General features: G+C 35.8%; 2 protein-coding genes and 2 long non-coding RNA genes across 4 annotated transcripts; 3 read left to right on the plus strand and 1 right to left on the minus strand.

Annotated features, from left to right (window-relative positions):
- The first annotated feature begins 231 nt into the window (after positions 1-231).
- LOC136811294 (uncharacterized) lies at positions 232-2,410 on the plus strand. The gene is made up of 2 exons (XM_067067911.1): positions 232-1,444; positions 1,676-2,410. Exons 1-2 carry the CDS (start codon positions 232-234, stop codon positions 2,317-2,319), a joined length of 1,857 nt encoding a protein of 618 aa, XP_066924012.1. The 3' UTR covers positions 2,320-2,410.
- Positions 2,411-34,248: 31,838 nt separating this feature from the next.
- LOC136811315 (uncharacterized) lies at positions 34,249-49,265 on the plus strand. The gene is made up of 3 exons (XR_010847223.1): positions 34,249-34,460; positions 34,686-34,773; positions 48,585-49,265. It is a non-coding gene; the product is annotated as an uncharacterized lncRNA (long non-coding RNA).
- LOC136811314 (uncharacterized) lies at positions 39,719-44,044 on the minus strand. Its single transcript, XM_067067930.1, has 3 exons — positions 43,734-44,044; positions 42,864-43,078; positions 39,719-40,692 (listed from the first exon to the last, which is right to left on the minus strand). Exons 1-3 carry the CDS (start codon positions 43,919-43,921, stop codon positions 40,535-40,537), a joined length of 561 nt encoding a protein of 186 aa, XP_066924031.1. The 5' UTR covers positions 43,922-44,044; the 3' UTR covers positions 39,719-40,534.
- Positions 41,324-42,549, plus strand: LOC136811313 (uncharacterized). The gene is made up of 2 exons (XR_010847222.1): positions 41,324-41,663; positions 41,885-42,549. It is a non-coding gene; the product is annotated as an uncharacterized lncRNA (long non-coding RNA).
- Positions 49,266-65,379: the final 16,114 nt, after the last annotated feature.

Consider the following 65,379-nt stretch of genomic DNA (forward strand, 5'->3'; position numbering starts at 1 on the left):
TTTGGGGTATATCAATTACAAATATTTTAGAAGTTCCTCGATTGTTCTACCAAGCAATCACTGTTCTATCCAAAGTATGATTACTAAGAAGGTTCTTGTTATAGTTCACTTTGAAAGGTTTAATTAAACTTCTAAAACTCAGCCAACTTCAAAGTAAGGTTTGGATATAGGTCTAATGATAATCTTCAATGTCATTTATTCAGAAAGCGGAAAGATCTTGACAAGCCAAGAATGGGCAAGGACGAACACGCTGTCTTATCTTTAATGGCAACGATGGAAAACAAAGTGGATCCTTTCACATTTGGTAACGAACTCATTCATATCGCCAACGGGGGGGTTGCATCGTCTTCCTTGGCCTCTCACATGAAGGAAATGAAGAAAACTGGTGAAAAGAGAGCTAAAGATTTTATCAATAACAATATCTTAGCAGCGACTCCAGACATCCATAGTAAGATTGAAAACTCCGGGGTCAAATTCTTCACACGTGATGGATCTTCCGAAGCAAAATCAAAAAACGGAGAAATCATAGCATTGAAGGACACCAAGAATCTATTCGCTAAGCTTTTGCTCTTAGCTCAATCTCGAAACGTGGACATGAAAGATGTTCTTCAACACTCCCTCCGACCTTTCCCTATGCCCCTTGCTACAATTGATGGTAACATCATGAAAACCGTCAAAAGTAAGCTGTTGGAATCCCTAGAAAAACCAGTCGGAGAACAAGCTTTGGTGACAAGTGTTCCAGCAGGCTCAACATTGATCTTAGATGCCATGGCTATCGTTCAATCCATAAGATCTACTCCGAAAACCTTTGGAGAGCTTTCAAGAAGCATCTTCAAAACATTGATGTCGTTATCAACTACATTTACTGCTAACCGTATTGACTTCGTTGGTGACCGGTATCCCAAAGAGAGCATCAAAGGGTTGGAACGTGCAAAGCGTGCATCAAGTGGCTCTCAGCTTTACAAAATCATCAATTCAACCCAACCAGTTCCAAGGCAATGGAAAAAGTTCCTTTCACGTGGCGAGAACAAGGAGGAGCTCCTGTCCTTTCTTCGGAAACATTGGTCCACCTTCTATCCAACTGCATTCAAATCAAAAACAGTTCTAATTACAGATGGTTCAAAATGCTTTTCTATGGTACCTGGAATAGAAAAGCTCGACGTCCAGCAGGTCAATGAACTGTCATCAGACCACGAAGAAGCAGATAGCAGAATGCTCCTTCACTATCACCACGCCAAATCGTCAGCATCAAACATTGTGATCAGAAGTCCTGATACTGATGTTTTTATCATAGCCATCCACGCTTCTTTCCAGTCAGTGTCGACTAATTTGTTCTTTGCTACTGGCACATCTAACAGTCAACGGATTATTGATTTGAGCAAAGTGAGAGATCATTGGGGAGAACTGATTTGCAAAAGTTTGATTGGCTTTCATGCATTTACTGGTAAGAAACATTGTTTTTCTGCAGCTGTCTGTTTTCTTAAGGAAGAGTAAAAGCAAAGTAAAATTCCAAATTCATTCATTTTCACCTGGGATTTAAAGTTCCAAAAAATAGACAAAAAGGTAGAGCTTGAGTATGAAACTCATGCTCGACCTTCATGATCAATTTTTTTATGAACTATTACTAGAGTAATGAACTTATTCATTCTTAAATGCTTTTCTCTTTTTTTTTCAGGATGCGATTCGGTTAGTTCTTTTCACGGCAAAGGTAAGAAGAAAGCACTTTCATGTGCCATCAAAGAAGGAAGCGATCATCTTACCAAAGTGTTTTCCAAGCTTGGCGAAACACTCACAGTATCGGACGACCTTTTTGCATCCATTCAAAAATTTGTTTGCTCCTTATACGGAAAAGAGTCAATGGCATCGGTGAATGATTTGCGTTACGTTTTATTCAAAAGTGGGAAGTTCGAGGAGGAGTTTTTACCGCCAACCAGCGATGTTCTTTTCCTACATTCATTACGAGCAAATTTTCAAGCCTTCATTTGGAAGCACGCCAACATCGCTTTCCTTTATCTACCAAGTTTTACTGAACATGGTTGGTTAAGAAATGACGGGAACATTGTTATCAATTGGATGGACAAACCAATTGCACCTGATAGTGTTTTGAATTTCATCAAGTGTAAGTGCACTACAGGCTGCAAGAATAATCGTTGTTCGTGTGTAAAAGCACTCTTAAAGTGCACAGATTTGTGTGGTTGCATAGATTGTCAAGATAAGAAAGATGGTGATGCATCCGATCAGGAATCAGATGTTAGCGACAGAGAGATCACCTTTGCTGACTCTGACTCTGAAGAGAGTGACATTGAGGAAGAACTTTGATTTGACATTTCGATTTTTCAACTATATTATCTTTTTACCCAGCTTTTTCGTTTAATTTGCCCCCCTTTCAAATGATGTAGATAATGAGTTATTTCCATACCTTGGGGAACTTTTAGGCTTCGTTTTGTTATATACTATGTTCCTTTTTTATAAAACCTTAGTTTTCCTAGATATTCAGCCGAACCTATCTCTTAATTTGTTTTTTACGGTTGTAGTTCTTATGACGTCATCATTGATTTTATGACATACGATATTTGACTTTTTAGTATAGTATCCAGACGGCATTACTTTATGAACATTAATGAACCTTGTGTATAGCCACTGAGTATCATTTCTGCAAAATCTCATACTACGCATATTATACATCAAAAGATTGATCTTTTATTCTGTGCTCCCCTTTTAACAAATAGTCGAACGTGCGCAACGCACTGGGCTCAACTTCAGTGGCTTCAAATTATTCATAGGCCCAATTGTTGACCCCCAAATATTCACTCAATGGACAATAAGTGTGCCAAATTTCAGCCAAATCCGACCATTTTTGAACCCTGTGGGCTGCCCTAAAGTTTAAGCCTCGTTTTGGGGAAAAACTCGTGCCCAGGCCCCAAAAATCAAATTTTTTGAAAAATCAAAAAAACTCCCCCAGATATTCACCCAAAGAACAAGTGTACCAAATTTCAGCCAAATCCGAAAATTTTTAAAGTCTCCAGGCTGCCCTAAAGTTTTAGCCTCGTTTTGGGGAAAAACTCGTGCCCAGGCCCCAAAAATCAAATTTTTTGAAAAATGAAAAAATATCCCCCAGATATTCACCCAAAGAACAAGTGTACCAAATTTCAGCCAAATCCGAAAATTTTTAAAGTCTCCAGGCTGCCCCAAAGTTTTGGGACATACTAACAGACAGACACACACACACAGACATTCTCAGGTTCTAGCTCAACTGAAGTTGAGACAGTTGAGAAAAGTGCTGACGTCAGCAGTACGATTTGAAAGGGTTCTAGAAATGATCTTCATAATATTATTACCCATCTAGCCAATTTTTTTTATTTTTCCACGATGAAAACTATTCGTATAAGTAAGATTCGATTGTTATCGATTAGCGATTTTTATCCTAATTTAAGCTCACTTCCTTGGTGGAAAATTGCTGACGTCAGCAGTAGAGTTTCTCCAGAGACTTTTGATGATTATAGAAATGATCTTTACAATGTTATTATCCATCCTGGCAATTTTTATTCTTTTTCCATTGAGTAAACCCTTCGTATAAGCAAAACTCGATTGCTACCAGTAATCGAGTAAAATCGAGTAAAATGTGATTTTAAACATCGAATTACTCGAAAACTGCAGGGTTTTTCAGAGGCAAATTTTTTTTATGACTTCTATAAGGCGAAATTGACAAAATATCAAAAATTTGCCCTGATCTAAGGGGTGCCCTACGAAAACCTGTTTTAAGGCCTTTTCTGAAACTCGGACGCTGGTCTATGATGCTGATATTCTTTTTCGATTAGATCGAGAACTTTTTGTGTTTTTCCACAGCTTGTGGGACCGCTAAATATAGCTGTATGTGGCTGTTTTACATAGCTCATTTATTTTTGAAAAAATAATTTTTTTCAAAATGAATTTTTAAAGGTTACTTATCCATGCTTATTTAAAATATAAGCACTTAAGCGGGCCAAATTTAGACCGAAATATTTCGAAAGCCGTTCTTATGAATATTCAAGTGGCCGTCTTTTAATAAGAAGACGTGTAAATTTAGATTTCCAATACCACTATCGACGCGATTAATTTCAATCTTTAGTTCATCGTTCAATTTTAAACCGTTTCCATGTAGCTTAATGTCTGTACTAGGTCTGAAATCTAAACAGAGTGCATATTTAGTTGTTAAAAATTCACCCATAGTCACTTCGTTACTATCATAAAGCTTTAATATCTGATCGTAAGAGTTTTCAGTTAACAAATCTCCTGCATACAACTGATTAGTATGGCGTGAGTATTGCATCTTAACTTTTGTCACATCCAGATTTTTAAAAGTATCGTTTCGCCTAAACTCTTTCCTATCATCTGGATCAATAGCCAGAATTAAGACATGTGACAATCTATCCGCATTAAACTTGATAGATAAATTGATAATAGTGTCAGTTTTCTTAATTGTTTTTGTTGTATACCTCATAATGTGTCTGACAGGCACGATCATTCGACTATACTTTGCCATAACTGACTGACTCAAAAATTCATCAGTGATGATATCATATTCCAGCTTGATGTCATTGGCTACATAATCATAATCACGATCATTAGATGATGCAAGCGCATCTGTGCTCCCTAAAATGACTGATTTGGCATCGTTAAATGTGAACTCAAATTGAAGCTTGTCTCTCAAATGATATTGCGAAAACGGAATAACGTCGTTGAGCAACTCAAAAAAATCAAACGAAATTCTAAATCTTTTCCCTAACGTTTTACCAATGGCCTGTTCTCCTGCATCTCCACTGGCACCGTTAGACTTAACTCTATGTTTCAATCCTTCCACAGTTTGAATTCCTTGAAAAACTCGTCGTGCTTTTTCTTTTTTAGATAACCACAAGTCCATGTACGTCATTATTTCATCGTATTTGTCAATTTCTCTCTCAGGTTTGCCTTCAAATTTGACCCCTATTTTTTTAATAATTTTTCGACCCAAATTTGGAACTACACTTCTTTTGACGTCTTTTGTGCCACTAATGTCCATGTTAAAGCTAAGAAAAACGCTTCCTGGCACGATCATGTCGTTTTCTCCAAGTTTTGACATTTCAACGATCAGAGTAGATCCAGGTTTGACAGAATTTGGCGTAATTGTGTTTACCATGTGTTGACGCTTAAAATGTTTTGCTCTGATGATTCGCGAGCTTCTGTTTGGATCGATATCTTCTCCGTATACAGGTTTTAAATCATCGTCATCATCAGTGCTTACTCTAAAATCTTCGTCTCTATATCTTTCTCTGTTGATATCTTCGTCAATCATTTTATTTCCATATCTTCCAAGCATCTTTATTATAAAAGAAACATGTTTGAACCAACAATCGAAGAAGATATTCCAATGGAAACAAAAAATAACGATGATGAAGATTATGCATATGAAAACGAAGCATATAATGACGAAGAGACAACTACTTTTACTGATCCTACCCGTTCTTCAACGCCTTATACTTACGATGAACCAACTGAAAATCACCCGTCAATCGAAAATCAACGACGTCAAATAAAAAGATCTAAAATAAGCGACTTGTACAAACACATGAAATGGGAATTTGACAACAGTGCTGAGCTTTATCTAGATGATAAATTTACAATCAAAAACGAAAAAGGGCGGAATCAACTCTATTTCATCAAAAACGGTAAGGAATATTCTCTCACTAAAAACAATGGTGAATTCAGATCTCAAAAAAAAATTAATACGATCATAAATCCATCGGAACAAACTATACTCGCAGTATCTAAAATTCTCGACGACACTCCTACTATGATTGAAATGCAAACCATGACTGGTGAACAAATCATCGAGACCGTGAAAACTCTCTCTCGTGATATAGCTACCAATACCGATCTTGAAATGCGAGAAATGCTAGGCCTTGACAAAGCATTAACAAGATTCAAAGACGAACTTGTTCTCAACACTTCAAAATTATCTGAAGTTGACGAACAAATCAAAGGCACAAAAGATGAACTTAAAAACACTCAAGATCCTCAAGAAAAAAAAGAACTAAAAGCACGTTTAAAAGAGCTTCAGCAAGAGCGAAAAGTCAGACTTGAAATTTCGAGTCAAACTCAAAAACAACTTTCTAGCCAGATCGCTCGCATCCGTGATACGCTTTACGACTTTTGCGAAGATGATATAAGTCTCAAAGAAAAAGTCAAAAACATATTCAGAGAACACGGCTTGACCATTACAGCAGCCATCACAGCCCTAGGCGCCATTATTTCTACCTTAGTTTTGTCTTTAACAGGAGGTGGAGGTAGTGGTGTTCCAGGTGTTTCTCCTAAACCAAATAAGGGTAAAGAGTGGGTTAAAAACAAGCTAAAGGCTCTCGCAAGACTTCTAGGACGTTTAGCAGAGCAAGTAGCTAAAGCTTTGCCTGGAGCCATTGGATCGCTTCTCGCTGCTATATTAAATTTGTTTAAAAAAGTGGCGTTAGCTGCTGCAAATTAAACTTGGATATTCTTAACGTCCGTTGGTGCTTTAATAGGCTATGAAATACATCAATATTTTTATTCTTCACGAAAGAAAAAAAACTAGAAAAATCGCCAAATCGCTAAAATCGCTGCCACACCTACAAAAACAATAGCTGTTTTTTCGTCTCCGTGATCGTCAAGAGTATGAGTTGTCATCCTAGGAATCAATTGAAGATGTCTATCTGCTGCTGCTGTCTTTTTAGTTGAAATCTGCGGTGATTTTTTCAAGATCACCGGAGTTGGTTTTACAACCTTTCCTAAACCATGACCTGAGCTGTTGATTACAATCTTGTCATTATACCCTTCCATGACTTGATTCAAAGGCTTCAACAACATATTTGATGGTAACATATAGAGCCCTTTGCCTACGCTATAATCCAAATTCGATTGAGCGTATTTCAACGAATCTTGATATCTCGAAACATCGTCTTGCAATGAAACTACCTTATTAATCACGTCTTCTAGGTTATCGTGGAACAGTCGTTGAGCAACAAGGGCTTCAGCACCGTTACCTAAAATTCCATGCCTTGCTCCATACTGAGACGTCAAAATAAGATAAGTATAAGCCCTAATACTTTCGCTTATTTTTTCAATACCTGCCTTTGTAAAGCCGTGTGAGTCAGGCATAATCCATTTAAATGGTGATGCGTGTGAATCTTGCCACTGGTAATATTCACCTCTATAGAGGTAAAAATCTCTCGATGTTCCATATTCGTCAGCGATTATAAAAGCCTGCTCTTTCGAACAGTTATTATTGTACTTGTCAAAATTCTTTTCATTAGGCAAAGGTGCTAAAATACGCTTTAAAACTCTTCTGATGTGGTAGTAAACGTGAAACCGATACAAAGCTCTGACGAGTGGCTCCTTTGCGTTGAGATGTTCTACAGAAACTCCGAGAGAAGACGTAGCGCAATGGAATGCAAAGTTCAATTGTGTATCCCAAAGCTTTAAGGGATCGTGCAGCATATTATAAGCGCTCTTTGCACTTTGAAACCCTCCTTTTGTCTGGTAAAAATCACCATGACCATAATATCTATATGTACCCAGATAAAATAGCGAATCTTCCAATTTGATATGAAATCCAGATGATTTTTTGTTGTCATCTTGCACAATAATGTCCAATTTGGATAAACCTTTCCCTGCAATTACTTCTTTATGGTCTCCCTTTGGTGCGTAAGAAGCTTTTTCATATAGTTCGTAACTCATTTATTTTAATCTTGTTTGATACGATCACACAAGATATTTAAAAAATGTGTATCAAAATGTTCAAAAATCTGGTCAAATAAATGCTAAATGTTATACTCACAAAATTAGATGATCCTGTATACATTGAAAATTTCCCTCACGGAAAAATAAAACTCCAAGAACTCAAAATATGGCCTGGCTGGACTCATCTAAAATTTCATACTATTCTAACCTATCGAATAGGTAAAGATGACTATACTCTTAAAGTCACAATGAATAAAAAATACACTTTTGACATTCTCGCTCAAGACATCAGCAACTTTATTAACGTAAATAATGAACAAGTCGTAAATCTCTATCACAACAATGGAAGAGTCACTTGGCGTGTTTTTCCACCTTCAGATCCAAAAAAATTAAACCTTGATGAACAAATCAAAGTTATACAACACGAACTCGAAAATGCTCTAGATTCTAAAGAAAAACTAGAACTAAAAAAACGTTTAAAAGAACTTGAGCAAAAACATAAAGTCGCGTCAAAAATATCATCCGGGATAGTGTCTTTTTTAAAACCGCATAACATCACATTGTCTAACGACATTATCGAACTCTTCAAATTAGAAAACGCTCAACCTAACAAACACGGCATCATGACTGGTACACCCGTCGATAAATCTTCCATCTCTTTTTGCTTCTCTAACGCTTCTACTGTTTTTCTCACTTGTAATGAATGCGACAAAACAACCCTTTTAAATAACCAAAAAACTAACACCCTTGTTGCTATTCCCGTCGCCACATCTATGGATGGATCTATTACAGCTTCACTTCCCGCTTCTTTAACATTCAGCGATAACTATTCAAACCAACTCAATTTTCACATTCAAGATGAACTCCGAAATGAGTTAGTAGCTCAAAAAGTGTTTTTTAGGTTTACAATCAACAAACTAACTAATAATAAATGAGCGTTTACGGCGAAAAACCCGAAAAACTATACCCTGAGATCGCAAGTGCACCTGAAGAAAATTCACAAGATACAAGTCAAGACTATCGCCTCAAAAAAATCGAAGAGGCTGAACAATTCTTGAGAGAAGAGATAAAAACAAGAGACAAACTCGCAAAAGATTTCAAACGTAAATCAACAGCTTCGACGACCAGTGACACTTCAATAATTACTGCTATTACTGCCTTAGAAAGCGCATCTGTTGTCACACTTGCAACAGGTGTTGGAGCTCCGATTAGTATCGTTCTCGCTTCAACCGGGCTTTTACTCGGTTTAGGTTCTGGAATCATACACAAAACTCAAAAAATTTTTGAATCCAAAGCTAAAAAACACGACAAAATCAAAACTTTGGCTGAATCAAAACTAGACTCTATTTCCGAACTCATTTCAAAAGCCATCGAAGATACTAAAATTTCTCACGATGAATATCATTTCATTCTCAAAGAAATCAAACACTATCGCGTCATGAAAGAACAAATTCGAACCAAATCCAAAAAGAAAGTCGATACCATCACCGCAGAACAACGAGAAGCCCTTTTAGCTCAAGGCCGAAAAGAAGGTGAATAAGCTTTTTTACAGCGAATCGTCGGTTCTTCCGCTACCCAAACTGTCAATGTCACATAAACTTTGAACCTCCGCCAACTTATAATGATTTGTAAAACCTAGGCTTTACAAATAATCGCCTCGCGCACACTTGTACATTTATTATATGTTTTTTTGAGTCCAACTTGCACTTTTTTTAATCTTCCCACCAATCTGGCGCTTCTGTATTCTCTTCACCCTTTTTACGTATTCCAGTACGCCAATCAATTGGAAGAAGACCTCGACAATCAAACAATTCTTTTCTTATCCAATATTCCTTCTCTTCGAGCATTGCCATAATTGCCATTAATAATTCATCACGCTGTATCTTCAATCTCCTTATTTCAGCTCTCTGAATAGGACTCTTTTTATAATCAAATTGGTTGATCCTCCTGAATGAGTTCAATAAAAATTTCAAACACAGAAGCGACTTCATTTTATTTTTTTCATAAAATTAAAATTTATTTAAGACGTTTCGGTGTCATCCGACCACCATCATCAGTTTAAAACCATTGAAATGAAATTTTTTCTCTTTTTATACAATTCATTAATCTCACCTTGATATTCACAAATCTTATTAACATCCTTACGATAAGCAGGAATTTCACATCCACATTTTGTACAAGACGTTTTTATTATATATTTTTTTGAGTCAAACTTACAAAGCTTTTTTTTTTTTTTTTTCGATCAAGTGAATTATTTAACTCACTTGAACTTCTCAGTTTCCCACAAAATATACAAGTCTTTTTTATCTTTATCCAAACACCAAATGAAGAATAAATTTTTTACACATATTTTGGGTTAAAAACTTTTTTGGCACATGTTCTAACATATAAGGGTCTTCATCAACAACTTTATCACACATTTCTTGCGTTTTAAATCGATCTGGCACATATTTCAACATATAATAGTCTTCATCATCAACAATTTTGTCACACATTTTCTCCGTTTTAAATCGATCTGGCACATATTTCAACATACCACAATATTCATCAACAACTTTATCACACATTTCTTGCGTTTTAAATCGATCTGGCACATATTCCAACATATAATAGCCTTTATCGACAATTTTGTCACACATTTTCTCCGTTTTAAATCGATCTGACACATATTTCAACATATAAGGGTCTTCTTTAACAGCTTTGTCACACATTTTCTCCGTTTTAAATCGATCTGGCACATATTTCAACATACCACAATATTCATCAACAACTTTATCACACATTTCTTGCGTTTTAAATCGATCTGGCACATATTCCAACATACCACAATATTCATCAACAATTTTATCACACATTTCTTGCGTTTTAAATCGTTCTGGAACCTCTGGCTCTGGCTCTGTTTCAACAATTCTCTCATACATTTTTTTAATAAGCTCTAAACTCATCTTTTATTATATCCCTTTTTTCGATTTTTTTGACCACTTTCCAAATTTTCAAATCATCAAAATATTCAACAAAATTTGAAAGTTCACTCCTTTCAAATTTTCGACAACTTTTTTTGATGACTCAGCATTTTTTCAAATCGCGCGGATCTTTTTTTGGTCGCGCGGGCGATTTCTAATTTTGACCACTTTTATTTTTCATTCTCAAAAATTTCCCCATTTTCAACCTAAAATCTTGACCTCAAAAACACCTCATTTAAAGCGGTAATTTTACGATAATTTTAATTTTCAACCTAAAATCTTGACCTCAAAAACACCTCATTTAAAGCGGTAATTTTACGATAATTTTAATTTTCAACCTAAAATCTTGACCTCATTTGAAGCGGTAATTTTACGATAAGTTTAGGTAATTCTTGACCTAAAAACCACCTCATTTGAAGCGGTAATTTTACAATAAGTTTAGGTAATTCTTGACCTAAAAACCACCTCATTTGAAGCGGTAATTTTACGATAAGTTTAGGTAATTCTTGACCTAAAAACCACCTCATTTGAAGCGGTAATTTTACGATAAGTTTAGGTAATTCTTGACCTAAAAACCACCTCATTTGAAGCGGTAATTTTACGATAAGTTTAGGTAATTCTTGACCTAAAAACCACCTCATTTGAAGCGGTAATTTTACGATAATTTTTGATAGTTTTAGATGTCCCAGGTCGCTCCAAAACCTATCTCTGCTTACACGAAATTAACTCGACGAAAGTAGCATCAATCTGGCTCTCAACTCTCCCACTCAAAGAGGAGGGTTACCAACTCGACAAAGGTGTGTTTTGGGATCTCATCAAGATATGCTACGGGAAACCGCTAAGCAGACTTCCCGAAACATGTTCATGTGGTGCACGATTCGATCTTCAGCATGCCTTATCCTGTAAGAAAGGGGGTTTTGTTACATTGCGTCATAACATCCTAAGAAACATCACCTCCTATCTGACTGAAATCTGTAAGGACGTACGAATTGAACCTCCGCTTCAGACGATCACTGGTGAAGAGATGTCGAAAGGCTCTATAAAGTCAAATGAAGCAAGATTGGATGTGAGTGCTAGGGATTTCTGGATTCCATATCAGAAGGCATTTTTCGATATAAGGGTGTTTAACCCATTAGCCAGACGGTATGGAAATATGAATATCGAGAAAGCTCACGAAATTAATGAAAAAGAGAAGAAGAGGGCATACAATGAGCGTGTGATTCAGATTGAGCATGGGAGCTTTTAGGCTGCTCGCATCCACTAACGAATCCGTGCTTCTTTTAGAGGATGCTTAATAGAGGGTAGATCCTCTTTCCACAGAAATGCCGCTCTTAGTCGTATATCGACTAAGGAGTATTTTAGTTGGCGAGAGCGGACTTTGGACCTTGCGAAACGCTTTCTAAAGGGAAATCTATCCGATGTGATTTAGAAATCAAATAGATTTCCCAAAGGAATCAAAATTGTAGCGAGGAAGTGATTGTGTAGATTTTCAAGGAGTCCACACTTGACACTGGCTTTGTAATGATGGATGAAGAAACAACATTACAAAATTTGGCTTTCCAGTTTGGTATCCCATTTTTTCGAGAGCCCCAAATCAATTTACTGAGAGCTTTTGCAAATGGAAAGCACACATATTTCAGTGCTCCAACAGGTTTGATATTTTTTTGTTTTGCATTATTTCATCAACTCCATGTCAATGTTTCTTAGCTTAGCATAGCTTAATAATATGAGGGCATATCCATTACCTCAAAATCAATGAACTTGCTCGTTATTAATTTACAATTGATGCATCCCTCTTGATTGTTTGTTTTTGTTTTTGACCAGAAATTATGGACTGTAATTTATTTGGAGATTTCAAAAGTTTATACCCTCAGCCTCACACCTGGTAAGTACAATGGGCTGTTTCCAGTTATAGTCTATTCAAACAGCGATTCCCCCTCACATATTTTTCTGTTTTTCACCAGAATGGGTGACAACATTAAATTAAGGATGACGTACAGTCAGTCACATCCTGGCAAATGAACGGGGTATTTTTCACTTGCGATGGGTGGCAAATGCAAGGGGTCGAAAACAAAAGTGATGTAATAGCACTGAATACCCCACGCAATTGAACCGGGTTGGAAATATTTTGCTTCATTTCAAAGAACTGCATTGATGAAATTTTTTTTCCATGGGTCAATTTTGTCTTCGAAGATTGAAGAAACTTTTAACGAAAAAATAAAGTTCCCAGTTTTCTTCCTTTTTTCCCATTTTCAGTTTGAAGTTCATTTTTATTCATTTTCACGCTTTTAGCCTGAGACGTCCTTTCTCATTTACACTGGGCGACGAATACCCCATGCAAATGCTCACCCCGTTCATTTGCCAGGATGTGCCTGACTGACGTAGTCGATCAGTTGTAGGAGTAACTCTCATAAGGGTAACTTTCCAGTGGTATAGTTAGGGGTGTTAGAAGTTGTTGCAAATCACTGGAGATCATCAGATTTTTATGATATATCAATTATTTTTTCAACACATAGATGGAACCAATCAAATATTACCTAGAATCTCGCAGTTCGATTGAGATTCGACAATAGAATTTCAATTGGTCGATTGCATTCGATTGGTTTGATTCTCGATTCTGTTCGAGTATCGATTATGTATCGATTATCAGAGATGATCAATATCTAATTCATGGATTACTATCTATCATATTTGATAATCGATTTTATCGATTAGCTACGTTTTGTCCTGGAATGGAGAGCAAGAAAAACGTGTCATGTTTTGAGTAAAAAAACTTCATGTGGCAAAATGTGACATAAAAAATCATAAAAAATTTCAACGGAAATTTACACATGATCCCACCAAGGAATTTGAAATAGGAAGGAATTTGGTCGAATTGTTAATTATGCAAATGACGTCACTTTTCTATTTTCTCAGGCCGTGCGAGATAAAAGAATAATTTTCTTTTGTTGAAGATGCGTGTCTACGAGAAGGAACAACAATATGGCGGCTGCAGCAAAGAGCCAAATTGTAATTTGTATAGACTCATGCTATAATTTTTATGATATTGAAAGCAAAAACATATTTTATGCCATGCTCTTTGATTGGATGGTAAAGCCACATAATTAGGCTTGCTATAATATAAAGTATAATTTTATCGTTGTTTTTAATGGCTCAATCAAGAAATCTTGGAAAATATGATGGGGGTGTATGATATGGATTCCATGAAAACTACTGCAAAGAAGAGTGAAATTTATGGTAATTTTAAATTTTTTTATGATTGGTTTTAATTTTCCTGATTTTTAACAATATTAAAGAATCTTTTCAGAGAGTTTCAGGTTTGGCACTCATCTTCAAAATCTGTTCTCAGAAATTAGATAAAGGCAGAGAATGTAAAGAAGCTGTTCACTACAAAGATATTTTATTCAAATACTTTGATGTTATTATTGACGAGGATAAAGAAAATATCCACCTAAACCGTGTATGTTGCAGGAAAGTGTTGTCTAAAATTAATAAAACATATACCCTGTGTACCATCCTCAATTGAACTTTGCAACTCTCAAAGAGCATTAAGATAATTTTGCATTGTGTGATCAATTTTCTGGTTCTAAAGGTAAAAGAGCTGGTAGACCATTGAAGTCATGGTCTAACAAACACAATATTACTGTCAAATTCCTTGCGGGGACTGAGAATAAGTTTAAATAATTAGATAAGAAAAATGAACAAGAGATTACTCATAAAAATTCTTTAAATGTTTCACTTTGGAAATATAGAAGATTTTTATTGCCAAAATTGATAGTTTGATATCTCTGATAATACAGTAAACTATTCTTGTTTTTTTTCTTACAATATGTTGCTTGACCAAATCTACGTGCATTTCTTCTGAAATCAAGAAAAAGTACCAGAGTTTTTTGGTAATTGTTTGTTTCAATTTATCTGAAAATTATCAAGACAAGGTGAAGCGTGATGCTACAGATCAAATCTGTGTTTAGACTGGACTCGCCAACCTTTATGATAGTCGTTAGGTGATCAGGACGGTCCATTGAATAACTAATCACTACAGCATAAATTACAGCTGTTGCCTTTAAGATGAAATAATTTATCCTGTTTTAACTGAGGACAACTTGTGTATATATGCTGAAGTAATTTCCCTTATTCAATAGAACATAGCGTTAGCCTAAAGGTCTATCATAAAGGTACAGTCTGTTTATTGAAGATCTATTTTGATACAAAAGACGCATCAACATGTAAGTGTATTTTACAAAGATGCTTACAAATTTTGTGTCTTGACACCTAATTGTGTTGTTAATAATTCTAGTGACAGAAAGAAATAATTTCCAAAATATTCTTGATACGAGGTTTAATCTTTTTTCACTTTTCATCCTATATTTTATTTTAAAGGGCCTTTTGGAAAAAATCAGGCAGGTTATTTTGGAATATTTGTGAGTCAAATTATTTCTACAGTAGGAGAGAACTTAGCAAATCAAGCACATGCATATGTCAACAAGCTCTTTTCTGATATTTGAAATATCTAAAGTTTTTCACTGTTTTTATTCAGAATAATCTCTCTACTTCTCCAATTTTTAGAATTCCAGGAAATTATAATACACTTTAAACTAAAAGAGCCAATATAGTATGGATGAATAAATCACTCTGATCAAGAACAAGTTTTATAGCAATATTTTTCACAGGAACTAATTTTTGTGGAACTAATTTTTGCGTTTTTGGGTGTCTACTGTTGTGTTTAATTGTAGTGGTGGGTGGAATAAGCAGGGGACTTTTCCCCCCATTAGAATTAGTAAAGGCAAAAAGTAGTTGAGCTCCAGCTCCTGGACTAGGGGAATTGGTACTTTGGGAGAAAATCCATAAAATGGGGAAGGTCAATATTAAGTGATTTTGGGGTGATTTCCCCAAAAACCCCTAGGAGAATGAAGGTTTTGGCTTGGGACTTTTTCAGGAAAATTTCATAAAATTGGGGGGTCATTATAAAATGATTTTGGGGGAATTTTTACAATTAAGCACTAAAGAGTACTGCGAAAATTAGTTCCACGAAATGCAATCTTTATACTAAAAATCCTCAAAAGCCTCTAGGAATATGAAAGAGTTTGAGCAAAAAGTGGGTGGCAGCCGTGAAAATCATTTCCGCAAAATGTGCCAAGTAAAACCTCAAAGTGTTTTTGTGTAACAATTTTCCGAAATTGAGGTATCAAAATTTTAAATTTTTTAAAATGGGTTATTACAGGACAATAGAAGGATCTCACATGCAAAATATTACAAACCATCTGATTATCCCTTTAGTAGTACACTTATTATGGAAAAGACCCTTCCAAATAGGCTAGAATTTTGTCTGCATAGTTATTTTTTCTGACAAAGAGCTATTGCTGGTTTCAATTTTCATGCAATGCTTTAAAATAAGTTGACTTAAAAAAATGATGTTTGCGAGCAGATTTTATCAAAATGCACACACTTGTTATGCTTTTATCAAAGAATTATTGCAATACAGACTGTATCTTTATAAAGTTAATCATAAAGACTGGTGCGTCCAGCCAAACACAGATTCGATCTGTAGCTCTCACTGCACCATATTAAGATTATCCACATCACATCTTTGTTAGCTTTTTGAATTATATAATATTAGTGAAACGGTCAGAAGGGCTGTTTATGTAAACATAGTTCGCAGAGGGTATGGAACCCAGGTTTTTTTCAACCCCTATAATCAGATGAGATGGAATTTTTATAAGATACTTAAATAATTGATCATTTAAAGTAATAAAAATGACGCGTTCTTTAGAAAAAGTAACAAAATTGTTTTATTACTGGTTAACGACCAATCAAATCAAATAAGAGCTTGTGAAAACTCCATCTCATCCCCCTATTATATACCTATCCCTCTTTCTATGATCAAATGGGCCATTCCAGTTTTTATTCCTTACCCCCCAATGGACGACATGAAATTTCCGTAGCAAATTGCTTTCAAGAAAGTCCGGAATTTCCGTAACAAATTTACAAAACACCTATCAAAACAGTGGAATTCCGTTACTGTAACCTAAAAAAATCATGGAATTCCAATACTTTATTAATGCAAAATTAAGTAAAATTCATGGAATTCCGATATTTTCTCTTTAAAGTTTGCCTGGAATTCCGTGCCAAAATTTATTTCAAAAATTGATGTCATCCATTAGGGGGTAATTTTTTTCTTTCTGGAATGGCCCAATATTATCTCCCCCCCCCCTTTCTTACAGAACATCCGTTTTGAAGGAAACTTGCTCTATACTGCTATACACCACCAAAATTATTATATATGCAGCCATTACAATGAAACTTTGCTAGTTTTATCAACTACACTTTTGCCATCAATCACATTTATTCTTTTAAACAGGACTGAACATATTTGTATTAATCAGATTGGCCAAAATTTTCAAACCCCCTTTATTATTTTATTTCCCTAAATTCTCACCCCACCCCCCCCACCCCAGTTTTTTTGGCAAATCCTGGTAGGCAATTCCTCTTCCCATTGTGCCAAGTCTTGAACTGTTACACCAAAAGTATCAGCCATCTTTAACCATTATACTGTAGTGTACTGCTGTACTGTGCAGCTTGTTTGGATTTTTTTATATTTTGTTATCTGTTTATGTTCTGCCGAAAATTTATTGCATGAATTAATTCTATAAGCACGCACGTGTAATTCGAACGAGTTCCTTCCTATTTCAAATTCCTTGATCCCACTCAGAGTATTGGAATACTATTGATGTCCTAAAGCAGGATAAGCTTCAAAGTCTGAATGTCACCAAAAGAAGTGACTTTTAATAAAGGTTTTAATCCACCCATGACCAGATGGCACATGGAGGTGGTCTGTATATATTTCATATTCCTTGCCAACATTGACAGTTCACACAGTTTCATAGTTGAAAGTCAATCATCACAAGACAAATAATCCTTACCAATGTTTTGTGTTCAGGATTCACCCTTCAAACTCTTTTTGCACGATTGGCAAACAAATGAACTTTTGGAGGCATTGATTTTGTATGTCCCATTTCTGTTCATTACTTCTTGCAGATTAGCAGAGAAAACAGGAATTTTTCAAAGTATCTTCCCCAGAAAATCTGGTCTGTTTTCACAATTTTCAGAATCAAAATTTTGATATGTTCTCCCAAGATTATAAGGAATAGGATATGTTTCCCTCTCCTGAAAATTTTCATCTGTTTCCCTTGCTTTTTGTGATTGATGATCTGCTTTCCCCCAGAAAGTTCAATCTGTTTCCAATGCAATATCATCTTTTTTGGAAACAGATATCTGTTTGCTTTCATAATGTCAACTCCTAGAAATATTGATCTGTTTCTCTCTGATGATGTCATCAGCTGGAGCGGGGAAACAGATAGCTTTAAGGAAAAAGTCTTTCCTAGAAAATCGGATCTGTTTCTCCATTTTTCAAAAAATGCACTCTCCTTGAAAAGGGAAACAGATATTTCATGGAAATGGGCTCGTTGGCTGCTTCTGTAACTCAGCGAAATCTAACAATATCCCCTCCGCCATCTTGTTTTCCTCACGCGAGTTAGCCGCCTTTATTGATTTTTATCATTCTCTCAATCGTACTGAGCAAATAAGAATGACGTAATCTAGTCAACTCGATTCACTCGCGTTAAAACTTTACACTCGCCAAGATTCTGTAAAATACATCGAATTAAAAAAAACCGAATCGGAAAGCGGCTGGTAGATTATTAAGCAGACCTATACTAACTGCGGTTTTGTAGAGGTCTGCGATTCAGACTAGGGAGCTTTACGTCCCTCGTATTCTGTTCAAATGGAGGTAAAGGACGCGAATGTAGAAAATTCTATCCGAGACTCTGCCAAATGATTGCTGAAAAGCGTGGAATTAACTACAATATCGTGACAAATTGGATAAATCGAAAGATTTCATTTGCCCTGAACAATTGTATTATCATGTGTGTTAGAGGTTAACGGTCATTGAGAGACCAAAACCTCACTGAATCAAATGACATTGAAATTGCTGAAGCAATTTCCAAAATCAGTTATAAGTTTTTATTTATTTATTAAATTTCCCAAACTAGCGATTTTTAAAAGAAGTTTATTAGAATTGTTTTATAGCGTACCGGGAATGCCTCCGGCTTTTATTATTGTATAAGTTAAGATATTATATTCGACCACATTACGTCAACGTGGTAATAGTATCAGTAACGAGGCAATATTGATGAGCAGGAAGCAGGTATTAACAGGAAATAGCGTACATTCAGGAAATTTTCCAACGGCATGATAAGGGATCTCATGGACAAAATTGTCTACATTAAAAAGAGCAATATTGTGTAGAAGAATGGAAAATGATGACGTAACGTGGTAATAGTAGCAGTAACGAGGTAATATTGCGTTGTCAAGGTAAACGAATCCACATTCATAAAATAAGCTTGAATGGAAAATAAGAAACATGAAATTAGATTCTATATAATGAGTGTACTGAAATTTCCTCAAATTATTCCAAAAAGGTTCTTTCACTTTCCGATAATAATTTCCCAAATAGTGCCTGGTAAATGTCAACAAGAACAAACGCTAAATATAAAACTGCATAATAGATCTATACTAGGTCACAGTGTGGATCTAAACCACACTGAAACGACCGCCTTCCATCACGCATCACGCTCGCGAAAGAGCGCGCGCACATTATTAACGCCTAATTGTCATCTCCAGTACATTTTAGATTATTCATTGAAAACAAATTACAATATAGTCATTTTTCATGTCTCGATTATTCAATTCCGAATAAAAGACATTCAGAGAAAAAAAAGAGAAACACCTGGGTAATCTAGTTGAAAAAACCGAAAGTAAATGGTAGACAAAGTAATGAGCCAAGGCAAAACGAGATTAGCGTACCACTATGAAAGAAACCGCCTCCGGCGGTCGAAAAGCACACTCAATGAAAAAAAAATGTACTTACTGTCAAAGTTCCATACTACAGGATTTTTAAGCATTCTTGTTGGGGGTAGAGTATGCTGAATGACGATTGTCGAATTATTTAGTTACAGAGGAATTTTGTTGCCAATTCAATTTCCAATAATAATCACTTTTGTCCATTTTCATTCATTGTTCTACTATTATCATTTTAATCATTGTTCATTATTGTTCTGAGGTAAAAATTAAACATCAATTCGTTCACATTATTGTAATCACGTAGAACTTGGAAGTAATAAATGTAAATTCAAAACAATAAAATAAAATTTGTACAAAATCATAAACTATCTCAAAGTCACAAATAATGCGTCTTGACTACGAGAGACTACTTGTTTTTAAATTCGTCTAGAAATTTTCACGTATCTACATCTTCTTTCTTTCCTGAATGTTAACCAATCGGACAAATTTTATATATAAGCGGATAGAAAGAAAAGAAAACCCGCCCTAAAAAGCAGTGTAAGATGCCAGCGGCGCTTGACGTGAAAAATAAAAGCCGTCCTGGAAAAAAACAAACAATACCGAACATTCACGGAAAAGACTAACTACGGATAGGCTTCCGCGACAACAACAACAACAAAACAAAAATCCGAGATTCCAGTCCAACAATCCTTGCGCCTGAAGCTATGAGTGCCTCCTCACTCGTTATCTGATATTCCGATGGCGTATTGGCGGCCGCCCACGCTAAAGCTCTGAAGGAGCGGGCCAATTTACCTTCGGAGACCTATAGTACAATCATGGTCGTAATATTTGCGACAAAAGGAAAATCCCCCGGGAAGTTTTGAAACCATAATCGATTTGTAAGTGCTCTAAAGTAGGTTTGAAGGGTAGAGTTTTAACGCTAGACTTAAGACTCAAGATCCAAAAGTTCAAAAATAGTCTAATAAGGCTCAGAATATAGCCTGGAACTCTGCCAACCCCTCCCAAATTGAAATATTCGATTAAGTTAAAGAGATAGCCCAAAATCGACTTTTTCGCCAGAACTTTAAATCTTGAAAAACGTTAAAATAACCGGAATTCTCATTACGCACGGAGCGAGCGTTAGCGAGCGGAGTGCGACTCTTTTGGCAAAAGCGCGGGAAAAAAAAGCTGATATGCGGAGTGATAAAATCGATTTTTACCCTTTTTCAGCCTCGTTTCCATTCAGACTTTCGTCGTCGTGTGCAACTGTCTTAAGTCCCAATAAGCAGAATTATCGCCTGTACCCGACTGTCTGTTGGAAGCATTACGTAATGGATTTTTTCCAAATCGAGCTCCGGCGTGAAAAACAGTAGGATGTTTTTCATACGACGATGAATACGTCATTTCTTCCAGAAACGTCGCTGGAAAATATAAGTATCCTTCTCGATCGGGAAACGTCGCTCGGTTCGGAAGCGTATTGTTGATCGGACCATACTGCCTTTTAACAGTCAAAACAAAGATGGCGGCAAAAATAAACAACTGGTTGCTACCGCTCTTTCGCTATTTTTCTTTGTTTTTTATGCTTTAATGAGTTGAATTGGATCATGATTTTTGTGTGATTGTTACAAGAAATGGTTGATGATGAAGTTTTCTTATTATTCCTTCCTGAATTTGATGTTTCGTTTGGTTTGGCATGAGAGATTGATGCAATCTCTTCTTGAAAAACAGGTCACAGGATATTTTATCCGGTCGATATTTTATCAACTTTCACAACAAACTAACTTCAATTTTACCCGTATATTTACACAAATTCTAACAAGGCAGTTGACTGAATATTTATGGATAAATCTGACCATGCTATATTTGAAAAATTTTAAATACTTGCGACATCAAAAAAGTTTGAACTCACTACTTTTTTATGATGGTCAGATGGTAGATGCGACACCCAAGGAAATGGTTGTGGTTGGATATGAACTGGTTAGCTTTAATGTGAAAATTTAAACCCAGAGCAAAATTTACTGATTGATGATTGATGTTTTAAAAATGCAACGTGGAAAACTTTTGGTTGTGAATTTGGACATTTTCTTGCACGTGGCGTTTAAAATGGTAAATTCTTGCTGTGAATTTGGACATTTTCTTCTACGTGCATTTTAAATGTGGAAAACTTTTGGTTATGAACTTGGACATTTTCTTCCACGTGCCTTTAAAACGTGGAAAACTTTTGGTTGTGAGTTTGGACATTTTTTTGCACGTGTGTTTTTTAAAACGTGGAAACTTTTGATGTGAATTTGGATATTTTCTTCCACGTGCATTTTAAACGTGGAAAACCTTTGGTTGTGAATTTGGACATTTTCCTCCACGTGCGCTTAAAACGTGGAAAACTTTTGGTTGTGAATTTGGATATTTCTTCCCTTCTTTCACGTGCTTTTAAAACGTGGAAATTTTTGCTGTGAACTTGGACATTTTTTCCCCTTGCGTTTAAAATGTGGAAAATGTTTGTCTTTAACTTGACATTTTCTTCCACATGCATTTAAAAAATGTAGAAAAATTTTGCTATCAGGCAAAAATAAAAAAAAATGTAGTGTTTCCGGAATGCGGGTGAAGGAAAAAAGCTTTGATGCGGCCGGCCAGAAAAAATTTTTTATTTGATTTTTTTGATGACTTTAGTAATATATATATAAGATCATTGAAATAGAACTTTAACAATAACTTTTATGTACAAACAGTATGAAGTAAGCCCTGAATATACTAATGTATCAACTACTAACTAACAAACAATTCGTGATCTACAAGTGGGAATATCTAACCAAACTACTTTTATTGCTTAAATGCCCCAACTTGATTTTTTTTATAATGAACTATACTGTATATAGATGAACCCATAGTCTGTGGCCAGATCAGAAAATTATTATTTTTCACCCGGTTGGTTTCCAGAAACGCTACATTTTTTTATTTTTGCCTCAATTGAAAATTTTTTCAAGCAATATTCTGGCATGAAGACTTTTTTTTCTTTTTGGAAATTTTGGAAATTATGATTGCCAATTATATTGCAGCATGCTTTTGAAAATTACAAAATGCCTTCTGCTAGGGGAATTTTTTCCTTTCGGCGTTCTTTCAGATTATGAAAATGTTTCCCAGTATAAATGAGATTATTTTTCTTCTTTTGCATTACACTTTTTTGATATAAGAACCAGTAAAATTTTTCTGAGCCTCGACTGTTCTTCTTTTTTTTCACTTTGAGCTTCTATCATGTTCTTATTAATAGGATGTAAGTCAGGTACTTTAGAAATCATACCCAATTTTTATTACTTTGACCCCTAAATTGATTGAAATTGAGTAGTTTCAGGCTCAGCATTTTTCTTCAATTGTTCTTATTTTTTGGCGATTTTGAGCCTTATAAAAGTCTTATAAAATTGTTCTTATATTTAAAAAGTGTATGTTTGAATTATGAATTGTTTCCCTGTTTTGAAAGTTTTTTTACTTTTTGACATGCAGTTAAAAAATATAAACTTTTGGATGCTATAATTTTTTACCTTTTTTTCAATATTTTTTATATTTTACCTTTTTCTCCAATATTTTATATATTAAACCTTTTTTCAAATATTTTATATATGAAAGTATATGCAAAATATTTCATCTATTTTGAAAATATAAATTTCCTTTGGTTTTCTTATTGTAAAATATTCTCAATTTTGATGAACAAGATCAATTTTTGTAGATATACATTAGCCCCTGATTTAAGAAAACGAGAAAAGAGAAAAAGTATTTTAGTTTGAAATTTTAAGATATTTGAGTTAAAAAAACTTCAAAAAAGCAGTTTGTTTTGAAAATAGAATATCAACTTTCTTTTGGTTCACCAGAGTTTGTACATGTTTAAAATGCATTAATAGAAATTTTCTTTGCTCCCGTGACGATCATCAAAATTACCAAAGAAGGTTTGTTCACCATGCAAATATCGCGAAAATAGCCCAAATCATGCCTCGAATTATCACGCATCACGCAATCGGCTGGGTAAAATTTTATCATAAAATGGCTAACTTTCTCATTCCCGGGAAAACATACCTGCCCCGTCTCCGGGATCTTTTTGCTTCTAGGCGTCTCCGGCTAAAATCGGTGTTAAATCTACTTTTGTGGCGTTTTGGTCCTTTTCTTTTACACTAGCAATCGGAAAGTTTCGCTGGGAATAAGGAAGTTCTACGGTATGTAATGTAAAAAACCTTTCGCTTGCGAACACGAGATTTTCGTATCGTGCGTAACCCCTTTTACAATTGATTCTTTTTAGACCATGATTGTAGTCATCGTTTGATTTACCGCATCACAGTAGTGTCTAGCTGCCCTTACACTTTTTGCTTGACTATCGGTTGCACCCGACTGAATTTAGCATGAAAATCTCTGCTGCCTGAGAAACCTTGCAGAAAAAAAGAAAAATGGTAACCCAAAGGTTCCAGATGTTAAAATTTTCCCGACCTTCAGAGCTTTAGCGTGTCGGAAGAAAATTTCTACATCGAGTACCAGATAACCTCACTCGCTGACGCTCGTTGCGGGGGCAAAAAGTTCTCTAGCTCTTTCTTTTTGTATATTTGCAGAAATCAATTGTAAAAGGGGTTACGCACGATACGAAAATCTCGTGTTCGCAAGCGAAAGGTTTTTTACACTACATACCGTAGGATTGCTAAACTTCCTTATTCCCAGCGAAACTTTCCGATTGCTAGTGTACAAACGGAAAAGGACCAAAACGCCACAAAAGTAGATTTAACACTGATTTTAGCCGGAGACGCCTAGAAGCAAAAAGATCCCGGAGACGGGGCAGGTAAGTTTTCCCGGGAATGAGAAAGTAAGCCATTTTATGATACAATTTTAAAAAGTTGTACCCAGCCGTTTGCGTGATGCGTGATCGGGAAATAATTCGAGGCATGATTGGGCTATTTTCAAGATATTTGCATGGTGAACCTTTTTTGGTAATTTTCATGATCGTCACGAGAGCAAGGAAAATTTCTATCAATGCATTTTAAACATGTACAAACTCTGGTGAACCAAAAGAAAGTTGATATTCTATTTTCAAAACAAACTGCTTTTTTGAAGTTTTTTTTTAACTCAAATATATCTTAAAATTTCAACCTAAAATACTTTTTCTCTTTTCTCGTTTTCTTAAATCAGGGGGTAATATGTATATCTACAAAAATTGATCTTGTTCATCAAAAATTGAGAATATTTTACACTAAGAAAACCAAAGGAAAATTTATATTTTCAAAATATATGAAATATTTTGCATATACTTTCATATATAAAATATTGGAAAAAAGGTTTAATATATAAAATATTGAAAAAAAGGTAAAAAATTATAGCATCCAAAAAGTCATGTCAAAAAGTAAAATACTTTAAAAACAGGGAAACAATTTCATAATTTCCAACATACACTTTTTTTAATATAAGAACAATTTTATAAGAACAACGAGGCTCAAAATCGCCAAAAAATAAGAACAATTTAAGAACAATGCTAAGCCTGAAACTACTCAATTTCAATCAATTTAGGGGTCAAAGTAATAAAAATTGGGTATAATTCCTTAAATACCTGATTACATCCTATTAAAATGATAGAAGCTCAAAGTGCAAAAAAAAAAGAACAGTCGAGGCTCAGAAAAATTTTACTGGTTCTTATATAAAAAAAAGTGTAATGCAAAAGAAGAAAAAAAAATCTCATATATACTGGGAAACATTTTCCTGAAAGAACGTCGAAAGGAAAAAAATTCCCCTAGCAGAGGGCATTTTGTAATTTTCAAAAGCATGCTGCAAAAGCAAAAAATGTCACATAATTGGCAATCATAATTTCCAAAATTTCCAAAAGGAAAAAAAGTCTTCATGCCAGGATATTGCTTGAAAAAATTTTCAATTGAGGCGAAAATAAGAAAATGTAGCGTTTCTGGAAACCAACCGGGTGAAAGATAATAATTTTCTGATCTGGTCGCAGACTATGGGTTCATCTATATAGTTCATTATAAAAAAAATCAAGTTGGAGCATTTAAGCTATAAAAGTAGTTATGGTTAGATATTCCCACTTGTAGATCTTTTTTATAAGCATATGTTTTTTGGGAAACAAGCTCAGTTATGCTTAGAGATATTTTAGACTCGAGTCTCCAATTTTTCCAAAATCTGTCGTTGCATACATGAGGATAGGGAAATAAGTATAATGACTCAAATAGTTTTCAGGAAAGTTGTGAACGATTGCCGCGTTTACGCTTGTATTTTTTTAAAACGACAATTGCATTACAACGACTTCTTTTCCACCTATAAGAAACAAAATTTTTCACCTACAAACCTCAAAAGTAAGCTCAGTAATATGCTTGTAATATGCTTATTTTTTAGACAAATTCAGGTCTTGGTATGCTTATAAACGTTATGCTTATAAAAAAAACATGTAGTTAGTAGTTGATACATTAGTATATTCAGGGCTTACTTCATATTGTTTGTACATAAAAGTTATTGTTAAAGTTCTATTTCAATGATCTTATATATTACTTAAGTCATCAAAAAAATCAAATAAAAATTTTTTTTCTGGCCGACCGCATCAAAGCTTTTTTCCTTCACCCGCATTTTCCGGAAACACTAAATTTTTTTTTATTTTTGCCTGACAGCAAAACTTTTCTACATTTTTTAAATGCATGTGGAAGAAAATGTCAAGTTAACGACAAACATTTTCCACATTTTAAACGCACAGGGAAGAAAATGTCCAAATTCACATAAAAAATTTCCACGTTTTAAACGCACGTGGAAGAAAATATCCAAATTCAAAACCAAAAGTTTTCCACATTTTAAGCGCACGTGGAGGAAAATGTCCAAATTCACAACCAAAACTTTTCTACATTTTTTAAATGCATGTGGAAGAAAATGTCAAGTTAACGACAAACCTTTTCCACATTTTAAACGCACAGGGAAGAAAATGTCCAAATTCACATAAAAAATTTCCACGTTTTAAACGCACGTGGAAGAAAATATCCAAATTCATAACTAGAAGTTTTCCACGTTTAAAACACACGTAGAAGAAAATGTCCAAATTCACAACAAAAATTTCCACGTTTTAAACGCACGTGCAAGAAAATGTCCAAATTAATTTACAACCAAAAGTTTTCCACGTTGCATTTTCAAAACATCAATCATCAATCAGTAAATTTGGGTTTAAATTTTTACATTAAAGCTAACCAGTTCATATCCAACCACAACCATTTCCTTGGGGTGCCGCATCTACCATCTGACCATCATAAAAAAGTGAGTTCAAACTTTTTTGATGTAGCAAGTATTTAATTTTTCAAATATAGCATGGTCAGATCTATCCACAAATATTCAGTCAACTTGTTAGAATTTGTGTAAATATATGGGCAAAATTGAAGTTAGTTTGTTGTGAAAGTTGATAAAATATCGACCGGATAAAATATCCTGTTTTTCAAGAAGAGATTGCATCAATCTCTCATGCCAAACCAAACGAAACATCAAATTCAGGAAGGAATGATAAGAAAACTTCATCATCAACCATTTCTTGTAACAATCACACAAAAATCATAATCCAATTCAACTCACTAAAGCATAAAAACAAAACAAAAATAGCGAAAGAGCGGTAGCAACCAGTTGTTTATTTTTGCCGCCATCTTTGTTTTGACTGTTAGAAAGCAGTATGGTCCGATCAACAATACGCTTCCGAACCAGGCGACGTTTCCCGATAGAGAAAGATACTTATATTTTCCCGTAACGTTTCTCGAAGAAATGACGTCTTCATCGTCGTATAAAAACACCGTACTGTTTTTCACGCCGGAGCTCGATTTAAAAAGAGATTTGGAAAAAATCCATTACGTAATGCCTTCAACAGACAGTCGGGTGCAGGCGACAATTCTCCATATTGGGACTTAATTTTGTACTTTATTTAACTTTGTACTAAATAAACGTGAATTCGCTGACGCACTCCACATGAGGTATGGCTGGGAAATGAAGTGACTGCCCATCAAATGTGCCTGTCCAGCCAACTTCACAATCGACCATGCGCTATCTTGCCATCTTGGCGGCTACGTAATCCATCGACATAACAACGTTCGCGATACTCTGGCAACCATGATGAATGATGTCTGTCACGACGTGTCGATCGAGCCCCAGCTTATGGATTTGTCTCGTGAACAGGTCGATTTACCACGCTCATCTGTTACTGGGAATGAAGCTAGGGCGGATGTTAGTGCTAATGGATTTTGGCAGCGGTATCAAAGAGCATTTTTTGACGTGAAGGTTTGCAACCTTTTAGCTCCGAGCTATCGCATAAAATCTATTGGCACTACATTCACTTCCCTTGAAAAGCAAAAGAAGAGAGCATACAACGAACGGATTCTTCAAGTTGAGAAAGGGACTTTCTCCCCATTAGTATTTGGTGCTACAGGTGGTGTAGCCCGAGAATGCTAAATTTTTATGAGCAGGTTTAGCTGATAAAATCTCGGCAAAACAAAAATGCTCGAAAAGTGAGGTTGTGAATGGCATACGACGCAAAATTTCCTTCGTTTTGATCCGATCAGTGGTTGCTTGCCTGAGAGGTGAACGATCGAGTCGTTCGTTTACCCCAGAACAAGCGGCACTGAAGGACTCCAAACTTGCATATTTGAGTGTTGTGTGTTAGACGATTACATAGGCTCTAGTTTTTCGAGGGTTTCTTTTCAGTTTTTCATCATTTTGGTCTTTTCAGGTGTTTCATTGTTCTCTTTTTTTAATCAAAAATTTATACAAAAGTATGTTTGTTAATATATTTGACTCATGTAGAATATCATTTTGATTAAAATAATTATTAAATGCCAAAAAAAAAAAAAAAAATATTGGGACTTAAGACAGTTGCACACGACGACGAAAGTCTGAATGGAAACGAGGCTGAAAAAGGGTAAAAATTGATTTTATCACCCCTCATATCAATTGTAAAAGGGGTAACGCACGATACGAAAATCTCGTGTTCGCAAGCGAAAGGTTTTTTACACTACATACCGTAGGATTGCTAAACTTCCTTACACGTTTTTTTTTTTTTTTAAGAAACACACTTTTAAGAAACATTAGGCTCAGAATGCCTAAAAACTAAGAAACATCTAAGAAACATGCTGAGGCTGAGAATGAGAAAATAGCATTTTTTAATTCGTTTTTTTAAGAACCTTCCAATCAAGGTTCCAGAAATATACATACACTAGCCGGTACCCGGCGTCGCACGCCGGTTTAGCTGTTTGCTGAACGCATTTAAAGTCCTTTGAGATGTTGGGGAGGTGGCTTAAACACGATAAAACCAAAATTAAAGGGAAGAATTCTCTTCAAACTTTGACTCTATCCCTCCCGGGTGACGTATCTTTTAACCATATTTTGAAAAAAATATTTGTGGCAAAAATGATCAGAAAACAAAAAGGGCGTCATTCCCAAATTACACAATATCGGCGACCAGCGACGTCCGGGACGGGACGGCTCTGCAGTTAATTTTTTTCTCGCTTCGCTCGCATTATATGTTTGCCGTAGTTCTTGATGCGGCTAGTTCGAAACGCAGGTTCAGGTTTCAGGTTTCAGGTTACAGGTTCAGGTTTCAGGTTACAGGTTAAATCTTTTGATGGAAATTTCAAAAATAAAATATCCCAACGTGTAGAGTGGATTTTCGACAATATATAAATTATTCAATAATTGTTAGTAGTCATTGAATTATCATACAAAGTAAAATGTCTGTTTTTATTTTGAAACGCGTTCAATTTACTGACTTAATATTCATTTTACAGACGATGCGTTTTGTTTTCTCGTTTATTCAAAATAAATAGCGAGAAAAGATTACATAATCTAATAACATAACTTTTGCAGATGTGCACGGGGCTTTATAAAGCCCGGTTTCTATGAAAAGTGGAAACTCTTTGTTTTGTTTATTTCAATTATCAAGGGGCGCGGAGAAACCAGACAAAGATTCGAATTTCGAATGTTTTTTTTTCGAATTTGGAATGTTTTTTTTTCGAATTCGATCAGCTCGTCTTGTTGTGCTTTAGTGTGTTGGTGTGTGCAAAAGGTAAAAAAATGTCTGTTTCCTCTGAGCTATTTTTTATACTTTATATTTTAGAATAGAATACTTTCAAGTCTTCCTATTTAAAGCTGAACGTTCTATATTTTTATAAAAAAGATGCACGATTATCTCCGTTCAAACGTCGTATTCTTATAAAAAATTTTGACAAGTGTATCACGGCCTTTAGAAAAAAAAACTTTAAACATACACAGAAAAGAGAAAAATAAAAATATAATTTTTTTTAATCTGGTCTGCAGTCTTCAAGTCGAAATGATATATCTGGTCTGGCAATTATTCCGTTTTAACCTGTAACCTGAAACCTGAACCTGCGTTTCGAACTAGCCGTTCTCGATGTTTAGGAAAACTTTGATTTCAAGATAAGCGGAGTGAAATAATAGACATGACACGCAATTCGTCGAAAAAACGCAGCCCGTGGGAGGGGGTACTTAGCCAAGAGAAGGGTATGGGTATGTGCCGGCCTTAAGGGTGCCTTTTTTGAAACATGGCAGTTTGAAAAATCGGAAAACCAAACTTCAGTCCCACTAAGAATTGGAAAAATAGGAAAATTTCAACTTTTTGCCCCCAGAAAGATAGAAATTTGGTCAAATTAGTTCCAAAAGTGAATTAAAATTCACACAATTTCCCTTGTTTCTTCTCCTCTTTATTCTGCTAAGGGTCCGAGGGGCAGGGCCGAAAGAAATCAAGATGGAGCATTTTAGCTATAAAAGTAGTTTGGTTAGATATTCTCACTTGTAGATCAAGAATTATTGTTTGTTAGTTAGTAGTTGATACATTAGTATATTTAGGGCTTACTTCATACTGTTTGTACATAAAAGTTATTGTTAAAGTTCTATTTCAATGATCTTATACTGTATATTACTTAAGTCATCAAAAAAATTAAATAAATTTTTTTTTTCTGGCCGGCCGCATCAAAGCTTTTTTCCCTCACTCGCATTCCGGAAACACTACATTTATTTTTATTTTTGCCTGACAGCAAAACTTTTCTACATTTTTTAAATGCATGTGGAAGAAAATGTCAAGTTAACGACAAACATTTTTCACATTTTAAACGCACGGGGAAGAAAATGTCCAAGTTCACAGCAAAAATTTCCACGTTTTAAAAGCATGTGAAAGAAAATGTCCAAATTCACAGCAAAAATTTCCACGTTTAAAATGCACGTGGAAGAAAATGTCCAAATTCACAGCAAAAGTTTCCACGTTTAAAAAAATGCATGTGCAAGAAAATGTCCAAACTCACAACCAAAAGTTTTCCACGTTTTAAACGCAGGTGGAAGAAAATGTCCAAATTCATAACCAAAAGTTTTCCACGTTTAAAACGCACGTAGAAGAAAATGTCCAAATTCACAGCAAAGATTATTTCCACGTTTTAAATAGGGTGGGGCGTCAAATGTCAAAGTCAGAAAATTCAAGATGTAGTGTTTTTTTATGAAAATTTAACCTATTGTGAGGCATTCTGCGCAATTTTTAAGGTCAGAAGTCCAAAATTGGCCGAACCGCCCTGGGGGTACTGATTCGCACTACAGGCAAAAATTGGAAAAAATGGCATTTTCTGGACTTTTCAGGCCTGTATATTTGTCAAAACTATTTAAAAAAAAATAAGATTTTAAATAGTTTTGACAAATTTACAGGCCTGAAAAGGCCAGAAAATGCCATTTTTTCCAATTTTTGCCTGTAGTGCGAATCAGTACCCCAGGGGGGTTCGGCCAATTTTGGACTTCTCACCTTAAAAATTGTGCAGAATGCCTCACAATAGGTTAGATTTTAATAAAAAAACGGGTTGGTCTAAAAAGCAGGGTAGCCAATGGGGTAGCCAATTGGGCTAGGTTATGGGGTACCTCTTTTTGCCTAAACTTTTGAAATCTGAAACCTGTTTAATGTGGAAATAACTATTACAACATCTTGTTAATGATTCAATGTAATAAGATTTAAGATTCCTTTCGAACTTCAGCCACAATAGCCTTTTTTCCAAAGGTACTGAACTTTGTTTCTTCTCAAGAGACCTGGCGCCATTTTGTCTTCCTTCTTGGCTTCGTTTGAAAATTTACAGACCCGAATAAAAAATATATACAAAACAGATTTATAGATTTATATAGATTTTATTTATGTTTTTAATTGTTATTTCCGTGAAACTGTATTTCGATGATAATAGCTTTGGAATCGCCTTTGGGCCATATGATCTCTAATCTTGTCATATCTTAACAATCTTTTGTTATTGAATCTATTACTTAATTTAAATCATGTTTAGATGTTTCAAACAATTGATTCCTTTCAAAATTTTTAAATATGGCAGCTTATAATAAGTACAAAAGGTCTTTTGAAATAGCTCTATTATAATGAAGCTCTATTTCTTACTCCTCGTGCATTAACACGTGGTAATTTATATCTTTGTTTATCTTTGGAATCATACATGATCAATCTGAGTATCAATCAGATTCATGCTCCCTGGTCAGTAAAATGTGGTTCTATGCATTCATTTTCGGTATTTCTATTCTGGTCTGTAAAATATTTAGGTACCCCACAACCTAGCCCAATTGGCTACCCCAATTGGCTACCCTGCTTTTTAGACCAACCCTAAAAAAACACTACATCTTTAATTCTTTGACTTTGCCCCAAAAATGGCTGTTGACGCCCTACCCTATTTTGAACGCACGTGCAAGAAAATGTCCAAATTCACAACCAAAAGTTATCCATGTTGCATTTTTAAAACATCAATCATCAATCAGTAAATTTTGCTCTGGGTTTAAATTTTTACATTAAAGCTAACCAGTTCATATCCAACCACAACCATTTCCTTAGGTGCCGCATCTACCATCTGACCATATCATAACAGTCATAAAAAAGTGAGTTCAAACTTTTTTGATGTCGCAAGTATTTAATTTTTCACATATAGCATGGTCAGATTTATCCACAAATATTCAGTCAACTGCCTTGTTAGAATTTGTGTAAATATACGGGCAAAATTGAAGTTAGTTTGTTGTGAAAGTTGATAAAATATCCTGTTTTTCAAGAAGAGATTGCATCAATCTCTCATGCCAAACCAAAGGAAACATCAAATTCAGGAAGGAATGATAAGAAAACTTCATCGTCAACCATTACTTGTAACAATCACACAAAAATAATGATCCAATTCAACTCATTAAAGCATAAAAACCAAAGAAAAATAGCGAAAGAGCGGTAGCAACCAGTTGTTTATTTTTGCCGCCATCTTTGTTTTGACTGTTAAAAGGCAGTATGGTCCGATCAACAATACGCTTCCGAACCGAGCGACGTTTCCCGATCGAGAAGGATACTTATATTTTCCCGCAACGTTTCTCGAAGAAATGACGTCTTCATCGTCGTATGAAAAACATCCTACTGTTTTTCACGCCGGAGCTCGATTTAAAAAGAGATTTGGAAAAAATCCATTACGTAATGCTTCCAACAGACAGTCGGGTACAGGCGATAATTCTCCATATTGGGACTTAAGACAGTTGCACACGACGACGAAAGTCTGAATGGAAACGAGGCTGAAAAAGGGTAAAAATCGATTTTATCACTCCGCATATCAGCTTTTTTCCCGCGCTTTTGCCAAAAGATTCGCACTGGCTCGCTGCGCTCGCTCGTGCGTAATAAATTTCGGTTTTGCTTGTGACGTCATCAGTGAAGAATATATTACCGGACGTGTCCGGTAAATATTTTTTCGGACGCCGAGTAAATTTTTTCGGATCAGTAGACATATAGGAATAAGAAAAACCAGCTCTGCATTTGTCCCAAAGTCATCCAGATTTTGGATGTCGTCAGCTGCCTGTCTACAATGGTCATTTTGCATGGTTAAGGGTATGAGCTTTCAGAAAACAAATCCGAAAAAAAAGAAATGTACGACTTAGTTTTGAAAATCCAGAAAATTGTATGAAATTTAATACCCAAAACTCAATTCGACTGAAGTGTACTGTTCGTGTTGACACTAAAAAGATCTGCATTAACCTTTGTTGCAGCTTTTGTCACCAAAATGCCTTAGTTTTTTTCAGTTTTTATACCACAGATTTGTAAAAATGAGATTAGAACCGAATTTATTTTAACAGTTACACGTTTTTTCTTATATAAGCTTTTTAAAAGCTAACTTTTTGTGAGCCTCATGCTTAGCAAAATAAATTTTTATTCTTTATTAACTTCACAATAATTTCAAAGGAAAAATAAAGAACAATAGGTGTTGGAAAGCCTCGTGAAAAAAAGATAAAAATACGAGATTCCTATCTCCCTTTTCCCAAATTCTGTTTATACCTTCTAGTACCACTATCATCACAATATCGTAACTATACCCCTTTTCTATGCACGAACATAAAAATTATAACTGTGCCACCTGCATTACTTTTTACTAAAAAAACGTTCCATTTATCTTAAATTTATTTGCATTATGACCAAGGTATTGGTTAGTGAGATTTGCACTAGCAATTTTTCGTAGCTCGTTGTTTATTAGACGTAAACTAAATCGATTTCTCAATTAGAATTCAATGAAAGTTTTTTTGCCAACACCACTGGAATAGCGCAACGACCTCAATTTAGTAGCGAACCGCTAAACTGAGAGATGGAATGAGATTCGAACTCTTGACTTTCGCATTGCTAGTGCAATTTTCTTGTATTCATATTATGAGCTTGATCATTTTTTTTTTCAATAGGTGATCTATGGAGCTATGACGATTCCCTGGATAAATTTGTCGTTTCACCGGATCCTGATGTCGATCATATTGACCTTGAAGATACGTCCAATAAAAACAAGTTCATCATACTGGCAAGCGACGGTTTGTGGGGAGTGATGAACACCAAAGAGGCTGTCGAAAATGTTTGCCAATACGAACTCAATGTAACACGGAGAAACGTAACTGCTCAAAATTGTAAATGAGCAATATAGTCCTGGTATTTTCCAAGGAAAATGAAGATACAGTCTTTGTATTTTCCAAGGAAAGTGAAGAATACAGTCATGATACGTACTCGCTTAAAATGCTTTATGATGCGCACATCCCAGAAATAGTTTTAAGTGAGGACCAATACTCTTTTTGGCCTGATCACATTTTCATGTGTTACTTTGTTCAATTTTATTCCATTCATTTCTTTTATAGCTCTCTTATCTTAACGAACGAAGGGATGGGCAGAATACGAAACCACGACTTTACAGCCAGAGCAACATCAAACCCGTATCTAGACGAGGTAAGACTATTCAAAGAATCATGTTCTCTCATCAAAATATATCATGTCTACACTAATAAACTCTACTAATGCTGAACTTAAAAAAATGTTGATACGCCATCACCCGACCGACCCTACTACTATTTGTATTGGAGACAAAAAAAGCTGTAACTTTTGATCGAAGATGCTATTTTATGCTTGTTGGAAAGATACTTAAAAGTTGAATATTATCTACTTAATAAAGAAAATGAAGAAAAAAATGGAAATGAAGAAGAAAAAAATTAACTTCTTGTAGAATTGTAGTATAATTACCATTTTCACAGAAGTGATTCTTGAATGTTAGATCATCATCACTGTAACGAAATTTTTTTAAAAAATTCATCCAATCAAAAGATATCAAACTTAACTTTGTTGATATCTTTTGATTGAATGAATATTTAAAAAAGTAGAGGCAAAAAACAACAAGAAACAGTTGAGAATTTTTTAACTTTTTTCGCTGTAAATGTTTTAAAAAATCGCTAAGATTCACGTTTTCCTATTTCTCGCCATAACCTTTATTAGAATAATTGATAAAAATTAGCTGAGATCGAAAAAATTCACATTCTTTCGGACACAGTTACCCATCAAACCCTTTTACTTTTACCTTTAACAGGAAGACGTTGATAAGTAGCCAGTAGTATTAGGCGCTATTCTAAATTTTAATCTGCCCAGCCGTGTGGCCCAAGGTGGTCTAGAGGTATTCAGATGTTTTGGAAGCTAAACAATTTAATGGGGTGATGGTTTTCTTTCAATGTAAGGTATTGTAAATCTTTAGTTTTATGTTGGTTTATCTTTCTAAATCTGATTTTTCAACTCTAAGTAGTTTTTTTGTTATTTGGAAATTTTGGTCAAAATGGCGGTTTCGTCAATAGCTGCAAGTCTACTCCACTGAACTCAGCGTCATAAAAAATCTTTAGAAAGCAAAGTTCAGCGAGTAGACTCTAGTCTGCTCTTTTTGGGGCTAAAAACAGCTATTTGCGAGGTAAAAAAGGGAAAGGGGCGCCGAAATTAATGGTCTGAAGACCTTTTTGGCGCCCCCTAAAAAATACTAAAGAGACCTTCTCTCTTTCTTGTTTTCCATCTTGTTTCTCCGGTTTCTCAGTCAATGAAATATTTGTTCGATGATTCTTTTTTACTCAGAACAAAGCGTACGATGCGAATTACCGCAAGTTTGAAGAAATCACGCGTAAAGTACGTGTTAGATCAATGGTATAACTATACGATCGCGTGTCATTTTCCCAAAAAGTTTAATATCGAATCCTGATGGTCTTGGATATCATAGACCAAATTTACGTCCAGGTGCGCTCGTTTTCCATTTTTATTTTCTTCTCGTAAATTTATCATCAATGCAATGTGTCACAGATACATATATGGTTTACCTTTCATCTATTGAAAACCTTTGGATGTATTTCTCAATTGACACAAAATCCTTTGTTGTTGGCCAGTGGTGAAACGTTTTTTTGTTATCCCATTCATACCCATAACATAAGTACTTCAATCAGGAAACGTTTTGTGGTTAAAATCGTAGATTATATTGGCAATTGATTGATATTTCTTGGTTATCATACTATTCTGTCATCTTGTGGGCAATCATACTTTTGATGTACGCGTTTAATATTGGTCATAAATGCTCCAAGGAAACTTCTTTTTATCTTTTCTTACATCAGAACACATCTTTTTGGTTAAAATCGTACTTCCAGTTGCCTATTAAACGCGTCGTTTGTTATTTTTTAACCCCCTGGACCTTACCTCTTGGATCCTCCTCCTCCGTTTTAAATTTCGAAAACATTTTCATGCGTCGAGTGGGAAATTCCTTGTGAGCCGTAATTTTAGCCTATATATCCTATTTTTGGATTTTCAGAAGTACAACAATCCCCCAATCACCCGGCAGTTAATCCGTTTATTATAATATTTAAACAACTTTTCCTCTCCCCGCTTATTAGGCACCTGAGAGTAAACTTTCGGGGTGATCAAATATTAGTTCAATAATTCATATAGTTTCTGTCATCCGGTGGTCTTAAATCAATTTTCATATATTTGATCGATTCTGGATTGTATTGATTGACATTTCAATGATTCTAAGTGTCAGTTACATATTTACGATTTCTGTTTTGGCTTCAATGATTCTTGACATTCATGACGTAATCTTTCGTACGGAAACACACGAAAAAGATCGGGTGTTTGTCATCAGCTTCAAACGAAAAAACTGGTAGCAAACTCCCGGGGTTTTCGGGTGTTTGCAAGTATAAAAGACTACGTCATGGGTATCAAGTTTACTACGATATTCTACATTTTACATATATTTCTTGGAAGTGAACTTTTAAAAATTCCCACTTCTAAATTATGGATTTTTGCATTCTGTCATTGTCGCTTTCTTCTTCTTATGATCTTGTACATAACAAGAACACCTTTTTAAGTTCTATAATGTATATATTTGTACCATACTATGACAAAGAAGCTCATTGCTTTTTAGTGGGCCTTTGTGTTTATTAATACTTGTCGGGGGGAGGGGGTGATGCCTTTACAGTGCCGTAAGAAGCATTTTAATATTAGGGGCATAAGGGTCAACTTTGGTTTAGCCCGAGCGGGGATTTTGAAGTGAAGAGCTCTAGATTGACACTCATATTAAAACAAAATCATTCGAATAAAGGTTATATTTAAAGGCAAAATGTTAAATTTTAGGTAAAGAATATTGATCTCGATTTTTGACTCGTAAGTCTTTCTTGGAGAATCTTTTTTACTAATTATTCTTCATGGTTACCTAAGCTGATTAACGCCTTGGTGCACTTAATAGATGGGAGGACTTTCTGTTCGGCCAAAATCTTGAAGATTCTTGCGTCCGACCAATTGGAAGTCGTTATTAGAGTTCGATCAGTCATAACATTAAAATGACACCCAGAACCCCGGCCATGGTTTCCCTTTCTTTATAGTTATTTTGCTAGTTGTTTATTTTATTTTTGTTGTTTTATAAAGAACGATAGGCTCTCGACTTAAAACATGTTTATATTTTTGCATAGATCCAAAAACAAAATAAAGCAGCTGCGCTAGAAGGTCAGCCCATCATAGAGCGATTTGAGAGAGAGAAATGCGATGAGAAGCCTAGCGTTTTAAAAGTTTAAAGACATTCATGAAAATTTCATCACTTTTCTGTTTCCCATTTTGATCAAGAGCCTTTCATCGTCCCCGAACGGGAAATAGAATTTTTGTATACAAAGCAGATTTTTGTTTCCCGATCGAGAAAAACTCCCCAAATAGGGAACCTTTTAATTGGGAATGGGGAAAGCAGGACTAAGATGCGTTTACCCAGTGGATTTCTTAACTACCTGGTGAAGATTATTTATTTTCTCTCATTTACGAGATGGACAAGTTTTAAACTTTCCACAGGCATTTCCGGAGTGCACAGTGGCCACTTTCCCGATCGGGAAACATGTGAACTTCCCGATTTGGAAAGTATAGCCTTCTCGGAAAGTTATTCCACCTTCACGTTGGGGAAATATTTCCCGTTACAAAAACGTAGCCGCGAGTTTTCGGTTCGGGGGGCGAGATTAGAAATATTTTGACCTTTTTTAGGGGAAATTTTCGGGTAAAATATTTCTTGTAACTTAAGCACCGCAGGTGTAAATGTTTGCTATGATCAAGCTCAAATAGCTTAAAAGAGGCCTTGGAAAAGGTTAAAGTTAGCAAGAATAAGGTCGCAAAAAGTGCAGTACACATGAAATTTCATGCCGCAGAAAGTTATTTTTCTACTTTTGGCGCCACAGGCGAAAATTTTGGTCTTAAAAAGGCTTAAACAGCTTAAAGGAGGCCTTAAAAGGTCAAAGGTACACGTTTTTTTATAAGAACAAAGTATATAAGAACATAAGGATTCGACGGCCGAAATATTAAGAACATTTTAAGGCTTCGTGGACTCGAAAACACCCAATTTCTTAGGGAAAATTTCACAAAAATACTCACAAACTGGGTAAAAATAAGAACATTTTAAGAACATTTTTAGGCTTAAAACTCAAAGAGTTTAGAACATCGGAAGGCTTCAAAAATTTTCGACGTTCTTATGAAAAAAACGTGAAGCCAGAAAAAAGTCACAAAAACTACAGACACCTTCACATTCTATTGGGAAGACATTGACCTTTTTGGTCATTTTTTTATTTCTAGGGGGGGAGAAAACTCACTTTAGTTTCTCTATTTATTTAAAAAACAATACCTTCTTTCAATTCATTGAATAAACAAAAAAAAATGTTTAATTATTTTTTTTATTTGCTCTTTTCTTATTATGCGGTAAGTATCTTATAAGTCATGTTTTCTATTTCTTTTCTTTTTGGTTTTCTCAAGAAAAAAGCATTTTTAGTTTTCCCGATAACTTGGTTTCCCAAATTAATCCGAATCTGAGAACTATTTTTTGAAACTGACGCCGCTGCCGCCCCAGCGCATGGAAAAAGCTGATTTGAAAGCTCAGCGGGCTGACCAAAATGGAAAGATTTTATATTATTTTCAAACACACGGGTTTTTTTTTAAGAATACTCTTTTATCTTAGTTAGATGCAAAAACAATGTACATAGGTTTTACTATATGAAAAGTAAATATGTATCAAAAATAAAGTTATGACTTAACAAAATAGTGATAATTTGGAGAGAAAAAAACAAAAAAATTATTTCGAGTCTCAAGAATTCTAATGTCCGAGGATTTTCATATAGGCACCGATTCTCTAAAAACAATTCCTCTCTTTTATAATTCTTCTCATAAATCAATAAAATTCAAAAATTTCACCAAAAAATATTTGCAATACAATCATATTAAGTGAGATAATGACAGATTAAGAGCCTTTACATCCTTATTTATAGATTACTGATTTCGACTAACGCTTACCAAATAAAGGTTGGACATTGATACAATCCAGCTGGAACACAACGTTTTTTTAACGTTCCTCTAACGTTATATTAACGTTAATGTGCGTTAGGGTCCCAGGTCTCAGGTGGCAAAAACGCCCTTTATAGTTGAACAAATAAAGATTTTTCAATTCTGTTTTGATTTTCTGAAAGCCAAAGAGAATATCTACAATATAATCGCCGACTTGTAAGATATTAATAAGATTAATATCCATTCTGAAGATGAACTTTGAACTTTTGAAAATTTATGTGGTCATTATTTGATGACGTCATCAATTTTATAAAGTGTTCTATATTTAGAATCTATCAAAATTTGAATTAATTTGGATAACTGTGTCAAAAGATATACCAATTTTTAGATTGGGCTTTTCCAGAAATAGTCCGTACCCCCTGGTTGAGGACATCGGATGTCCGAAGGAATGTCAATGTCCCTGGGGTCGGATTTCCAAGGGCTGGACCAAGTTTTCGGGGTCAGATTTCCGAAGGGTTGGACACGTTTTTGGGTCGGATTTCCGAAGAGTAAAGCAAGTTTTTGGGTCGGATTTCCACAGGGTAGAGCAGTTTGGTCACTAGCGTCGCTGTATGCCGCATTGTAACCCATTAAATTTGGCCAAAATTCACCCCCGTGATTTTACAAGGTTTTAGCTGGGTTTTATGACGTGTTGCACCATGAAGTCTTAAAATCTGATTCTCTGGGTCTAAGAATACATGTTGCTATAAGATTTTATCATTAGTGACAAAATTTCAGTGCATAAAAAAAATTTTTCTCCGAGTTAATAGTAAAAATAACACCAGTGATAAAAATATGGTTACTATAAAGGAAGGTTCTTTCATAATAGATATAAATATTAGACTTTCGTTTAAATTGTGACAGACAGATGATTTTGCCCTTGGTTTGGTTTTGGTTGCACGGTAGTAGTGGTAGGGGCAGGAAGTTTGATTGCAGTACAAACGCCTGTGATGTCGTCTGTTCGTTTAGCTTCGTCAACAGATTTCAGAACGGAAGCTGCACTGAAAACTGAAAGATATATCAGAAAAATCAGGAAAAATAAACCCAGGCAAATATCTAAGTCTTTTCCCTCTGTAAGGAATACACATGTGATAAAGGATCAAATGCACTTGACAATTTTTTTTTATGATTCTTGATATGCGTAAGTTGAATTACGTAATGATTTGACCCCCGTGATGACGTAATTTTTAACTATATTTGGCAAAAAAATTGATTTGGGCCCCCATGACGTGATCTTTTTACCATATATGGTTAAAATCTTTACGTAATCAAATTTACGCATATCAAGAATTCTTATTGCCCCCGCAACGAGCGTCAGCGAGTGAGGAGGCACTCATAGCTTCAGGCGCAAGGATTGTTGGACTGGAATCTCGGATTTTTGTTTTGTTGTTGTTGTCGCGCAAGCCTATCCGTAGTTAGTCTTTTCCGTGAATGGTCGGTATTGTTTGTTTTTTTCTAGGACGGCTTTTATTTTTTACGTCAAGCGCCGCGGGAATTTTACACTCCTTTTTAGGGCGGGTTTTCATTTCTTCCTATCCGCTTATATATAAAATTTGTCCGATTGGTTAACATTCAGGAAAGGAAGAAGATATAGGTGCGTGGAAATTTCTGGAAGAATTAAAAAACAAGTAGTCTCTATAGTCTGCAGTCAAGACTCATTATTTGTGACTGTGAGATACTTTATGATTTTGTACAAATTTTATTTTATTGATTTGAATTTACATTTATTACTTCCAAGTTCTTAGTGATTACAATAATGTGAACGGATTGATGTTTAATTTTTACCACAGAACAATAATGAACAATGATTAAAATGATAATAGATAATAGTAGTAGAACAATACAATGAATGAATATGGACAAAAGTGATTATTGTTGGAAATTGAATTCGCTGTAACTAAATAATTCAACAATCGTCATTCAGCAGACTCTACTCCCAACAAGAATACATAAAGATCCTGTATTATAGTACTTTGACAGTAAGTACATTTTTTTTTCATTAAGTGTGCTTGCTTTTATAATAGATCTATTATGCAGTTTTATGTTAAGCGTTTGTTCTTGTTGACACTTACCGGCACTATTTGGGAAATTATTATCGGAAATTGAAAGAACTTTTTGTGTATATACTATTTTGAGGAAATTTCAGTACACTCATTATATTGAATCTAATAAATTTCATGTTTCTTATTTTCCATTTAAGCTTATTTTATGAATGTGGATTCGTTTACCTTGACAACGCAATATTACCTCGTTACTGCTACTATTACCACGTTACGTCATGATTTTCCATCCTTCTACACGATATTGCTGTGTTACAACTGCAAGATAACTGGCATATCTTTTTAATGTAGACAATTTTGGCCATGAGATCCCTTATCATGCCGTTGGAAAAAGTCCTGAATGTACGCTATTTCCTGTTTATACCTGCTTCCTGCTCATCAATATTGCCTTGTTACTGATACTATTACCACTTTACGTCCTATCATCTTCCACCCTTTACACGACGCCGTTACAGCTTCTAGAATACTGGTAAATCCATTTAATGTAAACAATTTTGGATCACGATATCCTTTGTTAAACCGTTGGAAAAACTCCTAAGTACGTTGTTACCTGTCAATTTTTGGTTCCTGCTCGTTATGTTTCTGACTCATAGCATTTCTTATGCTGTTTAGTTCTACTATGTTTCATTTATATTTCAAATTGGTTGAAATAAATATAGTTGCATGTCTTTTGACTGGTTTAGTATCTGTAATTGATTCTACCTGGACACTTTTCCTAATGAATGTTTTAAGATTTGCATTTTATTCTTTGTAAAAAGTAATTCACATTTTTAGAAAAAAAATATGTTTCATTTATGTTAGCTTATTCATTGATATCTCAAAAAATTCTGTAGAGAAGAATCATTCTAACCAACGGATTGTTCTAACTATTCCAAATAATTTCCAAACTTTTGCTTTAAAGCATTAAAAAGCCTTAATTAGCATTAATTAGTTTTTACAAGCATTTGTACTAGCGGGTGGCAGTTAGTGAAAGCTATGGCTAGTTTATGTGAGAGTTAATGTGACAGTCAATGCTAAACATAGAACTTTATGTTTGCCAGTAGAAAGATATTTGTTGCTGATATCCTTGGACGTTCTACCTAGTCAGAAACCCCGAACTTTTGCTGTAAAATATCTTACCCGCATCTTTTGTTCCGCAATACACGTCGGAAACTCGTTTTCCGTTTTTGAATAACAAAACAGTTGGAACTTGCTTGACTTGGATATCACGATGATCACATAATGTTTTGCCTGTGCCATCACAATCCGATCGGGCTAAGATGTATTTTCCTTGTTTCTCTAACGTCTCTGTTGCTTTCTTCCATTCGGGAAGGAATCTTTTTACATAAGGACACCTGCAACCAATAAACGAATAGAATCAAGGATCGAATTTTGTACTTGATTTTGCCCCATTGTGGATTCTGTAGATGAGGGAATGGTATGGAGTCAGATAGTCGTGCGGTCATGTCGTAGGACAGATTGACCAATTGACTTTTTTATCACCTTATTCAAATTTGTTCAGCCCTTGGCTTTCTCAATGCTTTTTTTCGATCAATCAATGATTCTTTTTTCGACCATTGACTTATAGAATTTGACCATCGACAAAGTAAGAGTGGCCTTCGACAAGCAAAACCGACCATCGAAAAGTAAAAGCGACCATCGAAATAAGTGTTTGAATTTTGTAAGCTATCTGACACGATAATACCATGTACGGTGGATTTCTTTTAGGATTCAGTGGGTGGCATCTCTCAAAAGATTTTTCTCAAAAAACTTTATTGCAAACTTTACAATTTTCAAAAAAAAGATTTTTATTTTTTGAGAATTTTACATGCTGTGCATTGTCGCCAATGACCCTCTTGATACAACAAAACCAAGCACAAAACTTGAGCATTTAAAAAGGTCATAATTCTTGAAAAGTTTAGCTGTAAGTGAAAATCAGGCACGAAAAAATTGTTACCAACACTCTGCTTGTCCATACTGGTAAATCTAAACTGTGGTTTATGGGCTTACCAGGACTTGAAGAACATAATCACCATTATCGGTTTTTTTTTGGTGAAAGTATCAAAATTATTCTTTGTCACCAACTTGTTGAATAAACTCGATGTCTGCGGATCAACGACCCCTGGTAGAATCAACGGTACTGCAGAGATCGATGCCAAGGCTAATAACAGCACTGTGAAGTTCAGATAGTGTTTCATTATCTTTTCTTGTCAAAGTCCAATGCACTGACAACCAATCAACTCTTAGAAACGTTTTCTTGCTTCAATTTTTCTAACACGGTGCCTCTTTTCGGAATTTGCTTTCATTCAATCTCTCGCTGTTCTTTTTATACAATTTTGTGTCGTGTCTGGTCTTAGAGCCCCCCTTAGAGAATTATTTGTTTTGACAATTGGCAACGTCATCTCAACAGCGTGGTAAAAGTGTCTTTTGAACGTCTTTTCTACGTAAATCAACGTACATCTCCCCTTTTTCTGTCTTGACTAAAATGTCAGAACCGAAATAACCACACTCGAACTTTGCCATGCCAGTATCTAATTTTATACACTTTTGACAGAGAGGAGGAAAGAATTTTGGGGAAAACGCACTTCAATGTTTAAACATAAATCGCTTTTGGAAGTATGAGTGTCACGACTTCTGCGTCTGGAGTACTAATCATTTGTGTTGGTCCTTGCGTTGAGTCTATTTAAAGTGCATCTTTTGAATTGCGAAATCTTTGTGGTATTTTGAATTTTGGTGTCAGGTGAAAAATAGTATTTAGATTTATGAATTTAGTGAATCAAAGTTATGCGATAATGGGATCTTTCAGAAAAAGATGTTCCTTTTGAACTTTATCCGCCGCTTCTATACTACACGATAGATTCTTTCGAACTCAGCTAAACAGATCTCCTTTCTTGGAATAAGATTTTTGAAACTTTTGGCCAACAGATCGAATTTTTCAGGAAGACTATGCCTGGGAAACAGTCCTCGCTGGATGCTTTCGAATTTTCTTCGTTAATTTGAATTTTCAATGTGTAAAAGAGGCTTAAACTCATTCGGATGCCATGAAAGATTTGAAATTTCCTTTCAAAGTTTTGTTTTTGAGTTCGTGAATGAGCGTTTTTTCTTAAGTTTTTATCTCGATCATCATTTTTATCCAGGGGGGGGGGGTCGGTAGTAAAATCTCAGACATATATGAGTAGTAAAAGGATGTTTACGAATTTTTACCTACCACCACCCAGACTCTTGGAAAAGGTATTTTACTACCCTGGTAGTAAAAGTTTTTGGCACAATTTGTCATGGAGACCACCTATTTTTTGGGTGCTTTTCGGACTGATTTTACAAAAAAAGCTAAAAAATGATTATTTCTGCGACACATTTTTCCCTTAGTGCGAAAATTAATATTTTGCCCTTATAATTAAAGTCTTTTTTATTTTAACAAAAAATTTCGAATTTTTTTTTGTTTGCAGCAAACAACTTTCCAACGGAAAATTTTTTCAAATTATAAAAATTTTCAGATTCTTTCAGAAAAGTCATCCAAAAAATTAGCTAATTTTACCAGTTTTAACTACCCAGGTAGTAAATTTTTTTCAACATTTAACACAGATACCACCCATTTTAGTATTTAACTACCCTGGGTAGTAAAATCTTTTTTCGATTTTTCGTCACACCACCACCGTAGTAAACGTCATTATGTCTGAGATTTTACTACCGACCCCCCCTGTTTTATCTCGATCATCATTTTTATCTCCGTAATTCAGTCGTAATTCAATTTTCAGCTAGCTTAAGCTGATAATTCGAATTAGCGACCGACTTTTATAATTCGAATCTCTCTTTAATGAGAATAAAGTTATTTTACCCCTTTAAATTCGAATCAGAATTACTTTCTTAGTAATATCTGAAAGCTGTGGCTCAGGTTGTTCTTAATTTGTTCTTAGCTTTTGGCCAACTTTCAGCCTCGTGTTCTTATAAAATTATTTTTATAAAAAATCGTGTAATTCAGTACAAGAAAAAATCTTGCAGTGAATCATGCCGAAGATGTGCTTAAACGAAACAAATGAAACATTCCAAACGGCTGGTTGAGTCTGGATCATAATTAGTGAGAATTAGAAAACTCGTACCCAGGATGTGGGAAGGATTTAAAGCAAATAATATTGTGCATCTATCTAGTAGCTAAGTTGTCAAAGAAATCAAAATCAAAATATATTGAGGTCAGATTAATAGGTTTTAGAAAATGGTTTTCAATAGCAAGAGCAACAAGGCTTCAAACGGAGACACCCTGTAGGCAATGACCTTAAAAGCTGGTAAAAAATGTTACCTAAGAGTGGTTTTATTCAAATTACAGACCAGACTTCACTGGTAAAGAATGTTACCTAGGGGTTATCTCCCTTCACTTGTAAAGATTCTTACCTAGGTGATTCCCTCTACTGGCAAAGAATGTTACCTAAGTATCTTGGAGGTCACTGGGTAAAGAATCTTACCTAAGTATCTTTTGGGTCACCGGTAAAGAATGTCACCTAGGTATTTTGGGGCTCCCTGGTAAAGAATCTTACCTAAGTGTCCTTAAGGTCATTGGTAAAGAATCTTACCTAAGTATCTTGGGGGTCACTGGTAAAGAATGTTACCTAGGTATCTTGGGGGTCACTCGTAAACAATCTTACCTAAGTGTCCTGAGGGTCACTGGTAAAGAATGTTACCTAGGTATCTTGGGGATCACTGGTAAAGAATGTTACCTATGTATCTCGGGGGTCACTGGTAAAAAATCTTACCTAAGTGTCCCGAGGGTCACTAGTAAAGAATATTACCCAGGTAGCTTGGGGGTCACTGGTAAAGAATGTTACCTAGGTATCTTGGGGGTCACTGGTAAAGAATTTTACCTAAGTATCTTGGGAGTCACTGGTAAAGAATCTTACCCAAGTGTCCTGACGGTCACTTCTAAAGAATCTTAGCTAAGTGTCCTGAGGGTCACTTGTAAAGAATGTTACCTAGGTATTTAGGGGCTCCCTGGTAAAGAATCTTACCTAAGTGTCCTTAAGGTCACTGGTAAAGAATCTTACCTAAGTATCTTGGGGCTCACTGGTAAAGAATGTTACCTAAGTATCTTGGGGCTCACTGGTTAACAATCTTACCCAAATGTCCTGAGGGTCACTGGTAAAGAATGTTACCTAAGTATCTTGGGCGGTCACTGGTAAATAATGTTACCTAGGTATCTTGAGGGTCACTGGTAAAGAATATTACCTAAGTATCTTGGGGGTCATTGCTAAATAATGTTACCTACGTATCTTGGGGGTCACTGGTAAAGAATATTACCTAAGTATCTTGGGGGTCATTGGTAAATAATGTTACCTACGTATCTCGGGGGTCATTGGTAAATAATGTTACCTACGTATCTTGGGGGTCATTGGTAAATAATGTTACCTACGTATCTTGGGGGTCACTGGTAAAGAATATTACCTAAGTATCTTGGGGGTCATTGGTAAATAATGTTACCTACGTATCTTGGGGGTCATTGGTAAATAATGTTACCTACGTATCTTGGGGGTCATTGGTTAATAATGTTACCTACGTATCTTGGGGGTCACTGGTAAAGAATTACTTCAAAACATCCTAGAGGAAGGTAAAAAATATTAAAAAGTCACTTTTTGAGTCCATAAAATCAGTGAAGAAGTTTTTAAAGAATAATAAAAATTAAGTTTTTGCTACCTTTGTGTTTTATTTCTTCCTCAAAAACTTCAAAACACACCAAATTAATCTCACTTAACCCACACAAACTACTGCTGTGTTGAAAAAGCATAGTGTCTGTAGTACACACTTTCTCACTTGTTTTCATGTTCAAAACAGATTCTATTTATTTTTCCACAATGAAGAAAGAAACCTTATAACAATAGGAACTGTAAATAAACTTCATTTTTTGGAAGCAGTTTGAAAAATGTAAATGAAAGCAGTTTTTCCACTGAAAATATCATTTTTAAAGCTAATTTCGCTGTAGCGAAGGTTTGTTTACAAAAAATACCCTACCCAGCCTCACTTTCATGTTGAATTTCCGTGAATTTGTTATCGCGCAATCGATATCGGGGAAGGCGTATTAAAGTCTATTCACGATAAGTGTGCAAAATCTTTTTTCTTTTACCTATAACTTTTGAAGGAATTCTTCAATCTTTATAAATTTGGTATCGTTGGAGAGATATTTGTGAGTGGAACAATTTGAAATAAGGAAATCTTCAAAAGAATTCTAAAAATGAAGATGAAAATGAAGAAGAAAAAAATGAAGATCTTGTAGAAAAGTGCTATAACTTTCATTTTCACTTGAGGGATTCTTTGATCTTTGGAGGTCATCACTGTGAAGAAATTTTCACTAAAATATTTATTCAATACAAAGTTATGATACAAAGTTAATAAGTGATTGACCCCAAAAAACAGCAGAAAACAGCGTTTTTAAACATCAATTAGCTTGTAACTTTGTTTGATATCTTTTGACTGAATGATTTTTTTTGAGAAATTTTTTCACAGTGATGACGTTCTATAATCAAGGTTTCACGTCAGTGAAAATGACAGTTATAGCACTTTTCTACAAGACCTTCATTTTTTTCTTCTTCATTTTCATCTTCATTTTCAGAATATTTTAGAAGATTTTTTTATTTCAAATTGTTCCACTCACTAATATCTTTCCACTGACACTAAATTTATTAAGATTGACTAATTCCTTCAAAAGTTATAGGTAAAAGAAAAAACAGTGCACACTTATCGTGAATAGACTTTAATCATTATTTCAGTTTTTCGGTCTTCATATTTGTCTTGTCATCACATACTTTTTGATTCATCCCTTAATTGCTGTTCAAAAAATCTTTTGCGGAAATCTTAAACCGAAGTTACGCTCTTTTTTAGAAACGGGAATTTTGCTGTCCAAAGAACTTGCGGAAAATTCAACAAGGTTCCATCTGATCAAGCAATCGAACAAACAATCAACAGGGATCAGAAGTGTCATGGTGGTATCAAAGGATATAGCACTTCCCCTGGAATGATTCAACGTTGGGTATTGACTAGCCACATTGCTTCGAAATGTATCAACGACATTGAAGATTCTTTTGGTAAAACGAAGAAACCAACAATCCTAAAGATCTAGGCAAATCTCGCCACACGTTCAATAACTGTACCGTTGAAAAAGGCTACGAGGTTTTGAATTGCTGGGTTCCCCTTTTCAGAAGCGGGACGCCCTCGTCAATGTATCTTCTGGGCACAAAGCATCTCCTTTGGTTGAAAATGATTTGATCAAGGCTGTTGGAAAGGGTGAGACTGCGATGAAAAGTTTCATTCGTGATCGCATCGAAACGTCACAGAAATTGTTCTACGATCCGATGACCAAACTGAATCTCAAAACGTTTTCCTACATGAAAACAAAGACAACGCGACACTTGCTGCTGAAAGGTCGATGTTTGGTCGACTTCTCGTCATTGCTAAATGTGAGTCAGGAATATCTCTACTTCAGGTCCTCCAGTATTCCCTCAGTCCAATTCCATGGGCTCTTGATCTTCCTGATAGTACAATGGTCAAAACAACGAAGTCCAAGCTGATGTAAGTAAGTAGAACGATATCCTTGATATTTTTGTTTTGAGTTTTCTGACTGTTTTATGTCAATGTCAAACAAGAAATATAATTTTAATTCAGGAGTGATTATTTCCTTGTTTTGTCTCCTCCCCTATTTTCATCTGTTTTAAAGAATGTGTAATCAATTTCTTTTTTGCTTTACCTTTAAGCTGAGATCGAATCTGAATGTTCTGGTCCAGTGACGTATACCCTTCCGAACGACATCCCTTATATCTTTGATGAATGGTCCTTCTCCAACAAGTTGACCCGAAGAAAGTTGAAACGTTTGGAGATGTATTCAAATCAATTATCGAGAGGATAGCAGTCAGCTCTAATGTATATTTTGTGACCGACCAGTATAAGGAAGGTTCGGTTAGGTCTTTCAAAAGACAGAGAAGACAGAACATCGGTACAATCAAAATGGAAGTAGGAAAACCTCGTTTGTGTCCAAAACAATGGAGCAAGTTTTTGGCAGATTCATCCAACAAGTTGGAGCTGTGTGATTTTATTTTGAAAGATTGGAATAATCATCACTCAAAGATCATTGAAGGTCGGACCATCCATTTATTTCAACTTGGGATCAAAATTCTTCAAGCTGACGTCATCTAACGGCCAGGTTTGTGACATACTTACTTTTCTTATAGCAATTTAGTACAATGTTTAAGACACGCAGTTCTCAAAGAATTAAAATTTAGTAGATTATAGCTACCCTAATGATTTTTCTTGTCTCTCTTGTTCAGGTACTCTGTGAAGAAGAACTCAACCTATCGACGGATCAAGAAGAAGCCGACACTAAAGTGTTTCTGTGTGGAAAACATGCTGCTCGTCAACATCTAGCCGAGAAAGTAACATATCGATTTATGCCATCTATTTCCAAGCCCATTTCAATGGAACAAAGTTGTACGTCAAGACTGGTTCGGGTGAGAATCTCCGAACCCTTTATATCACGGCCATTGCCAAGCATCTTGGAGAAGGTTGTTGTAAAGTGTTGCCAGCACTTCATGCTTTCACTGGCAATGACTATACCAGCGCTTTCCAAGGTATTGGGAAGGTCAAAGCCATGAAACTGATCAAAGATTCAAAGAAATTCCGGAAAGCATTCAAACGAATCGGTAAGAGCTTTGATTTTAATGCGAAGTACTTTCGAGGAGTTTGTCTGCATGTTGTATGGTGAAAAAGGATGTACAAGCGTCAACGAGGCGAGATACACAAAATTCTTTTCCGCCAAAAATGGCAGCAACGAGCCTAAAAAATTACCACCTACACGAGACGCACTTCTTCAACACTGCAAACGCGTTTCGTACGTCACTGCAATCATCAAACGATCTTTGGAGAACAATCCCAATATTCCAGACCCTGATGGTTATGCTTGGTCGTGCTTCTCCCCCAGCACCTCCGCAAATCCTGGAACAAATTTCGTGTAGCTGTAAGAAAGGGTGTAAGACCCGTTCCTGCTCTTGCAGAGCCCACGGGATTAGTTGTACAGAGTTTTGCAGATGTAAAGGATGCATAAATGTCTCAAACGAAGACCACATTGATCAAGACGAAGGCGATGAACACGAGGAGGGCTTCAATGAGGATCAGCTCCAAGACATGTTGGTGGAAGAAGTGGACGCGGACGCTGATGTTTCTTTTGACGTTGAAAACGAACGCTTTGAAAATGTTTTGAAAGTGTTGACGTGATGAAATTTAAACTATAGATTATGTATATATTATGTATATAGTATACCAATGTATCATATTGTATGTACTTTTTCTATTGTCGGATTTTGGGATTTTAAAGTCTAAAAGCTGAGCTAGTAAAGTACTCTTGATCGAGTTACAATCTTTACTTTTCCCTCCCGTTTTCTTTTAAACCCATAGTAGTTTATGGTATTTCCCATCATTTTTTAGAATTGTTTTTTACGTTGATAACAGAACTTGAGTGAAGATAGTTATTTCGCATTATAAAGGTCAAAAAACTCTTATTTGTATTGATTTTCACAGAAAACAACATCCCTCAGCAAGAGGTCACGTGACATATTTCAATGGCTTGTAACTTTCGATACAACAGTTTTTAGGTATCGTTCCTGACCTTTTTCTTAATCTACGTTCAAATACGCGTCGATCGTATAGTTTGAAAGTAAGGCTAGCATTTCAAGCCGAAGAATTAAAAGTGTCCTTAAAAATAGTGACTGAAAGCCTCTGAATTATACGTTGTTTTTTCTCCCTAACCTCACCAGCTTTATGCTTCTGGTAGAGCTTCGGGGATTTTGATAAAAAACTACGCATAACTACAGGAATTAAATAATCCTTTTCGTCCCTCTCTTGTTTATGAGCCCTGAATGCCAATTGTTGGGGAACCAGTGAGGATCAAAATCTTCCTCATAGAGAGGTTTAATCCCTCTTTTCTTATCCACCTCCAATGAAAAAGATACCGACACATTGATCTTTCATTGGAACTTTTGTAAAATCGGGATTATTTTGGTTAATTTCCTTTGTATCTCCTTAAGTAGTACTCATATGAAGATTAAATTTGGTATATGAAGTCTCCTTATAGCAATGTAAAAGTAGGAAAAAATTTTTTTTGATGCATCAAACTGTTTACTAGTTATTACTCTTATAAGCGACCGTAGTACAGTGGTAGAGCATCCGGCTACGGTTCGCAAGGTTGTGGGTTCAACCCCCAGCCGGGTCATACCAAAGATTCCCAAAATGGTACTTGATGCCTCTCTGCTTGATGCTCAGCAACTAAGAGAAGGATCAAGGGTAAGTGGAGAAATCCAGGGAGAAAGAGTGGCGCCCTCCCCTACCTTCGGGTAGATAGCTATCGAAAGAGGAGCCTTCGGGTCGCCTCCGACTGCGGTCGCAGACTTACTTACTTACTAGTTATTGGGCACTTTCGTTTTCGAGAGATCCCTCTATCCCGTCCTCATCCCGGTTAAGATCCCTCTAAATCGGAATCAAGACAATTCCGGATAGGAAAGTGCTAGAGACTTGAAATTTTCACAGAATGTACTTTTATTTGCCCTTTAAAGGATAAAAGAAAAAGAAAACATTTTTTCTCAGTCAATTTCCTAAAATTTGGCTAAAACAAGGAATTTTGAATCCGATTAATCGAATGAAAGATCGCTGTGCGAAAAATAGCTACTGAAAAGTCACTTGCACTTTGTAGTCGCTCTTTTAGGGTGGCCTCAAAGCAAGAGAGTAGACGCTCAACATAATACTCAACTTGCCTCATGTCAGGTGCTGGATGTTCTCAAAAGCTGTGAAAAATAGATTTGGAAAAAGTTGAAAAAATATCGAAAGTGTGATAAGCACAAAAGATTTCCCACTTAGCTTCGACAAATCATCATTCTCTTTTGTACATCCCAAACAATCCATTTAATACATTCAATAAATAAAAGAGAAAAGTCATGAAAAAATATCAGCTTACTGTAAAACTCTGACGTCCAATAAATTTTGAGTGGGTTCCCATGTGCAATCGTCACTTCCCTAACCGTACCACTTCACGAGATGGTAAGCTCTTTTTCCAATCTAAAACAACGACAAAAAAGTTTCTAGAAAATTCAATCAACACTTCTTCTCTATTGAAAACTTATATTCTCCTCCACTTGGTTTTCAATCGCGAACAAAAAAAAAGATTCCAATATGAAAAAAAAATAAAAAATAAAATAAAAATTTACAAGATAACAACAAACCTTTTTTTCGGCGGGCACTTCTTCAGCTTCTTCCAGTGTCCAAAATTTCCAGCTCTGTAGCTGTGCTGGAATTATTAAGGCTTTTATAATAAACTGGAGCTTTCTGTTTCAACCTTTGAGACATGGTGAACAGATGTATTTCTGTATGCTTCAGAACGACGTGTCTCCTCCAACAAACCCACTTTTCAAATGAAACTTTTAAAATTTTGATGTGCTTGCATGTGAGTTATAATTCAAATGTCCGCATTCGAAAAGTTTCATTTTCAGATCGGGAATCATACTTTGCTCTATTGTTTACTTTAACGAATCGCACAGCAGGAAAAACGCAGGAAGTAAACTAATGACGTGATTGTCACAAAAGCTCGAAGCGAACCCCCGGAAACAGATCAAAACAACATTTCTCAAATGTCGCTGTAAACAAATCAAATTCGACGCGATGAATGCAAATTCAAGCCTATATCAATGCCATTCTGCATTTAAAGATTCATACAACCAATGTTTTACAATTAAAAATTTTAACTCGTTCAGTGAAAAGCAAATCTACTAAATAGGGATTATCAACAATGTTTTGTCTAAAATCAACAGATTCAGATTCAGCATTTGAAGAAAATAAATCAAATTTTCCTTCACATCACACCATTAAGCATTAGTACCTGCTACATTCTTTAAGTATCTTTGCAGTTTTTTATTACTACATATATTGACCCTTTCCCTTAAGGACTATGTCATACGGGGAGGCTGAAGGGGGTCAGTTTAGGGAAGTTTACGAAATTTGCCACCGCAACCATAACATGTGGTGTTTTTTTCGTTTTTCATTCATACCAATAGAAAGTCATTTTCATCTGTTAAGGAGTGGACGTTCTTGCATATTATCAACATCACGTTCTTTTGTTGCTTTCCCCTTTCTTGTCCTCAACAGTCGTAAGGGGCTCGTTTTCGGTTTTTTCAAAACTGCATGAACTTCCCCCTCATAAACATACCTATTTGTGAGAAAGTGGGTCATCGGGTCAAAATGAAATGACTACATGTAATGATTGGTTCATGTTAAATATTGACTTAAGACAAAACTATGCCTTATAATTATAATAAATCCCTCTAGTTACTAGTTACTGAGTTGGGAGATATCTAGTCAATCAAAGGAGAAAAGTATGAAGACTTTATCTCTTATCACATGCTGCTTCTTGGTTGATGGTCAAGGCTCAACTCCCCTTGCTGGCAAAAATGGACTCTCAAAACCACATGGCACAAGGAGGAGATCTCACTCGGCCCATTCTCCCAGCAAGGAACTCAAAGATGAAGTGCACTGGAGGCCAGTAGAGATCTAGACTAGCCTCAAATACAAACAATGATCTCTACTGCCAAGGAAGATGGCAAACTAGCTATATATTTAATGTAATACAAATATAATATGCATGTAACATATAACATTTTACAAGACCTAGATATATAATACACGATGTACAAGATATATAGCATAAGAGAAATAACATCAATCTAACCTACAAGATATAATATCAAACCGAGTCTGTTATTTAGCTTCCTCGCATACATCCCCTCTTTGTTCCAGAGTTGTCCCCAACTCGTCAGTTCTGTGATGACGTTACAAGCCAAACACGATCAATAATCTAGGATTTCAATTTATTCATCCCATCATAGTGTCTCAAACACAGTCCAAACATAAAAAATAATGATCAACAATTCATAGAATATATATTCATTTACCAGCAAACACCAGGGTTGACATCTACATATGGATCGAGCATGTAACATGACAAGAGAATTTTCCCAAGTTCCACTCTTTGTTCATTCATTCGTTAAACCAAGATCTAGCCAGCTGGCACGGTCTGCGCGCAACAATACCAACAACCCTTATGGAACGTCCAAACGAGACATTGAGTGGCTGAGCTTGAGCAAGGAGTTTCGATGAACCAGATCACGAAAGGCACGATGATTGTCACATGAAACGAAAAATTTAAATGATTAATATCAGAAATGAATCCCCTCCAAGCAACTGGCCAGATTGAGGGGTCGACTGACAATGAATCCCCTCCAAGCAACCGGCGAGATTGAGGGGTCGACCAAGTTTACATGTTTTATCAATCTTTCCGCTTTAATAAAACTTAATTAAGGTCAGTCTCATCATCCTAGTCTCAAGGGTTTACCAAAGCAAGGTAAGAGAAGGGCTTTAATACCACGTGTTTTTTATACGTGTCCTGTCTCTCTCTCCTCCTTTTTAGTCGGGGAACAGAATTCAATATCTCGAGTTAGAAGCGTTTTTGCTTAACCCTAAAAAAGAATGGGGTTGTTATATACCGTTGGAACGGAAATTTTATGCTGATTATGGAAACCCAGGTCTTAAAAAGTCTATCCTGGACAATTTTGAAAACGAAGCTGGAGTTTGCACTCCTCCGTGGTGCTTTTTCGATTTTACCTGTTTTAGAAAAATGCTGACTGTCAGCAAAGTAAAGGTTTTTAGAGTTTAAATTAAATTTTTGAAATTTTTGAAATTTTTGAAAATTGCTACCAACAGAATTGCTTTTTAGCAAAAAATTCAAAATTTTTGAAAAAAACATTTTTGCACTCCTTCTTGGAGGTTTTTTGCAAAAATCAGCGTTTTTACAAAAATATACTGCTAAAACAAGTCTGCTGGCAACTGATATCCGGTTCAAATGACCCCTTTAATGGTTTTGACGGAAGAACTATATCTTACCATGACAAAAAACCGAAAACTGCTGTCAAAAAACAATTATTTGGCTTTTTGCTCTCCTTCTTTGGTGTTTTTTGACAAAAATCGATTTTAGCCGTTTTTAACCAAAATTCGACTTTTACAAACTATTCCCTTAATTTTGGAAACTGAATGCCTTCGTATCTCTAAAAGTTATTCTCCATTATGTAAAATGATGAAAAAAATCAAAAATTGATCTCCTCTGTTGATGCTTTTTGACCAAAAAGTTTTTGAACGAATTTCTGCTTAATGGTCCAGGGGAATTTCAGGCTTAATTTAAGGAACCCAAAATTTGCGTACACGTGAAATTTTTTGATTGAAATGTGTTCATTATTTTGATGTCTCTGAACATGGACATATTATATACCGTTGGAAAGGGTTTTTCATGCTGAACAACTTTTTTGCTTACAAAAAAGGCATAAAATGTACTCAATGTGAGTAAAAGGGGACAGAAAGTGTTAAAATGATGTCATCATCACCACCAAAAATTTGACATTTGCTTCAAATTATTGAAAAGGATTTTTCATTACTCACGAAAAAGTCTGAAAATCTAATAAGTAATGTGCAATGTACGAGTAAAAAGTGATAGAAGGTGTCAAAATAACGTCATTACTGTCCAAAGCATTGACATTTGCTCCATTTTATTGATGAATGTCTATATACCATTGAAAAGTATTTTCATGCTGATGTTGGTGCACCATAAAAAAGCACTGATTCGACTGTAGCACGAAAAAGGTTGTGTTTAATCTTGCCATGAAGGTTTGATTCAGTAGTAATTACTTAATCATTTTGAGATTCTCACATTAACATGCCAGTGGAGGCTTTGTGACTGCCAAGGCAGTTGAATTCTTCTACATTTTACATTACAAGAGTATATCCATGTATTCGATCTTTTTTGAGCTAACATGTAGAACTATGACAGGAGAAACTTTGATAATGTGGAAGAGTTTTTCTGCATCTTCAGAATTGCCCAGATTGTATCTGTAAAGTAGTACCTGCTTCTTGATCTTTGGGGAATAACACAGTGGCATATCCACGGGGGATGGGCGGTTCTCCCAAAAAAAATAAAAATTGACCAAAAAGGTCAAAGTTTTCCCAATAGAATGTGAAGGGGTCTGTAGTTTTTGTAACCTTTTTCTGGCTACATCTGACCTTTTTAAAGCATCCTTTAAGCTGCTTGACACTTCTTAGAAGTTTTTTTTTACGTTTTTTACACTTTTTATGACCTTATTCTCACTAACTTTGAGATTTCCAATGCCATTTGTTAAGCTATTTGAACTTGCTTACAGCAAAACTTTACGCCTGCGGCTCATAAATTTCCTCTAAAAAAGGTGAAAATTTTTCCAATCTCGCCCCCCGAAACGAAAACTCGTGGCTACGCCTCTATTACACCGTATGTTTGTGGCGGTTGAGTGATAAGTCTTCAATACATAGTCTAGCGACAGTTTAATAGAAAAGGTGCCAGTGCACTTTTATCGAAGGCATCTGTATCATTTAAAGGCGATTTAACGATGGTATTTGTTCTGTAATTGAATTGATGATTGGATTACAAAGAATCGGAATCCCAAGTCTGAAATATAGGCTTGCGTTATGATATAGTTGAGATCTTCAAACTTTTGAATCACTATGACAACAAATCACGTGTTTCTAAAAAAAGTAACCAACAAATACATAAGACCTGAGAACACAGCTCTGAACTGGTAAAAGTTTTCGAAAGTTATGGTGAACGTGGACCCTATAGCAACTCTCTTTACTATCGAGGCATCAAACAGTGGAATAGTCTGTCTGAAAAAGTAGTTAAATCATCAATCATCCAAGATATAAGAGTTTAAAGAAGATCTTGGAAAGAGGAAATGTTTGGGTATGATTGAAAATGTCGCTATTGTTGCATATCTGTAATATCTGTATCTTGTAATAAAACAAACCAATGTGTGAGTGATTTATAGATGCCCATGTGCTTGCTTCGGAATCTGTAAAGCTTTACTATTACTTAGTTGGGCCCCCAGCGGTTTGTGTTAATGCGTGAAAATCCATTTTTTATTGCGTGAATGCGTGAATCTGCCCTGTTTTTTGCGTGAACGCGTGAATTTAACCTTCTCACCCAAATTTGTGCAAATTTCCCCTATCTTTGACAATTTCCCTGATTTTTTCCGAAAATTTCCCCGATTTCCCAAAAAATCGGGTTTGCATGAATTTGAGAAAAACTTGCGTGAATGCGTGTATTTTTGGTCCGCTGGGGGGCCTCTTAGTTTGACCTGGTAATCAAACCTTTTAACCTAATCCATCGTCAAATAGGAGATCTACCTAAAGAGTTTAAGCGCCAGTTCTACAGACAGGATGTGATGTGATGTACCACAGATGCAAGGTATTGTAAAAACACACAAACGTATAACCCCAGAACTCATATCAATTGAAAAAAGTGGACTAAAAAACCATCTCGATGATAAAAAAAGAGATTTGCCATTCCCGTTAGCACTTAGCCCCTTCAAGCTCCCCACCTGCTAAGAAATTCTCAACGGTTTATTGATGCTACAGGGGTGTAAAAATAAAAATGACAATTATTTAGTTTTGCTTGATGACACCGATGGTTTCTTTGTAGCTGCCTGCTACGTAAGCGAACTAGATGAAGCGAATCTGTAATGAACTAGATTACCCTTGTGGGTCAAGCGAACAAAGAAAAGGTGGTCTAGAGAGTTAAAACCATTGGAATCTCTTCCACTTTCAATCAGTATTTCAGAGCATGACTTCTAGCCTTCGGCTTATATTTCATTGCTATTGCTTTATACTCTACATTACATCCTACATAACACATTACTCAGTAAAATTTCAGACTTTTTAGTATTAAGCGAAAAAAATGTTCAGCTCGAAAAATCCTTTTCCGGGGTGTCTACAGAATTGTTCTCATTAGTTGCAAGGTTTTAAGTTTTGTAGGGTCAAATTTTAGGCATTTTTCACGGTTTTCGGTTCATTTATTGAGTATCTTTAAGGTTTCTCGGGGCTCCATTTGATTTGACTGGTAGTACAATACTCTTGAACGAGGTGTGTATAAAAGATTATTTCGTAGTATTCTCGAGATTACGAGAGAAACGAGAGAAGCAAGCACGCAATTTTTTTGGAAATATTGCTTGTATAGAAAGAGACTTCGGGAAAACACAAATCGAACCACAAGACAAAATGCATCTTTGGTCGAAATTTGAAATTATTTTGATAATTATATCAAAAGTTATTGGGATTTCAATTTTTATGACGTCATCAAAATAGCGCAAAATTGAGGATTTTTGCGAATTACGCAAAATTTCAAAATGAAAAAACATCTGCCTAGACTGAATCCTATTCTACTTAGTCATACGCTTCGTTTGAGCCCAAAATGAGCTTCTGAAAATGATTTGTAACGTTGCAAGTATTTTGACCCCGCCTTAATCCCATGGAGAGGTCCTGTAGTCACTCTCTTTTCAATAATTTGAAGCAAATGTCAAATTTTTGGTGGTGATGATGACATCATTTTAACACCTTTTGTACTTTTACTCACATTGAGTGCATTTTATGACTTTTTTGTAAGCAAAAAGGTTGTTCAGCATGAAAAACCCTTTCCAACAGTATATAATATGTCCATGTTCAGAGACATCACAATTTCAAAAAAAATACAAAATCCGCCATTTTGAAATTTCCACCATTATGGAAAATGCCCAAGGTGTGAAAAGTGTCACTCGATGGTTTTTCACTCCTAAGGACCTAACGAACACATTTCAATCAAAAAATTTCATGTGTACGCAAATTTTGGGTTCCCTAAATTAAGCCTGAAATTCCCCTGGACCATTTGGCAGAAATTCGTTCAAAAACATAACTTTTTGGTCAAAAAGCATCAACAGAGGAGATCAATTTTTGATTTTTTTCATCATTTTTTACATAATGGAGAATAACTTTTAGAGATACAAAGGCATTCAGTTTCCAAACTAAAGGGAATAGTTTGTAAAAGTCAAATTTTGGTTAAAAACGGCTAAAATCGATTTTTGTCAAAAAACACCAAAGAAGGAGAGCAAAAAGCCAAATAATTGTTTTTTGACAGCAGTTTTCGGTTTTTTGTCATGGTAAGATATAGTTCTTCCGTCAAAACCATTAAAGGGGTCATTTGAACCGGATTTCAGTTGCTAGCAGACTTGTTTTAGCAGTATATTTTTGTAAAAACGCTGATTTTTGCAAAAAACCTCCAAGAAGGAGTGCAAAAATTTTTTTTCAAAAATTTTGAATTTTTTGCTAAAAGGCAATTCTATTGGTAGCAATTTTCAAAAAAAATTAAATTCTAAAAACCTTTACTTTGCTGACAGTCAGCATTTTTCTAAAACAGGTAAAATCGAAAAAACACCACGGAGGAGTGCAAACTCCAGCCTCGTTTTCAAAATCGTCCAGGATAGACTTTTTAAGACCTAGGTTTCCATAATCAGCATAAAATTTCCGTTCCAACGGTATATAACAACCCCATTCTTTTTTAAGGTTAAGCAAAAATGCCATTTTTGGATTCTGCTCCCCGACTATTTTCAAAAGTGTTATTAGTATCTTGAAATCTTCTCCAAAGTTCTTTAACACTTACATCAATTTATTGCATCATTTATTTAAATAAAAATACTGTCCAAACAAAACAAAACAGTTCATAAAACTCATTTGTGTGACTTCAATTTGTGCGTTGTTGTTTATAAACAACCTTTCCACTACATTGTCTACCATTTTTCATTCGAACATCGTACTACTTTCACTTTCGTTTTTCGCGTATTCAGTGAAACCACCTCTGCTACCAATGTGAGATGAAGTTTTCTGGGTCCTATCTTCTTGTCACAAACAAACAAAGAGAGAAGCTATTTGTTGGTCTTGGTGTTGAAACTTTATTGACAATGTTAACGTATAGATAAAATATATCTTAACTAAATCCCTCTATTAACTTATGTCACATGAACTTCACTTCTCTTTAGTCAGGTTCCAACTGGTCATGTTGGGCAGGGCAGGCATGACAAAAGTCGCTTGGTGTGGGGGAGAGCTCACTACCCTGTCCAGCCAACATGGTCCCAAAGAAGGGGTGCACCGAGGGCAAGTGGAGATCCAGACTAGTCGAAATGTAAACAAAGGATCTCCACGGAAAATATGGTAACCCTAGCTATAATATAAACAAACTTTGCACGTATACAATATAATTTCTATATACATAGGCTATGTCCTAGCTGACAAGATAAAGAAAATAGTCAAATATTAAGATGTAGTTGATCTCTTTCCTCACATACACCCCCTCTTGATCTTTGAGGTGTCCCCACCTCAACGGGGAGAATCTCGCAATGTTCTTATAGATTTATTAAGTCTTGTATTAGTGAAATCATACCATACATACGTCAGCCCATACAAACAACAAGTCCATATTGTTATACCAACGATACCATAAAACCTTCATCAGCCCATACAAATACCATGTCCATACATCCATACCAACCAGTCTAGCCAGTATACGTCCGCATTGTCTACCACCAAGCACCCGTGTCTTCAGTCTTGTCCTTCAGGTCCAACGCGTGGACCCTTCACGAGACACCCTCGTCCATCATTGGCCTTCAGCTTTGGTCCTTAGACTCATACTTCTTAGTCCCCGAAGGTCCTTGGGAAGTACTTGTCGTCACCTAGCACCCTCGTCCAACATTGCTCCTATTGGCGAATGGCGTAGACAATGCCCATTGAATGATCGAATGCGGTGAAGATTGCACGTGAAGAATGTCGACGTAATGATGGATACAAATACGTCGGTGATGATTGCACGTGAAGGATGTCGACGTAATGATGTCAACGTAACGATGTCTTCATGGATGGAGTGAACCACATGACCCGTATCTTCAGTCCCGTCCTTCAGGTCCAGCGTGGACCCTTCACAAGACACCCCCTACCAACAATGGCCTTCAGCTCAGGTCCTTAGACCAGTACCCCTAGGAAGTACCAGTCCTCACCTTTAGCACCCTCATCCAACAATGCTCCTGTGGTCATATTCTGATCCCTCCGGTTGTGAAGGATGGTGTCTTCCTTGGTTGTCTTGTCTTGAAGTCAATGATGGCTTGGTTGGATTTTGGTGGAGCTAGGTTTGTGCTGAGGAGTCGAGCACCCAAGTGATGAACCAATACGTTGTTGAGCCGAGGTCGAGAAGAGATGAGCTGGGATAAGTATCGTTACCACGTGATGTTAGTATGATGATTCTCAGCAGGATGTTGACAATATCGCCACATGAAACGAAAAACAAGAAAGGATGATTAGTAGTCAGAAAATCTCCCCAAGCAACCGGCGAGAATTGGGAGTCAGCAGAGGTTCTTGTCCATACGTACGCTAGGTATCTCTGCCTTTTCAGCATTAACCAGATTCTAATCACCATCCACCCTCCCTGTCCTAGTAGTCTCATTTGCCTAAAAGGGGTCTTAGAAGGTAGGATTGAATTTTGAGTCATAGGTAAGACGATGCGGCGCTCGCCTGTTTCTCTTTGGCCTTGTCCACTCCACTTACTCCTCTTCTTCAGAAGTCTCCACTGGAGCATCTTCACTTTCATTTGGGGTGGATACTGCTTGCAATGTTCTGTCATTCAGATCACCTTGTTCATCTATGTGTGGTTTGGTTTGGTTCTGCTCAGATGTTGTCTGTCTTTGTTGCCAATAGATACCACGTATAATGTCGTCGTCTGATGAGGAGTCTTCTTCTACTTCAGATTGTTGTAAGAGCTTTGTTGGAAGGGATTTTGAGTACTTTCTGTATCTCATTTTTCTCTTGCAGTGGTACTAAGTCGCATTTCATCAAGAGGTTTCTGTGTAGTTTTCTTTCTTTTCCAGATTGGTTTTTCACGACAAATACTGGGTAATTAGTACTTTCTTTGATAACTGTGTAGATGTTTTCTTCCCAAAATGATTCCAGTTTTCCTGTACCTTTCGGCCGAGTGTTCTTTACCAACACTTTGTCACCAACCACAATTTTTGAGCCACAGACTTTCTTATCATATCATCGTTTTCTGTTTTTGTTTGAGCATTCTGCAATTCTACGTGCATCTATCAGTGCCTCTTTCCATTTCTTCACAAATTGATGATTTTCATTTTTGATGCGAAACATGTCATCGATGGGCAGTCTGCTTTCACGGCCAAACATCAGGAAATGTGGGCTGTGTTTGGTAGCTTGACATAGCATACTGTTGTAAGCGAACATAAGAGTCTTCAGGTGATCCTTCCAATTTAATTTATTTTCCTTCTCTAACGTCCGTAGCATGTTGATTAACGTGCGAGTCATACGTTCGCACTGTCCATTTCCCATTGGGTGGTAGGGTGTGGCATTAGAAGCCTCAATCCCTGAGAGCTCGTGAAGTCTCTTCCAAAGTTTATTGTTGAATTCACGTCCTTGGTCATGATGAATCTTCTCTGGAAACCCGAAGGTCAAAATGTAATTCTTGAAGATAACATCTACTGCTGCTACTGCTGATTCGTTTCTTGTTGCATATGCTTGTGAGAATCGGGTTAAATGGTCTGTAATCACCAACACATACTCATAATTTCCTTTACATTTATCCAAATGGAGAAAGTCAATGCCGACCAACTCAAAAGGCGATGTTGTTTCAATTGGTTGTAAAGGTGCAATTGGTGACTTGTTTGGTTTCTTATCAATTACACAGCGACATTTCTTTGTGATGAAGTATCTGTATACATGCCCGGCCAATAGAATCGATCCCTTGCTAATTCATACACTTTTGCGACTCCTAGATGGCCCATATTCACATGCAATTGATTTTAGATTAACTGGTGATAGCATGATGGAAGCACAATCTGTTTGTAATTTGTTGTCTGCTTGATTAAAATTCCATCTTCAATTCTTAGCTCTTTGAAAAATCGCAACAGTTGTCGTTGTTTCTTCTTCAAACTCTTTTGTTGAACGATGGTCAATTTGGTGTTGTTCTTTACATAGTGATAAATTAATCCAACAGTATCATCTTGCTTCTGAATTAATTGTAGTTCTTCTTTACTTATGCGTTTACATGGTGTATTTTCGATAAACAATTCAGGGCCCGGGGGGGGGAGGGCTGGGGGGACCATGGCCACCCCACTTTTTTGCAAAGCAAAATAAAAAATTTCTCTTCACCTAATTTTTTTTTTCTTTTCCGTGCGCGTGCCAATCAAAACGTTGGAACCTTTCTAAAAGGGGACAGATGAACACTTAAATAAGTCTAATTATACTCTTTTGTTTTAAGCAAACAAACAAACTGTTTTCTTTCAGAAAATCAGAACAAAAAGGAAGCTGTTTTAGCCAAAATAAGACAGGTCAAAATCGAAAATTTTCCGGCCCGTCGGCGCAAACCATGGTTGCGCCTCCTCAGTCACTATATTTTTGTTGGCCCCCTCACTTTCAAATCGTGGCGCGGGCCCTGCAATTCATTGACTGTTAGAAAACAGATTGGCATTTTCAAGTGAAGTTTCGTTGACCGCCTGCAATTCATTTCCCTGAATCTCTTCTGTAAATTCCTCAAACTCTGGGTTGTCTGGTAGATAGTCACAATCAATGCTGATTTTTCTGGTCGATATTTGATTGTAAAGTTGAAGCGGGTTCAAATTATTCAACCACCTCATTCCTGTTGCGTTCAATTTTGCAGTTGATTGAAATGTAACAAAGCGGGTTATTTATCTGTATATACCAAAAATGGCTTGCTATAATACAAGTAATCATCAAATCTGTCACAAAGTGCCCATTTAAGTGCTAAGAATTCAAGTTTTCCAGAATGAAGATGATAGTTTTTTTCTGCGGGTGATAGTGTACGAGATGCGTATGCGATAACTAGCAGAGTCTATTTTTCTTCTTGCTTCTGATACAAAACGCCTCCCAAACCTATCTCTGATGCATCACAGTGCACAACAAATGGTTTGGTGAAATCTGGGTATCCCATAATTGGAGGTGACTTTAGCAGTTCCAGGAGATCGTTGACAATTTTTCGGTGCTCTGGTTTCCATGCGATAGGTTCTTTCGATTTTCGTTGACCAGCAGTTTTCTTCGACCTTCTCTTGGAGTCTGGCACAGCATCAATAATTAGCAAGTCATACAAAGGTTTTACTCTTCTGGCATAATTTGTAGCATCCCAGATACCCTAAAAGTTTTCTCAGCTCTCCTACTGTTGAAGGATCTTTTTCCAACTTTTCAATTGCCTCTGTAGTTATTGGGTCATCTTTGTATCCATCCTTTGAAATGATTTTCCCTAGATATTTGAGGGATTCTTTAAAGAATTTGCATTTCTTAGGATTTAGCTTTATTCCACTTTCACGGCTCTTCTGTAGAATTCCTCGCAAATTTTGGAGTGCATCTTCAAAAGTTTTACCATACGTCAAGATGTCATCCAAGTAGGTTTCACAAACTTCTCCAATCTCCTCTGCAAAGATTTCATTGACCTTTCTTTGAAATTTCGGTGGCGCATTCTTTAGGCCCATTGGGATCCTCAACTATTCGTATAACCCATATGGGGTTGCAAATGCAGTGAATGGCCTTGATGCTTCGTCCATTTCTCCTTGGTGATACGCTTTCGTTAGATCTAACGTGGTAAACCATTGTATTCCACCAAGGCGGTCAAGGATGTCTTGTACTCTGGGAATTAGCATACTATCCGGCAACGTTTTTCGGTTCAGTTCTCTGTAATCACACACATTCGCAGCGACCA

This window comes from Clytia hemisphaerica, unplaced genomic scaffold, assembly GCF_902728285.1.
Source record: "Clytia hemisphaerica strain Z4C2 unplaced genomic scaffold, Clytia hemisphaerica genome assembly, whole genome shotgun sequence".
In the NCBI taxonomy this organism is placed as follows: domain Eukaryota; kingdom Metazoa; phylum Cnidaria; class Hydrozoa; order Leptothecata; family Clytiidae; genus Clytia; species Clytia hemisphaerica.

What these genes read in the sequence shown, in the direction of transcription:
- LOC136811314 (XM_067067930.1), bottom strand. Translation starts at nt 43,921, where the DNA reads ATGAAACACTATCTGAACTTCACAGTGCTGTTATTAGCCTTGGCATCG. An exon ending in ATTATGTTCTTCAAGTCCTG is followed by an intron (nt 43,079 to 43,733) that starts GTAAGCCCATAA and finishes TATTGGTTGCAG; the next exon opens with GTGTCCTTATGTAAAAAGAT. An exon ending in TTGCGGAACAAAAGATGCGG is followed by an intron (nt 40,693 to 42,863) that starts GTAAGATATTTT and finishes TATATCTTTCAG; the next exon opens with TTTTCAGTGCAGCTTCCGTT.
- LOC136811294 (XM_067067911.1), top strand. Translation starts at nt 232, where the DNA reads ATGGGCAAGGACGAACACGCTGTCTTATCTTTAATGGCAACGATGGAA. An exon ending in TGGCTTTCATGCATTTACTG is followed by an intron (nt 1,445 to 1,675) that starts GTAAGAAACATT and finishes TTTTTTTTTCAG; the next exon opens with GATGCGATTCGGTTAGTTCT.